The sequence below is a fragment of the Homarus americanus genome, unplaced genomic scaffold (genome assembly GCF_018991925.1).
Source record: "Homarus americanus isolate GMGI-L3 unplaced genomic scaffold, GMGI_Hamer_2.0 scaffold28, whole genome shotgun sequence".
Classification (NCBI taxonomy): domain Eukaryota; kingdom Metazoa; phylum Arthropoda; class Malacostraca; order Decapoda; family Nephropidae; genus Homarus; species Homarus americanus.
In genome coordinates this window covers 2316727-2388815 of record NW_024742238.1, presented here as the reverse complement: position 1 = coordinate 2388815, position 72089 = coordinate 2316727, and the positions used below count along the sequence as shown (strand labels likewise).

The 72089-nt window shown below is 41.2% G+C and overlaps 2 protein-coding genes across 4 annotated transcripts; both read left to right on the top strand.

Annotated features, from left to right (window-relative positions):
- Positions 1-5083: 5083 nt before the first annotated feature.
- LOC121876550 lies at positions 5084-8786 on the top strand. Its single transcript, XM_042381749.1, has 2 exons — positions 5084-5088; positions 8474-8786. Exons 1-2 carry the CDS (start codon positions 5084-5086, stop codon positions 8784-8786), a joined length of 318 nt encoding a protein of 105 aa, XP_042237683.1.
- Positions 8787-28417: 19631 nt separating this feature from the next.
- LOC121876669 (KIF-binding protein-like) lies at positions 28418-61272 on the top strand. 3 transcript variants are annotated; one of them, XM_042382009.1, is made up of 12 exons: positions 28418-28481; positions 37086-37221; positions 39649-40414; positions 42245-42396; positions 47012-47110; positions 47404-47563; positions 49406-49632; positions 49844-49922; positions 50841-51022; positions 52388-52538; positions 53422-53573; positions 59119-61272. In XM_042382009.1, the coding sequence occupies exons 3-11, from the start codon at positions 39686-39688 to the stop codon at positions 53551-53553; spliced, it is 1911 nt and encodes a 636-aa protein (XP_042237943.1). In that variant the 5' UTR covers positions 28418-28481; positions 37086-37221; positions 39649-39685; the 3' UTR covers positions 53554-53573; positions 59119-61272. The 3 variants fall into 3 exon arrangements, with proteins under 3 accessions (XP_042237943.1, XP_042237942.1, XP_042237944.1); XM_042382008.1 differs by lacking the exon at positions 59119-61272 and having other exon boundaries at positions 37086-37175; positions 53422-54161; XM_042382010.1 differs by lacking the exon at positions 59119-61272 and having other exon boundaries at positions 47404-47548; positions 53422-54161.
- The last annotated feature ends 10817 nt before the right edge of the window (positions 61273-72089 follow it).

Here is a 72089-nt window from a genome sequence, read left to right as displayed (position 1 = left end):
TTCCCTCACAGATGGTGTTATATGAGTGAGGTTTGGTCTTAGGCCTTCCTATCGTAGACGGATTAACACATCGCTGGTTGTTGTTGGGTCTCACGGGCCGTTATCACTGGGTACCTGGGACCTCACTGTGTGAAGGTTAACTTGGGTACAACTGTTACTGTTGAGTTGTTCTCACTGACTTACGCACTGTTCACCACTGTTCACCCCTGTTTAACACTGGTTCCGTTCCTTTCCTAAATGAAATTGTAACTTCTGGCGAGAACTTGCTGATATCCGGTGGGGAGGAGGGTTCAGGGGAGGGAGTTGGTATGGGCCAACTTAACAGTTGACCTGGCTGCTCCGGAGAGGAGCGCCAGGTACGTCTTGACCCCCTTTCGGTGGTCATGATGTGTGTGTGTGTGTGTGTGTGTGTGTGTGTGTGTGTGTGTGTGTGTGTGTGTGTGTGCGTGTGTGTGTGTGTGTATACCAACATACTCTTTCACACCTAACCTTCTTTTTCACACAATTTACCTTGCACTTCTCTTCCTGACCATCACCTCCTTCCTCCTCCTCCTCCTCCTTCTTCTTCTCCTCTCTCCTTCAATGCACCCCAGACATGCAGGAGGAGGCGGAGAAGGAAGAAAGGAGAAAAAACAGGACAAAAACATAACCAAAAACTCAAATAAAACACTGAAAGACTTGAGGGAAATATCACTACGCCCACTCGGCAATATGTACCCAGACTGGCACTAAGAACATTAAGACAACTCAAACACCTTTCTACTTAATTAATAGTCAATTTATGAGGTCAATTCGTTAAACCTCTTTAATAAGTCTCTGGAATGGTTGATGGTACTTAAGAGTCTTCAAGAGTAATTAGAAACCAATCATGATAATTAACTCTGTCATTATTTGAATCACCATCAGTACATAGTTCTAAATCACCAACACCTCATTTCACTGAATACACAAACAGTTCCATAACAAGATTAGTGGAAATGGCACATAATGCACCCTGAAAGACCTCTGTGACCTTTGACCCCAGCTCCCGTGACTCTGACCCAGCCCCGTGAACCTCTGACCCCAGCCCCATGACGTCTGACCCCAGCCCCATGACCTCTAACCCAGCCCCTGTGACCTTTGACCTCAGGGAGCTTTAAATCCTTCAGCTTGTGTATATCGTGAGGGCTAACTCGTAAATTCAATTAAGTTCAGGTAGATCGTCACTTATTACGTGAAAACTGAAATGTTGACAGGCAGGCAGCAAAAAGACAGGTAGGCAGACAGACAAGCAGGCAGACAGGTAGACAGGCAAGTAGACAGGGAGATAAGTAGACAGATAGAGACAAGTAGCCAGACAGACACACACACAAGTAGGGAGACAGACAGGTAGGTAGACAGGCAGGTAAGCAGACAGATAGACAGACAGTCAGGCAAACAGACAGATAGGCAGGCAGGTAGACAGACAGATAGACACGCAGCCAGACAGACAGACAATGTGCCGTACCGTCATTATATACTCTGTAAAGTGGATGTATAAAGCCCATACCATGAGATATTGACCTCCAGCTGTTGGGTCTACACAGAGGTAATTAAAGCAACTTAGGTCGAGAATGAGGTACCTCCCTGACCTCTAACTGACCTCATTGTTATCTTGCCTGTCCTCTGTGTTATGTTCCCTGTCCTCTGTGTTATCTAGCTTGACCTCTACGTGACCTCTGACCCCCAAATTATGAATGGAAATTAGCTATCTGACCTAACCTAACCTAACCTGACCTGACCTGACCTGACCTGACCTTACCTAACCTAACCCAAATCTGTACTTATTTCCTCTCGAGTCAAGTTATAGAATCTGTTGTCACGATTTTAGAGAGGTAGAATTCTCTTTTTAAGGAAGGTGGTATGTATGTATGTATGTATGTATGTATGTATGTATGTATGACAAGGTTATGTATATATATATCTCTCTCTCTCTCTCTCTCTCTCTCTCTCTCATCCTATCTAAACAAACTTTAACCTAAACTAACGTAACTTTAACCTAAACTAACGTAACTTAACCTAACCTCAATTAAAACTATCTATCTATCTATCAATCTATCTATCTATCTATCTATCTATCTATCTATCTATCTATCTAAAGAGCTGTTCAAGTTGGTTGACAGTGAGGCTATTTTTCTGCCTCATTAAGCTAATTAGGTTTTGGGGAGTTACCTTGAGGAGCTCTTACGGTCTTACCTGGCTGAGCAGTGACTGAATAGTGTATGAGATGGTGAATAGTGTATGATGGTGAATAGTGTATGATGGTGAATAGTGTATGAGATGGTGAATAGTGTATGATGGTGAATAGTGTATGAGATGGTGAATAGTGTATGAGATGGTGAATAGTGTATGATGGTGAATAGTGTATGATGGTGAATAGTGTATGATGGTGAATAGTGTATGATGGTGAATAGTGTATGATGGTGAATAGTGTATGAGATGGTGAATAGTGTATGATGGTGAATAGTGTATGATGGTGAATAGTGTATGATGGTGAATAGTGTATGATGGTGAATAGTGTATGATGAATAGTGTATGATGCAGAATAGTGCATGATGGTGAATAGTAAAGAGATGGTGAATAGTGTATGATGCTTATGAATAGTGTATGAGGGTGAATAGTGTATGATGGTGAATAGTATGAGATGGTGAATAGTGTATGATGGTGAATAGTGTATGATGGTGAACAGTATGATGGTGAACAGTGTATGATGGTGAATAGTGTATGATGGGTGAATAGTGTATGATGCAGAATAGTGTATGAGAGATGGTGAATAGTGTATGAGAGGTGCAGTGAATAGTGTATGATGGTGAAGAGGTATGATGGTGAATAGTGTATGATGGGTGAATAGTGTATGATGGTGAATAGTGTATGATGGTGAATAGTGTATGATGGTGAATAGTGTATGATGGTGAATAGTGTATGATGGTGAATAGTGTATGAGATGGTGAATAGTGTATGATGGTGAATAGTGTATGATGGTGAATAGTGTATGATGGTGAATAGTGTATGATGGTGAATAGTGTATGATGGTGAATAGTGTATGATGGTGAATAGTGTATGATGGTGAATAGTGTATGATGGTGAATAGTATGATGGTGAATAGTGTGCGATGGTGAATAGTGTATGATGGTGAATAGTGTATGATGGTGAATAGTGTATGATGGTAATAGTGTATGAGATGGTGAATAATAGTGTATGAGAGGGCGGTGAATAGTGTATGATGGTGAATAGTGTATGATGGTGAATAGTGTATGATGGTGAATAGTGTATGATGGTGAATAGTGTATGATGGTGAATAGTGTATGATGGTGAATAGTGTATGAGATGGTGAATAGTGTATGATGGTGAATAGTGTATGATGGTGAATAGTGTATGATGCAGAATAGTGTATGATGCAGAATAGTGTATGATGGTGAATAGTGTATGATGGGTGAATAGTGTATGATGGTGAATAGTGTATGATGGTGAATAGTGTATGAGATGGTGAATAGTGTATGAGAGGTGCAGAATAGTGTATGATGGTGAATAGTGTATGATGGTGAATAGTGTATGATGGTGAATAGTGTATGATGGTGAATAGTGTATGATGGCGAATAGTGTATGATGGTGAATAGTGTATGATGGTGAATAGTGTATGATGGTGAATAGTGTATGATGGTGAATAGTGTATGATGGTGAATAGTGTATGATGGTGAATAGTGTATGATGGTGAATAGTGTGTAATAGTGAATAGTGTATGATGGTGAATAGTGTATGATGGTGAATAGTGTATGATGGTGAATAGTGTATGATGGTGAATAGTGTATGATGGTGAATAGTGTGTAATAGTGAATAGTGTATGATGATGAATAGTGTGTAATAGTGAATAGTGTATGAGAGGCGGTGAATAGTGTATGATGATGAATAGTGCATGAGTGAAACGTTGTATTAGTGTATGACGTGTAGGAGTAACGGGGTGAAGAGAATCCCTCCCTCCCTCCCTCCCTCCCTCCCTCCTCCTCCTCCCTTCCTTCCTCCTCCTCCGTCCTTCCATCCGTCAGGTCAAAGGTCACCGCTGTAGGCCAGAGGGAATATCACATACCCTTTACTGTAATCTTGGTCACACACACACACACATACACACAACAGAATTCATGTTTTATAATTAAAAGTGTATATATGTTACTGTCCAGGTATATGGTACAGGTGTTTAACTGTCACTGTCCAGGTATATATTACAGGTGTTTAACTGTTACTGTCCAGGTATATATTACAGGTGCTTAACTGTCACTGTCCAGGTATATATTACAGGTGTATCCTTAGTGCATGACGGCGTACCATTAATACATGACAGCGTCCCATTAATGCGTGACAGCGTACCATTAATGCGTGACAGCGTCCCATTAGTGCATGACAGCGTACCATTAATGCGTGACAGCGTCCCATTAGTGCATGACAGCGTCCCATTAATGCATGACAGCGTCCCATTAATGCGTGACAGCGTACCATTAATGCATGACAGCGTCCCATTAGTGCATGACAGCGTCCCATTAATGCATGACAGCGTACCATTAATGCATGACAACGTACCATTAATGCATGACAGCGTACCATTAATGCATGACAGCGTCCCATTAATGCATGACAGCGTACCATTAATGCGTGACAGCGTACCATTAATGCATGACGGCGTCCCATTAATGCATGACAGCGTACCATTAATGCATGACGGCGTCCCATTAATGCGTGACAGCGTCCCATTAATGCATGACAGCGTCCCATTAATGCATGACAGCGTACCATTAATGCGTGACAGCGTACCATTAATGCGTGACAGCGTCCCATTAATGCATGACAGCGTCCCATTAATGCATGACAGCGTACCATTAATGCGTGACAGCGTCCCATTAATGCGTGACAGCGTCCCATTAATGCATGACAGCGTCCCATTAATGCATGACAGCGTACCATTAATGCGTGACGGCGTACCATTAGCGCTTGGCGGCGTCAACACGTGTTAATTGAACATTAGCAGTGTGTTAGTGTGAAGGCGAGGTGATTGATGGTGAGTTAGTGTGAGGAGATGAGGTCGGTAGTGGGTTAATGGATGCTGTCAAGACGTTATGGATCACCTGAAGATTAACCACCCTAAAGGTAACCTAACCTAACCATACCTATCTTAACCTAACCTAACCATACCTATCCTAATCTAACCTACCCTAATCTTACCTGGCCTAATCTAACCTAACCTGTACCTAACCTAACATAACCTGAAGATTAACTACCCTAACTACCCTAACCACCCTAACCTAACCTAACCTTACCTAACCCCTCCAGGTAGAGTTAGGGTGTTTAATCATTATGTGAAATAAGCTAGGGAGGAGGGGGGCTAATCTTCAGGTGGTCCTAATGCGTTACTACACTTCATTCAGTAATTAAAAGTGACACATCTTTTTGATATAGAGAAAAAGTGTGTACGTATTTGATTATCTGTGAACGTTTTCTAGACCCTGTGTGTATATCCTAGTTCACATGTACATTTCATAGTTTCCATGTAGTGTACACATCCTTGTTTCACGTGTGCATATCATAGTCTACTGCGTACATCTTAATCCATCTTGTGCACATATTGGTTTCACATCCTAGTCCACATGTGCACATTTTGGTACCTCGTGTGCACATTCTAGACTCCATATATATACCATAGTACTCATGTGCACAATGTAGTCCCCAATGTGCACATCTTGGTTCCTCAAGTGCACTTTCTAGTTCATATATACACATCTCTGCCACATTTCACAGCCTTAAGGTGTGTGAGTCACATTCCTTCAACACCTCTGACTCAGTTAACATAAAATTATCAGAAGATTCCATTACTTTCTCCCAAATAGAATTTCCTTAACTAAATTCCAGCTGTCTGAGCCACACGACCATAAAGTCTCCCCGTTAACACAGCCCCCAGCACCTCCTGTCACCTCCCAGCCAATCACAACCTCTCAAGGAAAAAACCCCAGCTAGATGATTGGTTCCCGTCGCTGCGTATTTATATAAACATAAACAAACGAAACAGCTTCCAGGACCAAAAATTCTCAACGTCTCTCCCTCCCCCAGCACCTCCTGTTACCTCCCAGCCAATTACAACTTCGCAAGGAAAAAAAAAAGCAAAAACTCAGCTAGATGATTGGTTCCCGGCGCTGCGCATTTATGGAAATATAAATAAACGAATTAACTTCCAGGATTGAAATTCTCAAAAGCCGCTTAAGATGGATGCTCTCTCCTCTACGCCTTAACTTAATGGCTAGAAAAAGTCGTAGCTACAATGGCGTCTCAACTGTATTAAGAATCTAATGGTAATCTTATGCGTTTTCCTGTCCCCAGATGTCATGTTCGTCTTCGTCACTTTCCAGGACAACATATTCATTCCTCGATTTTACACGGTGACTGTGAGCTGAGAGTGACTGGGCCAATGTGACTGTAAGCTGAGAGTGACTGGGCCAATGTGACTGTAAGCTGAGAGTGACTGGGCCAATGTGACTGTAAGCTGAGAGTGACTGGGCCAATGTGACTGTAAGCTGAGAGTGACTGGGCCAATGTGACTGTAAGCTGAGAGTGACTGGGCCAATGTGACTCTAAGCTGAGAGTGACTGGGTCAAGGTGACCGAAAGCTGAGAGTGACTGGGCCAAGGCGACTGTAAGCTGAGAGGGACCGTATCAAGGTGACTGTGAGCTTAGTGACCGAACCAAGGTTACTACGAGCTGAGACTGACTTCTTTAATGTTTAAGCTAAATTACAACGCCGAGTTAATGAGCCAAATCTCGTGTGAGCTCAGTAACAAAGGAACACGCTACTGGCTCTGGTGTTTCCTATAATAATCTGAGTTACATAAGGGATTAACACACTCACAAGTTTATAGTCAGGAACAGAAGTTGGGTTAATCTCATCTTACCTGACGCTCAGAGGGGGACTGTCACACCTGGTAATACTGAGGCACTGGTGACAGGTAATAGGCACTTGATCACATAGAACATTAGGCATCATAGTCTGTTTCACCTAGTCATTGGAGACCTTTATGCTAATTTAACTTAACCTGACCAAAAATAACCTAATCTAACATAACCTAACCTAACCTAACATAACCTCACCTAACCTAACTTAACCTGACCAAAAATAACCTAATCTAACATAACCTAACCTAACCTAACATAACCTCACCTAACCTAACTTAACCTGACCAAAAATAACCTAATCTAACATAACCTAACCTAACCTAACATAACCTCACCTAACCTAACTTAACCTGACCAAAAATAACCTAATCTAACATAACCTAACCTAACCTAACATAACCTCACCTAACCTAACTTAACCTGACCAAAAATAACCTAATCTAACATAACCTAACCTAACCTAACATAACCTCACCTAACCTAACTTAACCTGGCCGAAAATAACCTAATCTAACCTAACCCCTCCAGATAGTATTAGGTTGTTTAATCCTCAGGTGAAATGAACTACTGCTGGGGGTGGGGTGTGGGAGCTAATGTTGAGGGTGATCAGAATCTCCACTCTAAACACGGTCGTTGAAGCCAGGTGGTCGTATTAGGGAAGTCTAGTCATATCAAAGAATCATTGCGCCTCGCTTCATTCACTTGTTACCTTAATGAAACTGTTGTGGATGGCGTACGAAGCATTTAGATATTTAATGATCGTTTATTTCACCTTATCCCTGGTAACTGGAGTAATTAAGGGTCAGGGGTCAGTTGTGGAGGTTCCGATGATTCACTTTAGGGACGATGCTTGGAGTGTTAGGAGTGTGTTTGGGTTAAGTGAAGATTAACCACCCTATAGCTTATGCCACGTGCTTGAATACCTCCCACGTAAATGTGAATAACAAAGTGTGAGGCCAGACATACTGCCTCACACGCTTGTTCTCACGCATTTGTGAATAAGTTACCCTTTATGTATAGAACTAAACAAATAATGTAAATGAAATACTGTGTAACTTTCAGTGCCATAATATCCTGACAACGGGGGTTAATTATTATGACCCTTTGTAAACCCTACTCTGTAATCCTTTTGCGCTACCGCTCACAGGATGAGTGTGGGGTGCACAATAAAGTAGCCGCTGCAAGCGGCAAAATCAAAATCAAATCAAATCACCTGATGATTGAACACCCTGCCATTAACCTAACCTAACCTAACCTAACCTAATCTAACTTAACTAGGATAGGTCAGGTTAGGTCAGGTCGTGTTAAATCAGGTCAGGTTAAGACAAGGGGGGAAATAGCCTCGCTTGGTCTTCCTCCTCCTGAAATAAACATCAAGTAAATCCCGCTTTATGAACGACATAAAAAATAGCTTACTGTCACGACCAGGATATAAAAAACCTGCACCATCGACCAACAGCCCATGGTGAAGCCCGACCACAACCAGCCAAGGGTAAATATGTTGTGAGGGAGGCGAATATGACAGCCAGGAGCGTGAATATGGCGGCTGGGAACATGGAGGCGACGAATATGTTGTCTTGGAGTGTGAGGGAGGGGAATATGACAGCCAGGAGCGTGAATATGACAGCCAGGAGCGTGAATATGGCGGCTGGGAACATGGGGGCGACGAATATGTTGTCTTGGAGTGTGAGGGAGGGGAATATGACAGCCAGGAGCGTGAATATGACAGCCAGGAGCGTGAATATGGCGGCTGGGAACATGGAGGCGACGAGTATGGTGTCTTGGAGTGTGAGGGAGGGGAATATGACAGCCAGGAACGTGAGGAAGGGCAAATATGATAGCTAAGAGCGTGAATATGACAGCTAGGAACATGAGGGCGATGAACATACAGCCTGGAGCGTGAGGAAAGCGAATATATGAGTCAGGAACATGAGGGAGGAAGATTATGTTGTCTTGGAGTGTGAGGAGGTGAACATGACAGCTGTGAACATGAGTGAGGATGAATATGTCTCTACCCTCACACCCTCTCACTTTCCCTCACTACTCCTCTCATACTCTTTCACTCACTCTCTCTCTCTGTCTGACTCCACCTCTCAACCCTCCCTCTCACGTCTTTCTCACTTCTCACCCGCCTCTCACACCCTCTCACATGCCTTCATTCCTCCTCTCATGTTCTCTCTCCCTCAACTCTCACTCTTCCTCCTCACCCCTCACCCCCCCCTCACCCCTCACCCCCCCTCACATAACGTGGCCAGCCTTCACGGTCCGGCTCCAAAATCCTTAAAGAATCTCAAGTTAAATATATATGTATATGTATATTTTTTTTTCCTCCTTAACCAATAAGTAAGAGAAGTTGTAATAGTCACGATAGAGTCTTAAGGCAATTTGAACGCCATTTTTCTTTGCCATTTCTATTCTAAAGGTTAAGTGAGCCAGTTAAAGGCATTTTCAGTTCTGGGGTCAAGTTAATGTAGCGAACGAACCTTTCAGACTCGCCCTTCTGGAAATTGACTCGTCTGTATGCGTGTATGACTGCGGTAACCAATCATCTCGCTGGCGTTTAGTATTGCAAGGTTGTGATTGGCTGTAAAGTGGCAAGACCTGTTGGCGGCTTTGTTATAGGGAAGATGTTGTGATCGCCTGGGCAGTGATTTGGCGAGATTAAGTTAATTTGGTGAAAGTGATCGAATCTGTAGGTGTGTGTGTGTGTGTGTGTGAAATAGAGAGAGTTTGCAAGTGTAAGAGTCAGTTTAAGTTTTCAAAATTAACACGACACTGAATTTACGGCCTTTTCTACTCTCTCTCTCACACACACACACACACACCACACACACACACACACCCACACACACTCACACACACACACACACACACACACACACACACACACACACACACACACACACACACACACACACACACACACACACGCACACAACTGTAAAAGAGAGGTCATTATTCGTTTAGCACCGCCTCTCAGGATTTTCAATTTCACGGGCTATTTACATAGTTCATTTCAGAAGAAGCACAAATACTGGGATATTTCTCTAGAGGCTGAACCGGAACAAAGATAGTGAGAGAGAGAGAGAGAGAGAGAGAGAGAGAGAGAGAGAGAGATTCCTCCTCATCTTCTCAACAGCAATGACTTAAGAGATTCTCCAGAGACATCCATCATGGCGTTGATCTTTCACTGAGACTCGAGTTGGGACTTATCTAGAGCTCCAGGGGGGGAGAGACAGACAGATAGACGGACAGACGGACAGAAAGACAGACAGGTATGCAATGGGCTCTGTTGTAATTTCGCTTGGGAGGTGTGGAGAGAACTGGACCCCAACACCACACTGTCCACCACCACACACCTGTCTCCACCACTACACACCTGTCTCCACCACACACACCTGTCTCCACCACTACACACCTGTCTCCACCACTACACACCTGTCTCCACCACACACCTACACACCTGTATCCACCACTACACACCTGTCTCCACCACTACACACCTGTCTCCACCACTACACACCTGTCTCCACCACTACACACCTGTCTCCAACACACACACCTGTCTCCAACACTACACACCTGTCTCCAACACTACTAGGAAGGAGGGAGAGGGAGGGAAGACGAGGAATGTATGAAAATTGAACGAGACAAGAGAGAGGAGAAGGAGGAATAGGAAGAGAGGAGGAGGAGGAGGGGAGAATAGGAGGGAGGAATAGGAGGAGGAGGAGGAGGGGAGGAATAGGAAGGGGAGGAGGAGGGAGGAATAGGAAGAAGGGAGGGAGGAGGAGGAGGGGAGGAATAGGAAGAAGGGAGGAGGAGGAGGAGGGGAGGAATAGGGAAGAAGGGAGGAGAGGAGGGAGGAATAGGAAGGAGGAGGAGGAGGGAGGAATAGGAGGAGGAGGGAGGAGGGAAGAGGAGGAGGAGGAGGAGGAATAGGGAAGAGGAGGGAGGAGGAGGGGAGGAATAGGGAAGAAGGGGAGGAGGAGGAGGAGGGGGAATAGGAGGAGGGGAGGAATAGGGAGGGAGGAATAGGAGGAGGAGGAGGAGGGAGGAGGAAGAAGGGAGGGAGGAGGAGGGGGAATAGGAGAAGAAGGGAGGAGGAGGAGGGGAGGAATAGGAAGGAAGGGAGGAATAGGAAGAAGGAGGAGGAGGGGAGGAATAGGGGAAGAGAGAGGAGGAGGAGGGAGGAATAGGAAGAAGGAGGAGGAGGGGAGGAAGGAAGAAGGGAGGGAGGAATAGGGAAGAAGGGAGGAATAGGGAAGAAGGAGGAGGAGGGGAGGAATAGGAAGAGAGGAGGAGGAGGAGGAGGGGAGGAGGAGGGGAGGAATAGGGAAGAAGGGAGGAGGAGGATGAGGGGAGGAATAGGAAGAAGGGAGGAGAGGAGGAATAGGAAGAAGGGAGGAGGAGGGGAGGAATAGGAAGAAGGGAGGAGGAGGGGAGGAATAGGAAGAAGGGAGGAGGAGGGGAGGAAAGGGAAGAGAGGGAGGAGGAGGGGGGAGGAGGAGGGGGGAGGAATAGGAAGAAGGGAGGGAGGAGGATGAGGGAGAGAGGAAGAAGGAGGAGGGAGGAATAGGAAGAAAGGGAGGAGGAGGGAGGAGGAATAGGAAGAAGGGAGAGGAGGGAGGAATAGGAAGAAGGAGGAGGAGGGAGGAAGGGAAGAGAGGGAGAAAAGAATGGGAAGAGGGTAGGTGGGTGGAGGAATAGGAGGGGAGGGATGGAAAGAGAAGAAGGAGGAAGAGGAGGAAGAATGGAAAGAGGGGAGGAGGAGTGGAAAGAGAGGAGGAGGAGGAAGAGGAAGTAGGAGGAGGAAGAATAGAGGGAAGAGGTGATAGGAAGAAAGGATGAACGACAAAAAGAAAGAGAAGAGGAATCAGATGAAAATCAGGAGAAGAAACACAATGAGAAGATTAAGAGGAAAAGGGGGAAAGGGATTAATAATAAGAGAGGAAGAGGGGAACAGCAGGAAGAGGAGAAGAGGGTAACGTAGAACAGGAAAGGGAATTAGGAAATAGAAGATAAATTACAGGAAGAGATAAGAGGTGAGATACACAAGAATGAGAGGAGAGAAGGTGAGGGAAGGAGATAATGGTGTTATTTGATACTTTGTTGAATATGGTGTGTGTGTGTGTGTGTGTGTGTGTGTGTGTGTGTGTGTGTGTGTGTGTGTGTGTGTGTGTGTGTGTGTGTGTGTGTGTGTGTGTGTGTGTGTGTGTAATAATAATAATAATAATAATTAACGATTTATTGAAAGAGCTTGGCAGCCAGAAGGCTGAAAATATACAGTTACATATTTGGGGAATGGGTTACGAATTACAAATATACAAGTGACATAAGTGACACAAATAAGACATATAGTAACTTAGATGGGGATCAGCTCAAACTACAGTTCATTTCAACATAGTGACAGTGTAGGGAGCAGTGTTTACTGGGAGTGAATACACTGATTTATTACATGTTATTGATAATTTTACAATGGTTGGGACTGGGCTGTTCTTATAGGTCAGTGTGATTGTTGTGTGTTTGTGTGTGTGTTGTAAATAAGACCTTCATAATATTTCTTCGATGTACATAGTCAGGTCTTTCTTACACACACACACACACACACACACACACACACACAGAGGCCCTCCCTCCCCAAAAACCCTTGACATAACCCATTTAGTGACAAACCGATGCAGAATATAATCACAAATAGATATGTTAACGTCTCCTCCATTCCACACCCCCCCCCTCCCACAACCCCCTCCCACATCCCACACCCCCCTCCCCAACCCCTCCACACCCCCTCCCACCCCCTCCCACACCTCCCTCACAACCCCTCACACCCCTCCACAACCCCCTCACATCCCACCCCCTCCACACCCCCCTCCACAACCCCTCCACCCCTCCCACAACCCCCCTCCCACACCCCCCTCCCACACCCCCCTTCCTACCCGTCCCTATTACAGAAAGGTTTTATTGGCTTGTTCCCATTTATATAGATGACACCGGGGGATTTATCTGATGGGGGGAATATGAGGCCCTTCAGGTAGGTTACAGTTGTCTAGGATGGGTGATGGGGTGTGGGGGATGGGGAGGTTTGATGGATGGGTGGGGGTGTTGAGGTGGTGGTGGTGTGAGGTAGTGGGGGTGGTAGTGAGGGTGAGAGAGAGGGGAGTGGGGGAGGGGTTACATGAAGGTCAGGGTCACTTGCTTAAATTAATCCATTAAAAGACAACACAACATTCCCAGGTGGAGCGGTCGTGGTGGTGGTGGTGGCAGTGCAGGTAGTGGTAGTGGTAGTGGTGGTGGTAGTGCAGGTAGTGGTAGTGGTAGGTGGCGGTGCAGGGCAGGTAGTGGTAGTGGTAGTGGTGGTGGTGGTGGCAGTGCAGGTAGTGGTAGTGGTAGTGGTGGTGGCAGGGCAGTAGTGGTGGGGTAGTGGTAGTGGTGGCGGCAGTGCAGGTAGTGGTAGTGGTAGTAGTGGTGGTAGTGCAGGTAGTGGTAGTGGTAGTGGTGGCGGCAGTGCAGGTAGTGGTAGTGGTAGTAGTGGTGGTAGTGCAGGTAGTGGTAGTGGTAGTGGTGGCGGCAGTGCAGGTAGTGGTAGTTGTGGTGATGGTGGTAGTGCAGGTAATGGTGGTGATGGCGTTAGTAGTGGTAGTTGTGGTGGTGGTGGTGATGGCGGTAGTAGTGGTGGTGGTGGTGATGGCGGTAGTGGTGATGGAGGTGGTGGTGGTGGTGTTGACGACGTGACCTGTGGGCTAGCTGGGGTGGTAGTCAGAAATCTAGGAGTGGAGAGTTGAGGGAGTCGAGCGAAATTAAGTTGGACTTCACTAAATTACTCCTCGACGCTGGGCAGCAGAACACAACCCAAACGCTTCTGGGCTGTGGTCGACAAAGTTGCAGGAGGAAGTTGGTGGTGGTGGTGGTAGTGGTGGTAGAATTCACTGCCCGCAAGAGATCTGTACAAAAAACAAACACTTTTATACCTGTTGTTAAAAAATACTGTAATCTTTTTTTCTTTTTTTTTTACTTTTTTGTGGGATACAGAGCGAGACGCAATATATTTGTTTTTATTTGTTTTTAGTTATTCTAATTTTTGAAGCTAAACAGGATTATTTATATGAGGTGTGAAGATAATTGTTGAATTTATTTTGGTCGATCGTGGTAGTAGAAAGTGGTGGTGATACTGGTAGTGGTGGTAGATGGTAGTGATGGTAAGAGGGAGTGCTGCCAGAGGTTGTTAGTGTGGTAAAAGTAGTAGTGATCGTGGTTGGGTGATGGTGGTGGTGGTGGTGGTGGTAGTAATGGTGATAATAGTGATGGTGGTAGTGGTGGTGGTGGTAGTAATGGTGATAATAGTGATGGTGGTAGTGGTGGTGGGTCGCCGTCCAATAACTAGACTTCACAAGGTAAAGTTGATCCTGGGCCCTGTGGGGGAGAGAGAGAGAGAGAGAGAGAATAGACGAGGAAAAATGAGAGAGAATGAACAAGGAAGAATGAGAGAGAACAAAGTGGCTTAACTAATTGAGGGAAGAAAGTAATTGACCGAGGGAAAAAAGTGACTGCTCGAGAAAAGAAAGTAACTATTTGAGGGAAGAAAGTGACTTCAAGGAAAGAAAGTACCTGATCGAAGGAAGAAGTGATTATTCAAGGGAAGAAAGTGACTGACCGAGGAAAGAAAGCGACTGAGCGAAGGGAGAAAGTGACTAAATCTTACCAAACTGAGGGAAAAAAGTAACTGAGCGAGGGGAGAAAGTGACTAAATCTTACTAAACTGAGGGAAGAAAGTAACTGAGCGAGGGGAGAAAGTGACTAATTGAGGGAAGAAAGTGACTAATTGAGGGAAGAAAGTGACTAATCTTACCTAATCGAGGGAGGGAAAGTGACTAATCCTTGTCTCGAGTCTTAACGTTGAATGGAATAATTATGCAAATTAAGCTGCCTGACTCCTACCCGCAAATCGGCTCCGTAAAACACACATCAGGGCTAATACCGGTCACCTCCAATCTTCTAATCATTTCTAATCCCAAATTAATCCCACGCTAATCCCAATCCTGAGGTGGTCTTGAGGTAGTTCCAATCCCAATCTAGGCAACTACAATCACCCTAAACAAAAAATAAAGATTGGAGACTGATTAGGAAGGCTGTAGAGGTAGTGTTGTAGGAGGCAGTAATTGGGGACCTGGATATTAATCGATTTGCGGATCGTCGTATTCCTGGGTAATGGTTAGCCAGTGCAGTTGGCGAGTTGTCCGGTCTTCTTGGATTATTCCTTGACATTGGTTCGTGTAATTCGTTAACTTAGGGTGTTGGAGAGTGTCGCAAGGTGCAGGAAAGTGTCGCAAGGTGCAGGAAAGTGTCGCAAGGTGTAGGAAAGTCTCGTAAGGTGCAGGAAAGTGTCGCAAGGTGCAGGAAAGTGTCGCAATGTGTAGGGGAGTATCGCAAGGTGTAGGAAAGTCTCGTAAGGTGCAGGAAAGTGTCGCAAGGTGCAGGGGAGGTCACAAGGTGCAAGAAAAAAGTTGTAAGGTGGGGAATGTCGCGAGGTGTAGGGAGGTGTAGGGGAATGTCGCGAGGTGTAGGGAGGTGTAGGGGAATGTCGCAAGGTGTAGGGGAATGTCGCGAGGTGTAGGGGAAGGAGAACAAGACAAGAGAGAAGGTGAGACGTGAAGCTTAGTGAGGGAGTGGGTGGAGGAAGAGACATCCAACCTGGATTATGGAAGGGGAGAGTGAGAGGGAAAGTGAGAGGGGCGAGAAGGAAGAATAGAGGGGGGATGAGAGAAGGGAGAGAAACAGAGATAAGGAAGAGAGAGAGGGGTAAGAAAAAATGAGAGCGAGAGACGAGAAAGAGAGATAAATGGGAGTGAGTGAGAGAGAGAAAAAGACAAGGAAGAGAGAGAGAGAGAGAGAGAAAGAGAGAGAGAGAGAGAGAGACAACACCCTCTTAGTAAACAACAACAAAAGATCAACCCACCAATTAGATATTCTCAAAAAAAAAATGACACAAAAACAAACCATCACGTCAGGTCAATGTTTAACCTCTGACGTCACTGTGGCGGGTCATCGTTGCGTCATTAGGGTTGAAAGGGGTCATTTAGATGCGCTCATGCCTCCACTTAAGGGTAAAATTAGCGTATACAGACCTTTGAAGTATGTTATTTCAGTCTTATGTCTTGGCTGAAAGGGACAAATGCCTTACGAATTTCTTACTTATTTTAGGAAGTTTGAGAATACGAATATATGTTTACGAGTGTTTGTGCGTGTTATGGTTATTGAGGTAAATTATCGTACGTGTCTTTGAGAATTATGGTGGAAAGATTAATTTACGATACTCAGGTAAATTATCGTACGTGTCTTTGAGAATTATGGTGGAGAGATTAATTTACGATACTCAGGTAAATTATCGTACGTATCTTTGAGAATTATGGTGGAAAGATTAATTTACGATACTCAGGTAAATTATCGTACGTGTCTTTGAGAATCATGGAGGAAAGATTAATTTACGATACTCTGGGAATCTTATCTTTAAAAAAAAATTATCTTAACGTACGATATATTGGATTATTATCGTAAGACATGACGTAGAAGGTCTCAATCCTTTCCATATCACTGTTAATTACCATCACACCACCTCACCTCCTTCCTCACCTTCCCTCCTCCTCCTCACCTCCACCTTCCTCCTCCCTCCCTCCCTCCCTCCCCCCAACAACACTCACAATCACCCACCCTAAATCTGATCCAATTAGCCCGAACGACGGTGAAAGTTCACTCTTCGTTTCACCAAATTATAAAAGCAATATTGGGATAGATTTTGCCCCGAAACACTGATGGAAGGCGGGGCGGAGTGAAGTGGAGTGGGGCTAGGGTGGGACGGTACAGGATGGAGTGGAGTGGGGCGGAGTGGAGTGGGGCGGGGCATCACTAGCTATCCCGCCCAATTTGTGAGCAGATGATTGGGAAGCAATTTTTAGCGTTATCAAAGTAGTAAGAGGGATTTTTATTTATTTATTTTCCTTTCCTTCCCTCCTTCGTGTGTGTGTGTGTCCGGCCGTCAGTCCGAAACAGTCTTCTTCAAGGGCCCTCTACAGTTTTAAGTCATTCTCAACCCTCGAGATACTAGACAAAAGAGCCAATTTCCCAGTACAAACACATCACGGATCTAAGAACTGTGCATAGCTGATTTTTGAGGTCTTGTTTTGCTTGGAGGAAAGATTGTGTTGATGGTGCTGGGCGCTGGATGGTGGTAGGGGTGGTGGATGGTGGTTGGGGTGGTGGTTGGTAGTGGTGGTGGTAGGGGTGGTGTGTGGTTGGTAGGGGTGGATGGTGGTTGGTAGGGGTGGTGGGTGGTTGGTAGGGGTGGTGGATGGTGGTTGGTAGGGGAGGTGGTGGGTGGTAGTAGTAGTGATGGATAGTAGGGGTAACAGTAGTGGTGGTTAGTAGGGAGTAGTAATATTGGTAATAGTAGTAATAGTAGTAGTAGTGATAGCTAATAGAGATAATAACAATAGTAGTAATAATGGTGGTGGTAGTGACTGGTAGGGATGATATAATAATAGTGGTAGTGGTGGTTGGTAGGAGGAACCCCCCCCACCCCTCCCCCCTCACTCTGGTCGATAAGAACCAATACGCCTGCAGCCCCCACAGCCCCGTCACCCACTCCCTCGCCCGGGTCGCCAATATTGCCACATTTCTATTCCTGGACCGTCCACCTCTGGTGGTAAGATGCGAGGCCCCCGCTATTAGCACGGTCAGCAGGCCAAAACAATAGCGCCCTAGTGGGCATATTAGTGTTGCTCGTATATTTGTGTTAGTGATGGGGGTTATGTTGGTGTTGGAGGGGCCATAGTAGTGTTGGTGATGGGGGCCATAGTAGTGTTGGTGATGGGGGCTATATTGGTGTTGGCGATGGGAGCCATATTAGTGTAGTTAACGGGGCCATATGTCTGCTAGTAGGGGCCATATGAATGCTAGTAGGGACCATAATAATAAAAAGTAGTGGCGGCCATATTAATTATAGACATTGGGGGAATTTATATCAATAATTTTACGGGCCATCATAGTGTATACATAGTCACACACACACACACACACACACACACACACACACACACACACACACACACACACACACACACACACACACACTGCAGAAGATAATCCTATTTTTGTGTATTTTGCAGACAAGTTCTTAAACGGCATAATTAAACTCCGCCTTAAAAGTTAATCCGGGAGACTTTAAGACGTAAAACGGACATCTTGGCTTCTTGAGAAAATACCTTCCCATCATTAAGTCCAAATAAGAGGCTAGGAGAGGGAGGTGGGTGTAGTTATAGTCTCTCTCTCTCTCTCTCTCTCTCTGATGCGGTTACCCAGATGCAATTCAGGTATGGAGATTAATTAGGGAAGATATACCTGCCTTGCCCTCACCTGGTGTGTGTGTGTGTGTGTGTGTGTGGTCAGGCTAGTGTGGGTCGACCCCTTCAATGTTCTAAGTGGCCCTGTAAGCTATACCTCACGGGGGTAGTAGGAAGAGAGAGAGAGGGAGGGGGAGAGGAGAGATTGGGGAGAAGGGAGGTGGGGGGTGGAGGTAATGGGAAGGTCGCTTGATGATGGGAAATGTTTTAAGTTTACTGTGGCGTGGAAAGAGAGATAATGAATGAAAGAAGAGAGAGAGAGAGAGAGAGAGAGTATCCACGCTTCTCTGAGGAAATATAGATGGTGGAGGGAGGTGTAGCTCTGAGTACCCTCCAGTGGGTTGTCGTCCCGTTGCCAAGATATTTGTAACAGCAGAGGAAGTGGTGAACTATTGGTAGGCTGTATGTATCTCTGTGTGTGTGTCTCTCTGTGTATGTGTGTGTGTCTATGTGTGTGTATTTGTGTGTGTATGTATGTAATTAAAAAAACAACAACACATCATAGTCACTCTCCCTGTACCCAGATTCTCACCTGTTCGTCACTCAAGATGTAAACATTACCTCTTAAACCACCTAACTTTTAACCCTTCCAGTATACGATAAAAAAAATGGCTCCAGAACTTAACTAAGACTGTAGACGAGGAGATATTTTCCCTCTTCTCATTTAGTGGTGAAGGAAGGAAGAAAAAATGAACGTGACAATCTCAGTGAATCGACGGAGAACGAGAGATCTGATGGACTGTTAGTATAGGTAGGGTAGAGTGGGAGTTGACTAGCTATCACTTCCTCTTTCCGTTGCGCCAACCACCCCCACCAGCACTCCACTTAACAAACTCTCGCACCGTGTAAAATATGACTCCCAAACTTCAGTAAAATTCTCATATTTCCTGGAAAATAGAGGATGAAAAATTGTTCACCGCCTCAGTTTCTCAGGCGAGTTTTTGAAGTGTGTGACGGGGACGTGGTGCTTGAGTCTCGCGGTGGGGGAGGAGAGGGGTAGACTGTCGCTGTAGTTCATGTCGTGATGGAAGGACAATCACTGTGGTGTGAGGGAGGAGAGGGGTGAGGGTCCTGAGGAAAGGTAATGGAGGTGTAGGAGAGATACGGGAGGGAGGGAGGGAGGGAGGTAGGGAGGTAATAAGCTGACGAAGACACGCCAGGCGAACCTATTTTGTCGATCGCTATCCCGGCGAATGATTTCCACTTTAGTATGGATGTTGTGGACCAATGCCGTATCTGCCACCCACTGACCGCTCCCACTCATCATCTCGCCACCAACCACCCACTGACTGCTACCACCCATCACCTCGCCACCCACAGACTGCTACCACCCATCGCCTTGCCGCCACACACATACTCCCCGTCACTCACCACTACCACTCGTCACTCCACCACCACCACCACCCGTCACCACCATCATTCCCACTACTACTCCGTCACTCCACCACCACCTGTCACCTACCACCACCACTGCACCTTCCACCACCACCCGAACCTTCCACCACCAGCCACCATCACCACCAATCGCCACCCACCACCGCCATACCGTCATCCATCCTCCACCCACCCACCACTACTAACACCTCCACCCACTAACCACCATTACCCATCACTACCACCACCACCCACCATCCAACCACCATTACCACCACCACCTACAACCCCTACCACCACCTCTCGTGTTGCCAGGATAGATTGCCGGTGTCGTACTGGTGAACTTGTTTCTGTGTGTGTGTGTGTGTGTGTGTGTGTGTGTGTGTGTGTGGAAAGGAAAGAGAGAAAGGTTTGGTAGTAAAGGTTGAGGTGTGGAGAGAGTTAGTGAGAGTGACAAAGTGAGAAAGTGTGGGTGAGGAAGGGAAATGCGAAATTGGAGAGAGAGAAAGAAAATAGAGAGAGACAAAGAGAAAAGACGGGAGAAATTGACAGGAGAGAGAGAGAGAGAGAGAGAGAGAGAGAGAGAGAGAGAGGAATAGGTAGTTTAAAAGAAAATGGAATAGGGAATATATTGAAATAATGATAAGAAGATAGAGAAAATTATGCAATAGGAAATAGAATAAAGTAAAAAGTGTTGATAAAAGATTGTGAAGTGAGGTTTGTCATAATGAAGAAGGAAAGGTGGGGAAACTTTAGTCCTTAGGTGGTGGGGAGGTAGGGGAGGGAGGGAGAGGTGGTGGGAGGGAGGAGGTGGTGGGAGGGGAGTGAGGGGTGGGGAGGGAGGAGAGGTGGTGGGAGGGAGGAGGGGTGGTGGGAGGGAGGAGGTGGTGGGAGGGAGGAGAGGTGGTGGGAAGGGAGGAGGGGTGGTGGGAGGGAGGAGAGGTGGGGAGGGAGTGAGGGGTGGTGGGAGGGAGGAGAGGTGGGGAGGGAGGGAGGAGGGGTGGTGGGGAGGGAGGGGAGGGGTGGGGAGGGAGGAGAGGTGGGGAGGAGGAGGGGTGGGGGAGGGAGGAGAGGTGGTGGGGAGGGAGGGGAGAGGGTGGGGAAGGAGGAGGGGTGGGGTGGGAGGGAGGAGGGGTGGTGGGGAGGGAGGAGGGGTGGTGGGGAAGGAGTGAAGGGTGGTGGGAGGGGAGGGGAGGGGTGGGGAGGGAGGGAGGGGGTAGGGAGGGAGTGAGGGGTGGGGAGGGAGGAGGGGTGGGTGGGAGGGAGGAGGGGAAGGAGGGAGGGGTGGTGGGGAGGGAGGAGGGGAAGGAGTAAGGGTGGTGGGAGGGAGGGGAGGGGTGGGGGGGGAGGAGGGGTGGGGAGGGAGGGGGTGGGGAGGGGAGGGGAGAGGTGGGGAGGGGAGGGAGGGGTGGGGGAGGGAGGGATAGGTGGTGGGAGGGAGAGGGGGAGGGAGTGAGGGGTGGGTGGGAGGAGGAGAGGTGGGGAAGGGAGGGAGGGGTGGGGAGGGAGGGAGGGTGGGGAGGGAGGAGAGGTGGTGGGAGGGAGGGGTAGGGAGGGGAGGAGGGGAAGGGAGTGGAGGGGGTGGGGAGGGAGGAGGGGGGTGGAGGAGGAGGGGTGGTGGAGGGAGGAGGGGGGTGGTGGAGGGAGGGAGGTGGTGGAGGAGGAGGGGTGGTGGGGAGGGAGGGAGGGGGGTGGTGGGGAGGGGAGGAGGGGAAGGAGTGAGGGGGGTGGGGAGGGAGGAGGGGTGGTGGGAGGGAGTGGGAGGGGTGGGGAGGGAGTGAGGTGGGTGGGTGGAGGGAGAGGTGGGTGGGGTGGGAGGAGGGGTGGTGGGGAGGGAGGGATAGGTGGGGAGGGAGTGGGGAGGGGTGGTGGGAGGGAGTGAGGGGTAGGGAGGGAGTGAGAGGTGGTGGGAAGGAGGTGAGGGGTGGGGAGTGGAGGGGAGAGGGGTGGGAGGGAGTGAGGGGTGGGAGGGAGTGAGGGGTGGGGGAGGGGAGGAGAGGTGGGTGAAGGAGGGAGGGGTGGGTGGGGAGGGAGTGAGGTGGGGAAGGAGGAGGGGTGGTGGGAGGGAGGGGTGGGAAGGGAGGAGGGGGTGGTGGAGGGAGGAGGGGTGGGTGGGAGGGAGGAGGGGTGGTGGGAGGGAGGAGGGGTGGTGGAGGGAGGAGAGGTGGAGGAACACTATACAATCTCCTTACCATTCTGCCTCTTTCCATAATTCTTCCTTCCTCCTCTCTCTCCCTCCTACCCTGCCTACTCTCCTCTCCCACCTACCTGTTTCTCCTCATACCCGGCTTGATAAACTCTCAATGCCCCATCAATATTATCAATTATTCCTACCACCATCTCTCTCTCTCTTTAGTTAGTCTTATCTTCCTCCCACACTCCTGCCCCCCGCCTCACCCTGGTATCCTTACCCTGTATATACCTCCATGGGCTATGTACATTATTATTTTTATTATTGTCATCATCATCATTATCATCAGTAGTCGTAGTAGTAGTAGTTGTAGTAGTCGTAGTAGTAATAGCAGTAGTACAGTATTATCATGTTCTAGAAACTCTCCCCAGATCTCATGAGACAACAGACATTATGGGGGTAATGGTAAGTGATGGTGCGGGCCAGAATATTTGTGGAGTAGGATGGAGGGAAACCAAGATTAATGGCGCCTTAAGAGGGGTGTGGTAGTTATGGTTCAAGTACACTGGGAGTTGAGGCTGTTTTATTGGCGTAAATCCAGTGGTGTATTCTAAAGGGGTCGTAATTCACCTGTAGACGTGGGTTACAGGTACTTGCTAATTAAGGGGTTACAGGTACTCGCTATTTAATGGGTTACAGGTACTCGCTAATTAATGGGTTCCAGGTGCTCACTAATTAATTGTGTTACAGGTACTCGCTAATTAATAGGTTACAGGTACTCGCTAATTAATGGGTTCCAGGTGCTCACTAATTAATTGTGTTACAGGTACTCGCTAATTGGTGGTTTAAGGGAAAGATCCAATTAAAGAAGAAACCCAATTAAATATGTGTTTCCAGGAGAGTTGAAATAGTCGGTGCAGTGTGTGTGTGTGTGTGTGTGTGTGTATTGGAAGACACATACAATGCCAACACAGCCGAATCTTTGGACGTGTTTAAGTTAGCTTTACACTGGTTGGCTAAGACACTTTCTCCTTTACACACACACACACGCACACGCACACACACACACACACACACGCGACTCATTCCGCCGGAGAGTTGCGTCAACAATACGATTCTTAGGGGAAATGGTTAAGATACCCTTAAAATGGACCAATAAGAGATTCATACGTCAAGTGAAGCACCAATGGGAGATGATGTGATACACCAATAGGAGACGAGGAATTCAGTGACACACCAATGGGAGATGAGATATCAAGTAACGCACCAATGAGGGCCGAGGATACCAGTGGCGGCATCAAGCTAAATAAGAATAATTTCAAATTTTTAGAAACCTCGACGCCATGATGGAAAACAAAATATTTAAAACCTAAAAATAATGAAAATCTTAACATAGACTTGTCATCGTAAACAAAAGAGGTAACTAATGGCTGGTAGACGATGGTTCAGTCATAATAACTTGAGGATACATGGTCTGAGGGACGCTGGGAACTAATGAACACCAAGAGAGTAAAATATAAAACCTTTGTCTATTTTTTTTGGGGGGGGGGATATGAATTCTTACTGGCGCGTGGGGGGAGGCGAGGCAGGACGGAGGAAGGCTCAATTACCTCTCCCACTGAACTCTGGAGACTCGTTTTCCCTTCCATTGTTGTCAACATTGTTTCTTTATGCCGGAGAAACTGGATTACATTGCTAGCCGCGGAGCCTCTAGTCCAATATCCAGTCACAGTATTTCACGCTCAAACAATTACGTCTACAACAGTATTCAGAACATTTTAGAAAGAAGCTTGTTAATGTTATCCCCAGATGATAAAGAGATGATTATGTTTGTATAGAAGAACACGAGTAAATGGTAGAGTTTTCACCTGAGAGGAAGAAAATGGGTTTTTAGAGGAGATTTGGTGAACCAACAGGAACCGCTTGGTTGGGTTCGCTTCATTCTCGCTAAATGGAATCCGGGTGTAGGAATTTGTCAATAGAGCGAGATAAATGGGATTCGAAGGCAGCACAATCGGATTTCTTATATAAAATTATTGGTGCTAAAGGCGTGAAGTTGTTTCCTCCCTCAAGTAATGGATGTACTGTGCCACAAGAGGGTGTATTGCGCCAATGAAGTGTGTGTACTGCGCCATCATTATTTAAGGTCCACTCGTTTGTTTCTCCGTAATCATAAGGTTAACATTGGTTAACATTGTGGCCTTAATCGTTGTGTCGTAGCTTAATTGCGTTAGTCAGTTAGATACGCTCTCACCTCACCAGTTTAAAGGGTCAATTTACCGTTACGTGCCAGTCTGTGAAAAATTGTACGAAGACTGATATGTCGATCAGAAATTAAGGCGTGTGGGCGTGTGTGGGTGGGTTGGAGGGTGGGAGGCTATGGGGTGTTGGAGTGTGGGTGTATGGGGGTGTTGGAGGGTGTAAGTACAAGTGCTAGAGAGTGCTGGAGGGTAATGGTAAGTATGACCTGTCAGATCAGGTCACACTCTAAGATCCACGAATTAGGATAAGTTATACCATGTGATTTGCTTTTCTGAAAATACATACATACATACATACATACATACATACATACATACATACATACATACATACATACATACATACCACTGGGAGATAAATATCGGGCCATTGAGTTACTAAAGCCTTAAACATCTTCCGATAGTTGACTTAGTTCTCTCGTACCGTCGTGAGTGTGTGTGTGTGGGTTTTAAATTGTGTGCGTGTTTAGTGTGGAGTCGTGTGTGTGCATACAAAGACGTGCGTGGTATTTTAGGGTACACAGGCGGCACACACACACACACACACACACACACACACACACACACACACACACACACACAGTCCTCTCGTATAGCCATTATTTACAGAACATATATTGACATTGTTTATGGAGGTGGCTAAGATAGTCTTAGCATACACACACACACACACACACACACACACACACACACACACACACACACACACACACACACACACATACATACACACACGACCTCTTAAGTTGTGGTAACATGTCCTTTACGTGTAGATATCTTGTTTACAGGGTATATATTATGGTAAGGCAAGGGAGAGCGAGCGGTGCCGTCCCAGATGCTATTATTGTGTGGGGTTAGGTTAGGTTATAATCTGAGTGACGGTACTACTATAGTGTGCGGTCTACAAGGATACCTAACCTAGCCTAACCTAACCTAACCTAACCAGTGCCGGATTTAGGGGTGCTCAGCGTGGACGAACAGGGCCCTTATATTTTCGGGTCAAATACAGAAAAGTAAAATATAAAAAAAACTAGCAACTTTAGGTTTATTTTTATTACGTCACTGGCTAGATAGTGTTGTATGTAGCTAGGAAACGCCATTGGTTACTCAGATGTTGAAGGTACATAAAATATCCTATATAGGCCTGTAGAGTAATTTATGTTTTGTTTTTTAGGCTGTTTTTACTTCTGGCTGAATAGGACCCCAAGTCAAAATCCGGTGCTAATCCTATCCAATCCTACCCCCCAGTAATCGTGTTAGTGTAAATTAGTGTTGGTTTAACTCTTCTTTGTCGAATCGCCAATCTGTTTATTATTGTTTGTGTATACCTGCATTGTCTTGTGTACCTGTGAGGTCTGTGTACACTGATATATACCTGCGTTGCCTGTATACATGTTTAACTGAACCAATCACCAGCTTGTATGGCGATTTCTCTTAACATCCATATAACTGTCTCTCAAGTTTGCGTCTCTCTTGGTCATGACGCAAAACACACGGAGCGTCAGGAAGTGAGGGTGACACAAACTGCGTACCTAAGCTAGAGGAACTGGTCCCTGGGCACAGCGGTCGCGGGGCTAAAGGCATTAAGGTGTAATGAGAAGTGATGGTCGAGTCCAGAAATATTTGTTCAAAGAGAGGGGGGGCAAACCAGGATTAATAGAGTCTTAAATAGGTATAGTTTATCTGTTTTAGTTACAAAGTGTAGGAGGTGTAGTGAGGCAGTTAGAGTAATATACACCTCCATTAATAACAAAGTTTGGGTCAGTTAACACATTACCACGACTGTCACCTCCGTCAGTGGTGTTGGAGCAAGGTCTTGGTGGGGTTAGTGTGAGAGTCGCTACCACCACCAGTGCTCTACAGTTCATCATGATTTTTATGAGTATTTTGTCGAGTTTGTGTCTTGATGTATGTTAACAGTAGGAGGTGGAAGCAACATGACCAAGAAGGGAGTATGAAACAAATTTTAATATATCTTAGTACTAATTAATCGTTTCGTATATGTCTCAGATGTTTTTTATTTTAATGTGTTTTGTTTTTTTGGTTAAAGTCGATGTTTGGAGCCATTCATAATCAATAGTTGATATTCGAGGGGTAGGTGTGCTGCAAGTAAAGTAGGTATTGTATTTAATGATGAAAAAATCGAAACAAAACTGCGAGAGAGAGATAGAGGGTGAGGGGGGGGTGAGTAGGGTAGTATATAAGTGGTGGTTGAGCATCAGTGCCGGATTTAGACCTGTGGAGGAATATGGGGACTGGGCAGCCTCTTTGTGGAGGCCCCCCTCATTATAACTACCTAAGAGGGTGGGGTGGCGAGTGAAGCGAGCCTAAACATCTGGGAGTTCTGGGGGGCGCTGTAAGCCTCCCGGGAAATTTTGAAATTTGAACACTTCTTTGGAGAATTTTGAAGCCATATGCAGTTATATTGAGGAAATTAGAACATTGAGAAATTTTTAATTAACTATATATTTATTGATAGTGTACAAATTCCCAACGCACACACACACACACACAAAAGTGAGACATGACTGGAGTCATTCATGTGGTTTTGTGGGGTACAGGATGTTTGTGTTCACACTCAGGATGGGATGGAGAAAGGAAACTCACAATGTGCTCTCTGTGCTACATGTTGTATTGATGTATAATGCAGCTTGGTGCTGGGAAGGCATACAAGGGCGTGATGTAGAGAGAGCTGGCTGGTGAGGGTGCTTAGAGGAGGACCAGCTAGGGGTCGCTGCGCCGCCGGCGGAGCGAGGACGCCAGGCAGGCGGAGGAGGAGGTGTTGGCTGGTGTAAGGTAGAAAGAGAGAGATCACCACAAGGTCAGGTCTTAAATAGCGGGGGTTGGCGTGGCTTAGTAGTTGACCCCCGCTCCGTGGGCGGCGCTGGTTGACCTAGACCACGAGGCATACACTGGGGAATTCGTGGGGTCGGCTACGCAGCGACAAACAGCGTTTGTAGGGGAGAGAATCCACTACAGTTTCAAGTCGACCAGCCCTGATATAGCTACTACCGCACATGTGGAGGGAGGCCCCCAGATTGTGGAGGCCTCTGGGCACTGGGCAGCTGCCCACTTTGCCCACTCCTGAATCCGGCCCTGTTGAGCATGGTCCTGTGTGACTTTAACTGTCCTTAAAATGACTCCTTATTTGAAGTTAGGGAGCCATTTAAGGTAATACAAAATTCAGAGTAACACTCTCAGGTTACTGTGATATAGACATTCAAAACTTCCGTATGATGTGACTTAAGGGTAAAAAATTATTTTATTCCTTTACTGTATGTCAATTGTTTTATGACGTCACCAACATATGATCTCCTGATTGGCTGTTGATGTGCCGTCGAGACTGCTTCCTGCCACGAGTGAGTGATCGACCTGTTTAACAACAGAATTGTGATTTTCGCGTGGATTTTACTCGGCTAAAGGCCGTTCTACTGTTCAAGAGGCCATTTTGAATTCTTAATAGTTAACCAATGAATTCTATAGTAGGTTTTTGAATGCTTGTCAAATAATTACTTTTGGTAATTTAAATGAGTTTATTCCGAGTGAACACCAAGAGATTCGGATTTGTATTTGGGTGAAAGATGTGACAAATTTAGAGAAAGCTGCAACTCTACCTGAGAATTGTTCTTTGGTCCACATTCTTTCAAAGAGAAGTCAATAATGGACCGGTTCAACCCAGTCAGTGTCTCATTGTGGAGGAGAAAATGAAGGAAAGAGAGAGAGAGTAATGTACAAGTCGATGGTTAAGGGAAGGGGGTAGTTATCGGCAGAGAAGAGGTGATCTGGCTTTTGATAAATTTAGTGAAAAGTTGGGTAGGAGAACCATTATTTGTTTATATTGCGAGAAACCTGGATATGTTTTGGCCTATTTCAAACAACTGAAGAAAATCCGAACTTTTCCAGGTTCAGTGGAGTCTCAGGCTCTGGGGTGAACCAGCCCAGGGATTATTAAATTACTGTAATACCTACTGTACAGTGATATTTCAGACTGTTGGCTCATAAACTTTGCTGACTTGCTCGCTAAACAGAGTAAAAGCTGATAAGTGGTGAAAATGATAAAAACCCGACTTACGCATCGATTTGTCACCTTTTATACTTAAGAATGAGTATATTGACGTTTCCTGTGTAACGTATAAAAGATACCGAATCGAAAGTGATCTACTACTATGATTGAGAATGAAAGTAATATTTAAAAATATAATGATAAATTATGTGTTATTTTGATGTAGTAAGTTAAGTTTATTATAAAATTAAATTATAGATGTAAATTATATGTTAAAGTTTTCTCGGCAAATAAGTTACAGTCCCACCCGACCCGCCATCTGTCGGTGGTCATAGGAAATTCAACGTAAACAAACTGGCTTGTGGGAGAGGGTAAGACTAACTACTCCTTCCTATTATTGTAATTAATTTAAGAATAGAATATAATATCTTAATAAAATTCAAATATATATATGTACCGTGGATGGTTCTTGGGTTATTATTTAGTTTTTTAAAGGTTCATAGTTAAATGGCGACCGTAAACTTTTGTGGGGATACTGTAGGTAAATGTTGGATTAAATGATAGAAGACAAAAATGTTACCCTTAGTCTTCATGATATTGTTTGGGCCAGTGCTTGTGTGTGAACTGCTGGTTAGTGTACAGGCCAATTTTTGGTAAATTTTGCTTATGCACCGGTCTTTGTTTGATATTAAAACATGGGTTAATATATAGACGGGGCTGCATAGTGCCGGTGTGGCCTATCACTCCGTCAGAAATGCCTCAAATTTTACCATATCAGAGTAAGTTGTTTTGCATAATATACTAAGTTAGGTAAGTTAGGTTTAGTTAGGTTAGGTCAGGTCTGGTCTGTTATTCATACCACAAATGTTATAGGTTTATTTTAAAATAATTAACATTTCCACAAACTACAACAGCGTCCACTATAATATAACAAAGAAATTCCGGCGTTTTTATAATTGGTTTCAATCTATTTCGCTCGCAGGTTAGTCTTATATAATTACCAAAATATGTTTTTCCGATGATATTTGATGAGTTTCAAACGAATTTGGGTAAATTTTTACTTTAGGACATGAGTCCCTAGGGGTTGACCAGTATGTCTTTCCAGTCTCGTGACAATTGTTAGGTAGGGTTTCCATGGTTCTTTTGCTTACTTTCATTGGTTTAAATATTTTTTACACGCTATTAGCATAATATTAACACAAATGAACACAATAATGCATAGAACCTGACCTAATAGGTTGGGTTTGTTAGGTCAGGTTCTACTAGGTTTTATGCATTGTCGTTTCCATTTCTGTGTTTAACATCATGCTAATAGTGTATAGAAAAAAATTTAAACTCAATTCACACATTTCTTTCTGGTGGTAGCGCTTTCATAAACCTTTACCGTCCCCCCCTCCCCTTCCTCCCATCCCTTCTAACAATCTTGGGGGATCCGTGGGAAATCGGCATTTTTGGGTTGGGGAGAGCAAAAACGGAAGCTAATAGGCAGTTAACCCAACCCAACATAACTCACATATCATAATACAGTATAAGATGGTGAATTTGCTGTTTCAGCCTCAATTAATTGTTTGACATTAAATTTTTGTTTTTCCCAAATTCATATGTATTTTACCTTCATTTCCATCGCAAATGAGTGGTTACGGAGTTATCCCCCCCCCACAAAATTGCTCTAACCGAGTTAGGGCTGAAACTGTAATAATACCCAATTTTTGTCCTCCGGGTGAGTCCAGCTCTGTTAAATCAAAACAAATAATCAGTTACCTTTCTGATTTTTGTAAATAGTTTTGAAGGTTATTATGATAATTGTGTGGAAATACTTTAGATGATAGACTGATGGGAATGAGCCACTTTAAGGAAAATGGTAAAGGTGGAGGAGACGGTTATCACCAGTAGGAACTTGTGGAATTTTACCGTCCGACCCGGTTCAATAGTCACTACGGTTCATCTGGTTGACACACACATGTAGGTGAGTGTCAATCTTTTACCTGTCTTTGAGGCATGTCGGGTCACTTCCTGGTCTAACCTGACTTAAGGTTAGGCTAGATGTATCTGATAAAAATAATCAACCTTGCTGGATATAACTGTAGGCAATTTTACCAGGTGACCTGACTCAATAGCCTCTTCCAAAATATAAGATCTCTGTGAATGAACATTTATTAAACAAATACCCAATAAGAAATGGTTATATAGTGGAGCAGATGTATAACACCAAAAGGAATTGTTTGATTTTGTTCATTTTTCCCACAGATGTTCTTTGTATGATAGCAAGTAATAAAAATGATACGATAGGTTTTTCTTTTTATTATAAGTATTTTTTTCTATCTATGATCATAAATTATCTGTAGTGGACAAGGTATGGAGGAAGAGGGAAATTTCGGGGTAAAATACAGTTAAAAAAAATGATGCTCTGACACTAAAATGGTGTCTCTTTTGTGCTTTGTACGCGAAGAAATAATTAATTATCTGCCGTAAATATTCCAAATCTGATGTTGTCAGCGCTTCTTGTTGTTTGTTCTTTGTTTATGCTCAGTCTAAGCATACTCTCATGTCCACAAAATACCCCATAAAATTACACCGTGCTGCTTCAAGAAAGTTACGTTCATTGATACTGTACAAAATATCAGAGCAAGTACTTTCTATTTAATATGGCAGGAGGTCCAGGAGACAGAGTCCCTCAACTAGGAAGTTAGATAAAGTTGGGTAGGTTTCTTTGGTTGGTTAGGTCTGGTTTTATTTGGTTCAGTGCATTGTCGTATTGTTTTTTTATGGTATTATTTTGCTCCGGACAACACGGGAATCTTAGGAATTTTATCTTTGCAATTAATATACTATGCCATTATAGTACAGTACAGTACTCTGATTTCAGCAGGTAAAAACCAAGACCAAGCCACCATGAAAGCAAAGGGTAACACTTTAGGTCTTACATGAGATTAGGCTAAGAACCTGAAAATTGTTTGCAGTTTATAATGGAGGTGATTTGATGTACAGTTCATGTCTTACTAAATATTGAATGAAAATTATCATTAAAGGGAATTATTTAAATCCAAGTTCCAGACAATTTATATCAAGAAACATAAGAACCTAAGTACAGTAAATTGTACTGAAAACGGTAAAACTTGATTGACAGTTCAAGTAAAAAAAACAGTAATCTGTATTTAACTTATGGCATGGACAACAGTAATGCCTCAAAAATTAATCTCAAGTTGCAAGACTTGTGTTTAATCCTCATGGGATCAGATGCTTTATTGGCAACAGTGAGGTAAGTTTACCATTCAGACAGCTAATGACGTGAAACAAATAGGATTAATCCTAACCTGGGTTTTAAGATGTAGTTTGGGTTTTCTGTTAGTTTGAAGGTTGGATAGTTTATGTTAGAATAATAAAAGTTTATCTTGTAACCAGAAATGAATACTGTACAGTATGTTGTTTAACATAAAATACTGGTTGATTATAAATTTAAACTACATTACAGTACATAATAATGTGTGAAGATATCGTGTAACTTTATTGTTTTGTGTTCTGTGTCCTTTACATCATATTCCCTATTTTTACATTTAATTTTCATTGCTTAAAATTTATCTTATTTGTTGCCTTACAGTTGTCAGTGCCATATGCTTTTCAAATAATTGTCATCCTCTTGACACGTAATGTTAGTAGAATATAATGTGGTTTGACCTTCACCAGATTATAACATTGCCTCTGTGACACGTTTATCTGAAGGACACTCATACCTTCCTGTTGCAATTTTTTGAACACTAGAACATACAGTCCTCTCAGATACACTTTCTCTGTCTTCATTTACTGTGAGGAACTACTGTACTGGATTTTTGTTTATTTTAACGGCTGAATGTAGGTCATATTGGTCCCAGCCTTGATGGTACCCAACCTAGGGTTTTTGCTCAGTCCCAATGGGGTTTGAGCCCTAATGAGGCATAGTCCTATTAGACTCCAGTAATAATGGTTAGGTTCAGATGTGGCCTGTTAGGTCATGGGCCATTTGACTAAACATCTAGTCCATTTTACCTCTGGTTGTTTTTTGTTTGTCATAACATTATACTGAATTTATTTTAATTAATTGGATGATGAATTGATTTTATTTAATATTCTTTGCTTCAGGATTTTGAGTAAAGTTTATAATATTTTTTTGCCTCATTTCTTATCAAAAGATTGAACTCCACAGATTGGTTGCTATGGAGATGTCATCACAAGTAATATTGATATGTGGAATTATTAATTAATCTTGTTTAGTGGTTAATTTTAACTTTAACCAGTTTAAGTGAGGCAATGGAATGTTGAATTTACCTACCGGTAACTTAATTATAAGTACTGTACGAGGGTAGAGGAGAAAAATTGCCAACACACATAAAGAAGATTGTCTCTTTCATAATTGATACATTGTTATATCACCTGAATAAATAAGAAAAAGAGCTGTTTATGGTAAAGGTTTGCAAAATAGCCAGTGATGGACTAGTATCATATACAGAGCTGAGAAACCATTAATTTTCTCTTGTAAAGCAAATCACATAAACCTGATCTTAACCCTTACACCCCGGGTGACGTATTAAGTCGCCCGACTAGCTCGCCCCGGGTGACGTACCAAAATGCGGGCCTTTTTCCACCACTGTTTTAAAGCCCAGCGTGAGTTATCAGGTTCCAGTGTGACTATTTGCCTGTCACGCCACACACGCTCGGCCACAGGGAAGCTTCCTGAACGTAATTACTTACTTTTGTTTGTTTCATATTCATTGTTTGTCCATTTTATCATGTTGTATCAAAGGAATATTGCTAAAAGTAGTGTAGTTGTATTGTAGTGTAGTATTACTGGAAAGTAATGCTATGATTATGTTATAAATGTATTTATTTGTGTAATTATTATTATTTTATTCATTACTTGCTCTGCCAAACACAAAGAGAGCCTGGCAACTGACTGAGTGTGTGTTGCCAAGCACTTTTTATGAAAAATAATGCAAATTAATACTCTAAATGAATTATTTTTAGCAAATACGTATTATGATCAGTAAATATATGCATTACTGGCCATCTCGGACACAAAGGCAAGCTAAAAATAGCTGGTAAGTGCATAGGTGACCATGAGCTTAGCTGTCAAAAGAACACTGTCCCCTTATATCCCTCCCTCAGCACTGCCAGGGAAGTATTTAGAGGGTCAATATATAATTTTTATTACTTATTTTATATTGTTTTATCATTTAAAAAGGTTAAAAATTATTTTTGAAAAGGTTTTGATTTTTCTTGATTTACCCCGCGTGGGGGGGGGGGGGTACTGCCAGCGACACCCTACGGGGCTTAGGGTTAATGATGATTTTAAGGTACTGTACTTTTGGTTAGGTTAGTTGAGGTTGATAAGTTCATAGTGTCTGAAAGAACGGTGTAACAGTTCTTTCTGTAATATTTTCTTAGAATTGAAGAGTTTGCAGAACGTTACATCCCCAAAATGGTTTCTGTTGCAAGGGCTGACTTGGACAAATTGAAGAGAGAGAAAAAAAAGAGTATTTATTTATTTTTTATGTACAGTATATACTGAATAATCCTGTTTGTTATATCATATGAAAAATGGGGTGATATTAATTGTTAAATCTGAGATGGCTGACTTTACCAGTTATAGGCCTTTCAAATGGTTGTGCTGTGACCAAGAATATAATGTTTTTGTAACATTTATTTTTTTGTTGCAAGTGGTGTCGATAATATATATGTTGGTGAGAAGAACCTTTATTTGTGCGTTAACATTGTCTGGTAGTGTTTTGTGCCTGAGCATAAGTGGACAGAACTTTAAGGGCAAGAAAAAATTTAGTGTTAAACAGTGTCAGACTCAGGTTAGGATCAAGATTCACTCTTAATTTTGAACCCAGGTAACAGAACTCATCAATACAGTCCAATGACATATCTCTAATGTCGAGTTTCTCCAGCCTTGGTGCGGGCACTTGGTTATGTCCACATACAGAAAATTCTAGTTGGCAGCATCCTGCAGTCAGCCATTTACTGGACTCTTGATAAATTCTGTTAACCATTTTGCCATGGGAGGTCACCCTAAGCCGAATAAAATTGTCTGGCGGTAGCCAAAATGAAATGGCAAGTGCGTGAAACGCAGCGAAAGGGTTAATCGAGATAGGTTTTAACCCTTTTGCTGCGGGAGGTCACCCTAAGCTGATAAAAGTGTCTGTTTGTAGCCAGAATGAAATGGCAAGTGCGTGAAACGTGGCAAAAGGGTTAAGGTGGGAGTTCTGAAGCCTGCCTGGTTGTGAAAGTCAGAAGTGACTGGAGGAAGTTGCTGCCTTTATAGTGTAGAAGGTAAGGAGAGGACCTTTCCTCCGAGTGAAAGGAAGAAAGTATGCAGCTGGCGTAGAAGTGTGATATTGTATGGCAGTGAAACATAGGCAGATAGAAAGGATGACATGAGTAGACTAAGACTTTGATTTTTGTTTGGGTCCTTGTCAAGGGTTTGGTGATAACCACAGTGTATCAGCAAGATGTGGTGAGTTTTGATGGAGGAGAGATACAACTCACACTGTTTTCCATATATTAACCCTTAAATGGCTGCCATCATCCATCGTCAATGGGGGTTTTATGTTTCTTGTATTCCATTTTTGTACATATGGGGACAAAGTAGGAAATCCCAAGGAGCCGGTTAACGGTTAAAAGCAGCAAAACCTTACTGGTCGCTATACTGAGTAGGGTTTTGGCAAGAAATAGGTTGGACGGACAGATGCTTAATCTGCTGTACATAGTACTATTGGATAGCTATTAATTTTTCACTTAGTAACAGTCGTGAAATAGTTAATACTTTTTATAATTATTTGTTGTTGGTGTGTGGAAGTTTAGTTCATACCTTATGTTGGATATTCACTATTACTGTCTCCAGATGGGTTGGTAAATGATCATATTGTTTACTGCTGTGTATCAACTGCAATTATGGTTTTGTGATCTCTTAAAATTAAAGTATAAATAGATCCCTAAAATATGGTTTCTATAGATTCTTAAATTATTGGATGTGAAAGACTGATATTGTAGGGTCGAGGGCTTTATGTAGGTCATACTGTAAAGTAAACCCTTGTTATTCGTGGGGGTTAGGCTCCAAGGAATGGCACGAGTAGGCAAAACCATGAATAGCAACTTATACTACCTTAGTGCACTACTGTATACCTATACTGTGTATGAAAAACTTAAGTCACCAATACTACTTACCAACCAGCCATGGCAGCACACATCCCCTCCTTTAACTTAATAATTCAACCTTCTTTGTCAGGGTCATCACTGACTTCTGCCTTTTACATTTCACTCCACTAGCATCACTAGCACTGACACTAGGCAGTCTTTTGGGGCCATTTCACACAGAATCACTAAACTTTTGAGTACAACACGAGGTGCTGTGTTGCAGGCAGTGGTTGAGTGCAAACAAGGGAGAGGAGATGCTGCTGGCGTATGGGGGTGACTTGTTGCGCTGCGGGAGAGGCTTGTAAGCTAGACACCATCTGCTTACTGCGAGTAGTCGAAACCACGAATAACAAGGGTTTACTGTATACATATAGTACAATACAGTGGTAGGCACTGACCAGAGACCCTGAGCAGGGTGAAACTGTGGGCAAGTTTCTTTACATCATTTGTCTCTCTACCCAGCAGTAATTGGGAACCTGGATGTTAATCGATTTGTGGATCATGTTCTGGGGTAATGGTTAGCCAGTGCAGTTGGAAAGTTGTCCAGTCATGCAACTCATTGACTTGGGATGTCGTTGTTGTGTTGGCAACAGCCTCTACACCTTGAACAAATTCACGCCAAGGTGGCCCTTGGGCCGGCCATCCTCGAACATGAGGAGCGACCATTATTTATTATTATATAGGTACAGTACAGTACTTAACTCAAGCTTAGTGTTATTCCAGGAATCTTTATATACCATACTATGCTTACTTTAACGATACACTGAGGTTTGTATCTGTATACTGTATGCTCCAGCTGTATACCATACTCGGTGATCTGTCTGTATTGTATATCCTCAATTCCTCATACAGTGTACTATTTGATCTGTCTGTATGTACCCCTGCAGTGTACACAGTAATATATCTACATACTCCAGTAATATCCTCAGCAGAATATGTGTTCATGCTCCAATTAGTGTTTAATAATGTGTGTATGCAACTAACATCCCATATTGAAGATTGAACCCAATACTGCAATATGCCAATCTCAAGCAATATCCACTCAGCCACTCAGTAAATGTAACCTCTAACTTAATGACGCTTCCTCTTACAAGATGTGACTGTTACCAGTTATTAGGTGTGTGGGTATCACCTGGAACTTGCATTTTGACCCACCAGAGGATGTTGGTTGCATTGATGTGTGTGAAAAATGTATACTGTATCTGTTTACATGTCTGTGTGTCCTTTAGTGTAAAAGGTCAATTATTGTATGTGTTAGTGTGTGTGTGTCAGTGATGTGCTTGTGTATGTGTTCTGACTCAAGTGATTGAAATATTGTGTGCAGTACACTACAAATGATGACTGGTGGTTAAAGGAAATAAATCACATACACCGTACAGTATATGTATAAACTTGTGTTAGTAATGCTTCTGAGGGACTACATCATACAAATTCTCCAGTTGTGTGAATAAGTAAATAACTTGTTCTACAGTTTAAATATAACAGATGTAATGGGATAAATTATTCCCTCATTGCAAAGACAAAAGTTTGTAGTGTTGTCATTTTATATTTATATCATTAGGTTTACCATATACAATATTTAATCACCTCATGAAACAACAAAATAAGTATGGTTTTATCTTAATGTCCTTAGAGGCTTTAGAGTTACTATTATCCATCACAGCCACTGTGGATCAAGTTGTTACAACTGGAATGCTTCGGAGCACAAAGCTGGTGGGACATTACACTCATGTGCCGTAAACAGAACTCAAAAGTACTTCAGAGAATAGTTGTCATAAAATTTATATTCATGTGATATTTTCAAGTTTCAGTGAGACAGTCCCCTGCATGTCAGCAAAGCAGTAACTGACCTCTAACACCGGCAAAGGAATAAGTGCAGAGCTGATATATTCGAGGTACCTCGGCTTTTCTGGGCACAACAAATCACAGCTTGTCTCATAGGTACAAGGTTGTAGCTTACTGCACCAAGAGTTGGGCATTTGCCATCATGTGGCTTGGGTGTGTCAGTGTATTATCAGTGTGCTAAGGGATACTGAGAATGACCAAAAGAACAGTGAGTGTGTCTTGGAGAAATACGCTGTCTATTGAATGATGACGCAATCCATAACTTGGTACTTTCAATCCATTGTGGGTTGCTGAACCTTTCGTAACTCACCTCTTACACGTTCAAATTATTCTTTACTTTAAAATATTGTTGCCAGAACATTTAGGCAATAATCCAATTACAATACAGTATTATGGTGAGCCTGACCTGCAAGGATTTGGAATCATCAGAGAATTGCTCAATTGCATCTGGGGTCAAAAATTTGATATACTGCACAGTACAGTATATCTTCTCATCACCAATTTGGCCTTCCAGAACCAATGCTTGATACTGCAATGAATTGAAGCAAAACAAAACTCTTCTCCTCTCCTTATATATCCTTTTAAGTTCCCATCATCCCTCTTGAAGTTTCTCTCTGCCTATTCTATTCATATACTGTGTACTATCTGTTTTCTTACGTATTTAATTCCCACATACAGTAGTTCTTATTTATGTATTTTATTTTTGTCATGAGTGTTCTTTTCTACATGATGCCTTATGTAGCTTCCCTTCTACAAGTTCACTCACCAGATTTTATATATACAGTAAATTCCTTTCCCATGTACAGTATAGACTAACTTTTTCTTATATGCTTTCTCTTTATATTCACATTCATGTTGGTTGTTTCTCTTTATGGACTGTAATTTTACCTGTTTGTTTTCTTGTTGGCAACAGTTCTGTCTGTAAACGAAGCCAATTATCTGCCCCAAAACCAAGTTTTGACTAGTTGTCTCATAGGATCTGTATATAAATGAGTGGGTCATAGAAATGTGCATTTGCCCTTCATCAAAACGGTATCACCATTATCAATCTTTCCACCAGCCCAGATGCTTGAGTCTGTCTGTGGCATCATTATCATGGCAGATGTTACCTTATGATTTTGCTGTCATTGGAAATCAGTCACATCTAGATTCATTCTTAGAGAGGAAATCCAATTTAAGGTTCGAGTGACTCTTGCCTCAATTTATATACAGCTTTAATTGTGATGAGTTTAACTTGCAGCCCATAGTTGTTGTTTCCTCTTGTACCTAGTGTCTCATAGGATGTGCACCAAAGAAATTTTTTCTTTTTGAGGTAAGAGGATTGTAATTGGCAACACTTACATGCCTGAGAGTTATCGATTGAATTCTTTTATAACTGATGGGTATGTTGTCGCATCTAGCTTTCCATACATGAATATTAAACCGACTGTCTCCTCTACTGTTAATTTTCTCTGCCATCTTTGTTGATTCATTATGATGCCCTCACCTGACAAAAAGAAGACATTACTATTTCTATGGTGTGCGATCTGTGAGACACACTGTGCTGTACTTCCTTGAGAATGAAGTTCTTGGTTGAGATGAGGTAATAATGCAATGGTAACCTACAAATTATACAACAATACAGGAAGTTAAAGCACTCAGTAAGGTTTTGAGAATGTAGAAAAGTATACTTGAGCATCATTAATTAATGCAGGTATATAAAAAAAATTGTAGTATAGTATTGAATGTAGAAGTAAACAGCCAACAATATAGAGTACATTCTCAGTAAGTTTTATGTTAGTGGTTTATTAATGGTCATACAAATGTAGGTACAATTCCCATTTTCCTTTATTACCTTAACCATCTTTTTTTTCCCCCTATTTTCATTGATAATAACTCCAAACTTGGTCTTGGGTCGGGCAGATGGTATCAATCACAGTCAAAACCGGTTATGCTTTAGAGAAAGTTTCACGTACTTCAAGATCTGCTTCTCTCATTTTTGTGTTATTCACATGTGATTCCTCTCCTTATGTGTGGGTGATGTGTAGTGAGTGTTGGTCATGGCACTGTGTTTTTATGCTTGGTTTATGAATTTTTAGCAACTCCTTATTATCAAGGCAAAATTTTAATGCAAAAACTTCCTGTGAACAAAGCATTACAGGTCATGTGTATCACAGAAGGTGTGTCAGTTTTATGTAGAAGATAATAGTGTTGTGCTTTATATATTATGGAGCATGAGTTTTTCACTTCACTATATGTCCCAACTTGATGTTATACACTGCTGTAATACTTCTTAATATTTCTGCCCTGTTTACTCTTTGTACAGTTTAATAATACAGTATCAGTAAAAAACAAAACAAAATCCAGAATTTAGAAAATTATCCTCACATTATTTAAACTTATGTGGTTGTTTGCTGTAATGATTCTCCATTTCTTTTTACATTATTTATCATACTAATTATTTCTCTTTCTATTGCATTGCTTATGAAACAAATTTTTACACATCATTTGATTATCAGAAAAGTACCTGGGCTCTTTTTTCAGATTGCCGCTGTGTGAAGCGTGTTTCGTATTCCGCCAGATGGCATCTCTGGAGGACCAGTACCAAAAAGCCTGGCAACTGTTCCAGGAGGAAAGTCACCATGACCCTGATAGTGAACCTTATAAATCTAAGTACGCTGCAAGAGAAATATTTGAGGAACTAAAATCACGGCTCAGTAAACAATTAGATGAAGATGATGTGGATGATGGAGAGGGTGCGTTTAGTGAGGAAGGCGTGGATGGTGTGGGTTTAACTAGAGCCCGAATGGCTGCTGTAGTATATCACTTAGGAGTCATTGCAGTTGAGACGGAGGAATTTTCCACCGGTGAAGAGCATCTGAACAAAGCATTAATCATTATTGGTGACGAAGGAGGTATTTCATCCGGTGTTTCCTCTCTTACCGTTGGAGAAGCCGAGGTGGCCGCAGCCGCTCTCCGTGGTGTCGAGGAGAACCTTCTGCCGGACACCAGTGAGACAGCTCCCATCAGCCTCACTGCCATAGCCCCTGCTACCGTTGGCCTCGCCATAAGTTGTCACAACCAGCTTGGCATCCTGTGGTCAAACCGTGCTCTCTATACCACCGCCAAGCGTCATCTTGATCGAGCCAATATGCTCTATGAAGAGTACCAAAAGCAGAGTACTACACCTCCACGAACTATCTATAGTTTATTTTCTACTAATAGTGAAAAAGACAGTAGCTGCGATGACACTAGTGGTATTGATGCACTGGAGAAATTACACACACTTACTTTCTACTACCTTGCTCAGGTCAGTAACAAGGGTTGTTCCTCTAGATTTTGTAAGTAAAGTATAGTTTAGTATTTATCTGTGAATGCTTCTAATTTTGTATGGTTTTACTAACCAACCTAACTTGTGATTATGGAACACTTTTTGTTCATCAAGATGGCTTTCTGTTATAAGATGGGTTATACTGTATTAACAAGTGGACCTGAATGTGATAGAATGGTCTGCTTTTAACACTCTTGAGGTTTTCGTATGCAAATTTGCGTTCTGTATTATCTAAATTATCGCTTTAGGGTTTTCATATGCAAATTTGCATATGAGTTAAAAAAAATTATAATAAAATAATTTTTTTTGCTTATGAATGCTAGATACGCAAGATGCACATTTGGCAACGTCGGTGTGATCTGGCACCTACTGTATGTAGACTGCCTCTCAGGTTACACGAGTGACCACACCAGTCACCCTTTGTGGTTCAGCAGCACAGGGCATAACTTTGACCCACATTTTTGGATAAGTATTACTGTATTATAGTTTTGAACTATGCCTCATGTTGCTGGTGAAGGTGGAGGGGTGGGGAAAAGGTAAAATGTACAGGGAGATTGTACCACATGGTGATAGTGTGGTGCCTCTTGAGGCCTCTCCCAGTGTCCCTGGCCCTCAAAAAATCAGTCCTAGTGCAAAAGGAACTGCCCAGCTTGTTGTTGTGGCTGGAAGGAAAAATAAAAAAAAGGTGTTGCACATGTGGCATCTCAGCCATCACAGCATGGCTTACCTCGTGACCGCTCATCTCCCTCACAAGTATACGCTACTCGTACGCCCACTAAAACTAGACTCAGTCACCTTGTTCAGGCTAAGTACAGCACTGTGGGGCATAGAGGAGGAGGGGAAAGGGCTGGAGGGGGGAAGAACATCACTAAGTGATTATTATTTTATGTGAATTTAGAAAATAAGAAGAATTTATAAGCACATTACTGTATGTTTAATTTATGTAAATGCAATTTAGAAACTTTTGAGTGAGGAATATTCGCTTTTGGGAGCTTGAGTGGCAGCCATGCGCTACAATTCGTGTTATACTCTCACTTATGTGTAGATTTAATCATTTTATTGTGATTACCTATGCTGTATAAAACTATTTGTAGATAATGTACAGTGTACAGTATTTACAATGCTAATGCGACAAATATATAATCTGTACTTGAGCTGGGCGTGCTCATGAGAACGCACAATTACACCATTATTGCCTCGCAAAATAATAATTTTTTCACAACTTTTCTCCATTAATGATTTTTTGCTAATTACAGTATGTACACTTTACAATGGACTAAAGTTCATATTGCAATCACCTTAAATAACGAAGGTAAAAAGTGATGTATAAAGTTTTCATTAAGCTTAAACTTATAAACATGTAAAACTGTTCGTAGATAATTTATGTACAATGATAATGCAACAAACACCACCTTTTTATCTCAAATAGCCAGCTTGCTGTGACTCTTATGTATATTTATCTCTCGTGTGGTGAGGTTAGTGATCGGCCAGACCACGAGCGTCTTTCTGTAGAACAATTAAACCCAAGAGTGTTAATAAGCCAACTATGAGGCCACTACTGCTAACTGTTTCCTTTACTAGAATTTTTTTAATGTAAACTTTGTATAATATCTGAAGCTTATATAAGATGCTTACTTTACTTTGTTTAGACTGAATTTTAGTTTAGTTTAGTAAGTATTTACTTGTTAACAAATACGTAGTGGTATTCTCTTTTACAAAATGTAGTTTGGGCTTTAAATATAAAACAATAGATTTAAGATGCAGTTAACAGTAAAAGTAGGATTCTAGTATTTAGGGCATCATCTTCAGGTGTACGGTCATCTTGGTGCTCCTGACAAGTCTGCCTGGTACTGTCACTCGACCCTTCAGCGTCAACTGGCCAGTAAAGACTATGACCCAATAGACTGGTCCATCAATGCTGCCACTCTCTCACAGTTCTATCAGGGAAAAGAGAAGTTTAGGTAAGAAGAACAGTAATTGTGGAGAGAAAAAAAATTTAAATTACCCTTATACCCGGTACAGTGGCTGGCATGTTTTAGGAACGTCGTAATTATGTCCAGACTAAGGATGTTAGAACAGAATTCCACAGAGTTGTCACATTTAAAAAAATGTGCCAACCACTGTGCTGTATTAGGTATAAGTGCAGGCAACTATACTTCTGAATTTGGATTTGTGGAACAGACTTGAGAGTTAAAGTAGATGTTTAATCACTTAGACTTGTATCTCCAACTTGACCTTCATATAGAATCAAGGCTTCATCATCTTTTCCTCGAAGGAAATTAGAAATTTTAGGTACAGTCAGAAGCAGTAATGGACGAGTTGACGGTCGGAATTTTTTCACAAGAGCATAAGAAAATAAGGAGTCTGCAATAGGCCGGTTGGCCTGTGCATGGCAGCTCCTGTCGAGAGTTACTACCACTCTCTATCATCCATGAATCTATCTAGCTTCCTTTTAAAACTTTCCAACATCCCAGCACTTACTACAATCTTGCTAAGCTTGTTCCACTAATCTACCACCCTATTTGTGAACCAGTTCCTTCCTATCTCCCTCCTAATCCTAAACTTATCCAACTTAAATCCGTTGCTCCGTGTCCTATCCTGCTCGGATATTATAAGAACTTTAGCTATATCCCCTTTATTGATTCCTTTCACCCACTTGAATACTTCTATCACATCTCCCCGCACTCTTCGTCTTTCTTTTGAATGCAAGTTTAGTTTCTTTAATCTATCTTGATATGGAAGGTTTCTAAGTCCCGGAATAATTTTCGTCATTCTTCGCTGCACCGACTCCAGTGATCTGATTTCCATTCTATAATAAGGGCACTGGAGAACTGAACAGCATAATCGAGGTGTGGGCGGACTAGCGCAAAACGTAATTGCAATATAACCTCCGCACTCATATGACTTACACTTCGAGATATAAACCCTAATACTCTGTGCCTTATTTTGAACATTAACGCACTGTTTTCTAGGCCGAAGGTCCGGGTTTACGAGTACCCCCAAAGTCTCTTTCACAAGTTGACTTCTCTAGTTTGATGTTGTTCAGGCTGTATACATTGACAGTATTTGTTCGTCCAATATTAAGTACGCTGCACTTGCTGGTGTTGAATTTCATTTGCCGTTTTTCTGGCAGGTCAATAGGTAAAGAAAATTATTAAATTCACCATGGTAATGATATTTTTAAATAAATTAGGTCAAAAAGTGTAAACAAATAAGGGTTAAAGTTGTTAAAAAGTCACGTGACTACGAAAAGCTCTGTCATTGGTTGTGACGTCACTGACCAGTGCGAGCAGCAGAGCGGGAGCCTCGAGGCAGCCATCTATGGTGTATGTGTTACCAGCAAATACAGGACTTGTGGCCATACGCAATGTTCAATGAAAGGACGAAGAGTCGTTGGTGCTTCGTGCCAATGTGCAAGAGTACCGACAAATCCTCACCAGGCAAAATATTCATTACAGTACCGAAAGATAAGAAGATAGGAAAGAGATGGTGGCTTGCTGCTCGACGGCACTTCCCTACATCTACTGTTGTGAAGATCATTTTGATGTGAGTATTAAGTTGATATAAACAGGCTGTGGTGAAAGAAGACTAGAGTTGACCTTTTTCTAGGCTTTATTGTTCATATAACTGACCAAGGGTAGTATGTCACCTGGAAGAGAACAAAAGAATATTCTAGTAAGTGAAGGGAACAATGAAAATTACTAATATAATATAACCCCAAACAAAACAAAACCCAATGATAAGAAACATATGTACAGTATATACACGCATAACAAGATAGAAGACGGGTTCAAGTGTACAAGTGTAGCATAACTTTATTACACAGGCATACCTTATTTTTAGGTTAAAGTAAGTTACTCAAGTATCATCGTGTGTATTTACTTGCTAGGTGCAAAAATTATGCAAAAGATCAATAATTCCAACATGGAAGTTTTCGTCACAGTTCTCTTTCATGTCTGGAAAATGTAAGTTTTCGTCACAGATGTCTATATTTTATGTTGTGGAAGGACTAGGAACGACCATGGCCAGGAAATGGACTTGAGATGATCAGATGACAGATGTAATATAACATGCTTCAAAGCTGGATGGCGGAGTTCTTGATAATACTCTACAATCATAAAGACATCTACTTTTGGTAAATTTCTTTCGTCTGCCTTGATGAACCCTGGAAGTAGTTGTCCAACCTTCTCGACTGATCGGCTCTGTAAATAAATATTATTAGATAATTAACTGTGCTTTACTGGGCAACACAGTATTGCTATATTTAATATATAAGTATTACTAATCACATTAACTAATTCAATGGATATTAGCTGCCCCTACTACAAATTTCATAGTGTAAGCATTCCAAACAATATTGGTATTATTTTGGTTTTGGTCATCTGGGGAACCTTAAGATTCTAACTATGGGATTAAATACTTTACACAATAAGACATTATCTCTACGGGATTTCTGTCGCAAACCATTTTTCGACTGCATAAGAAAATACAGGTCATATGTTAGGTTAGGGTATGATGAGTTATAAGGTTAGCTTAACATATACAGTATCGGTGAGGGCGGGGGGGTGTAACTCAAAACTTGTGATTTGCGATAGAATTGAAAGTCTAAATCGTTCGTAACACATTGCAAACCATTAGAAAAAAAATAGTCTGCATGTCTAAGTACAGGGATGACCAAAACTTAAAATTTACCCAATACAGTATAGCTTATGTCGAATCTAAGCATCCAAATACTTATGGTAGTTAAAATAAAATTTTGCCCATTAATTGATGTAAATGATTATACAGTGGTCCCTCGGTTAACAAATTAGCTCCCATAAGGATTCTCAGTTCAATTAACGAAAAAACTTTGATTAACGAAATCTTTACGACAAACACGTTTTGTTGTGTGCATCAGGTGATCGGCTAGTCCGCCATTACAGTGCAGGGGGTAATCGGTTCTATGTTTACATTCATTTCCAGTGGAGTAAATATCAAGAAAGTTGTGCTCTTTAATATTTTTGCAATTTTTATATTAAAACTATTAGTCATTTTAAAATTTAGTTAACATATTGATAATATATGCAGTACAGGGAACTAGTGTTTTGTGCGCCCATCAGCCACTTGACTTACCCGCCAAAGCGTCTCTATTTAACTTTGTTTACAGTGGAGGAAACACCGTGTTTGTTGGTCTCTTGAACACAGAGTATTTTTACGTTTTTACACTCAAATTATTGGTTATTCTGAAATTTAGTTAACATATTGATAATTTATAGCGCAGTGCCGTGTTGATTTGAATATAATCTTTAATTACAGCTAGTGAACTTAAAATTTTATTGGTGAAATTACTGCATCAAGCATGGGTGAGAAAGACGATTCCCCTCAGTGCTGCTCTCCAAAAAGGAGAGTGGATTTTCATGTTAGAGAATCTGTCAGTCCAGAGGTTCCTGACGTTATTATGGAAGGTGACTCGCCTTCCAAGAACCATTAAAATGCTTCTCTTCTCCCTTCTCCTCCACCCCCACTTCCCTCTCTTCTCCCTTCTCCTCCACCCCCACTTCTAATTCTCATCATCATCATCAACCAACAACATTCTACATACCTACACACCTCAAAGTAAGTATACTGTAGTGTATTTTGTTTATACTTCGTATGTACTTTTCTGTGAGTTGGAACAAATTACCCAATATCCCATTGAAATAATAGATTCCGTTAACGAACGACTCTGTGGAACGAATTGTGTTCATTAACCGAGGGACCACTGTATATCCCTGTGGTTCATTAGTGAATCATCAAAACAATAACAGCACTATGTTGTCCTGTTTATCTAGCATTGGGCATTCTCACAACAAAGTCCAGACAATGTCTTTAGTACTCCTCAATTTACTCGTATCTCCATCCGTGCTTCGTCTGCACGGTAGGTGGTGACGTCATTGCAAATGGCGGCCCTTTTTCTAGAGAAATAAACTTATCTCGATTATTATAGCAGGTCTTTAACTTTTATTACAAATTATATATACCGTATGACTACGAACGTGGCAGAATATATTTCTTGTGTTTACCCAGAACTGTCAACTCGTCCATTGTTACACCCCAGAGCCACATCAAATGAAGGCCTGGTGATAGAACAAACCCTTCTCCCTCCCCCTTTCCCTTGTCAAAACGTTGCTAGATAGTTTTGGAACTATGGTAACTGGCACTGCTTCATTGTGTCACTATCAGCTTTCACTGGCTGTAGCTCCAGCTATTCGGGGGGGGGGGGGCAATTACTGTTTCTGACTACATCACAGTATTTGATTTAGATACTTGATATCTGCATCACTTAATCAGCCTTGGTATATGGCATTACACCTAAAAATTTGAAGCATACATATTGTGATATAGTTCTGTGCACCTATCAACCTACCTGTCTACTTAACTGTTAAAATTTTCATATACTGTATAACTTCACTTTCCTGTGTTGTTTTTTCCTGATTCTGTGAGCATAAAACTTAGTACTGCTTATACATAGTTCAAGATCCATAATAATGGTGGGCTAATGAAATCTTTCTTCTGCCTTCTCATTATTTGTTTGCATGTGCTGTATACAACGTGCAGAGTAGCGAGACATCTGCTAGCGTCAGCATCCAAGGTGTTGTCGGGACACGAGGCTGAGGTAGATACTTTACAAGAGGAAACACATGAAGTTGCTCACAAGTAATTATGATTTACAGTTTTGTATGTCAAGTTGAATAATGTACAGAGGAATTCAATAATGTTATTGTTGTTCATTTAGCTTCTTGAATAGTAGTTTTTAATTTCTCACTACCATTTACATATACTGTACAGTACTGTGTGTATGATAATTTTACGTACGGTATACAGTATGCATACAGTATACTGTACTGTGAAGAATTCCAGTTTATGTTGTGAGTTATTGTGTAAAGTGAGTGCTTTTTTATTTATCCAATATTATCATTACATAGCTAATGTATTGTATTTCATCCCAGACAAGAAAAATACAGGCAATGTAAAGCAGACGTAGGCCGCTGCTGGGGTCGATATTGCCTGGTGCTGCTGCAAGCGTCTTGTGATAGGGCCATCCCTGATGAACCCGGACAAGAGTCACAGGAGGAGCACCAACCTGAAGAGGAGGTATTAGATAAACAGGTACAGTTATGGTAATGTAGTTTCTTAAGGCATCCACACACTCTCAAATATGTTTGTCAAACATGGTCTTTGATCATACAATTTGAGAGTGTGTGAATAAGTTTGAAGGTATGACCAACATGTTTGAAGAAGATTAAACAAGTTTGATATTTTCTCGTCCAACATGACGTATGTTAAACATATTGGATAGTATATGGCAATGTATGATCAAACATGCTCAGTCGAGTAGCAGTATCCATGGCGAGTGCATGGGACTCCCATGAGTTTTGGAGAGAGTTTATTGAACATTATAAGCAGTTTCCATTATTGTGGCAAATAAAAAGTGAAGATTACAAGAATAGATCTCTTAAACAAGAATGTTATAATGTAACCATGACTCTGAGCAGAAATGGGAATTGTAAACTTTAAGTCCTTAAAAGACTGGCCCATTGCTAGGAACCACAGTGTACTAGTGAGTCTTTGACTTGCTGGTATGGCATCTCTCAAGATAGTGTCCACTTTTTTTTATGTATGGCGTCGCTTTCCAACAGTTCAACGAAAGTTTCATTATCCATTCTCAAAAAGTTTTTATAATCTTGAGGAGATGATACCACTAGTTCCTTTAATGGGGCGGTGTGAGAGAACTTGGGTCTATTTCTGTGCCATTCCTTCATCTATAATTTTCTTTTTTGTTTTTTCTTTGAAGTCTCTCTTTCAAGGCACGTACCAAACCCCAACTGAAGTTTGATCATTCTAGTTGTTAAGTGTGTGGTTATGTATGATGCTTGATCAAACATCATGTTTGACAAACATATTTGATAGTGTGTGGGCACCATTATATAAGTATTCAATATTTCTTTTCTTTTTGGAAGGTCAATGAATATTTTTTAATGTAAATTTTGTTGTCTGTATCTTTGACACTGAGGTTGGCTTCAAGAGAAGAGCCTGTTGAATGCCCTATCCTGACATCCCTGTTTAATCAGACCCATTTCGCTTATGTCCTCTGAAGATCTTTTCGTTATATAGTACAGTAAAGCCTTGAATGTCTGGACCCCGTAAGTCCAGAGTTTGGATAAACCGGATACTTTCCAGGCAAGAAACATTTGTCTGAACCCTTAAATATTTGTCATTTGAAATTCCACCAGTAGGCAATCCCTTGGCCTCTTTCCTCCTCTCAGATCCTTAAGTGGGCAGTTTATTCCCCTACTCATAGAATGAACTTAACCATAATGCTTCACTGTGATTGGTTAGCTTTAAGTTCAACACATTCAGCCACAGAAAAATGGTTAGATTTTAGGTAAAATAATTCAAACAATGGTGATGGTAATCTTCCCAGTAAGATATTAGAAGACTAGCACGTATTGCATCATCCATATGTCACATGCATACACACAGACCTGCCCAACTCCATCTCAGTTTCCATTATTTTGAAGTCAAATAAGCCTGGCACTTATACTCTTGCAGTATAATGTTAGGTGCTGCTGGTTAGTGTGATGTGACAGGGATAAACTAGATGAATATTTGGAGCTTTGGTGTGGAAGGGGAGTACAGTACAGTACCTTAGAACACATATATTATACTAGTAAGAATTATTGAATGAAGGGCAGATGTGTGAACTTGATCTTGATTCCAGCCACACTCCCTGAAGCATCACTTGAAGATTAATAACCCAACTTATTCCCCCTTAAGATTAAACAACTTAATGCTAACCTAACATAACCTAACCCACCTCCCCCACCCCAGGTATCATTTTAAGTGGTAGGTGAAATAAGCTGGGGGCTAATCTTCAGGTGATACAAGAAGAGAAATACGTATTCAAATTATATCTAATACCAATAAAGCATACTTTTATCTTTCAAACAGCTTCAATTTGTGCAACTAGAGGTCAGTGATTTGGAATCTGAAGTTGCAGCCTCACCTGGAGAAAATTTTGATGAAGTTAGGCCGATCTTCTTGGCTGGATTGCGATGGCTAACCACAGCTCGCCAGTACTACACCCTGGAGGATCACGCCAGCGACCACGTCAGCATCTCACAGGAGATGAGCCATTTATATAAGGCCCTAGCATTCTTTGAACCATCTGAAGAAAGGTATAGTACAGTATATATTCTGTAAATGTTATACTATAATGATAAAACATTTTTGCATTAAATCCTAGTACAATACCTTGCTGAAGTTGCTCTATAAATGACTTGCTTTTATTTGTGATTAAGATCGTACTGGACATATGAGTGAAAACTATAAAGTAATCCAATTTAATTCAGATATCCTTGTTCACATTTTCTTTAAATATTCGCACAGACGGTGTAAAATGCACAAGCGAAGAGTTGACTTACTGACGACTCTTGTTGAGGAACTTAATCCACAGTATTATATTCATGTGAGTATTGAGAGTTCAGTAGGTAGAGTTTGAAGACTTATAAATATATAGATGAGAGGTAGTGTAATAAGTTGTGAGTTGATTGACACATCCTGAGTGTTTATTAGTGTAAAACTACAGTACAGTATGTAGATTATCTGCTCTTTATGTATATTAAATCCTCTTTGGTTTGTATGAGTGTCGACCTCTTCTGTACTGCTAACCAAAAGTGTAGTGTTGATCCATGATTGAGTTAGGTTAGGTGTGGTATACATGTATGGTGGTTCTACCGTGTAGTAAAGAACTGCTTAAGTATGTTTCAGTGTGATAATTTTGGTGTTTATCACATTTATTCTTGAATGCAGTTCAACAAATTTTATTTTAAATTCATCCACTGCACATCTTGTAAACATTTTACTTCGACTTTTATTTATGTACAATAGCAGTAAGAGTAAATATTAAGAGCTGGAATGTTATATACAAAATCACAGTCTGCCATTTATATTCTAACAGCCAAAAGTACAGTGATATTTCCAATTTGGAATAATGATTGTGTTTTATTTTTATGCATGCATAGTTCAACACTTGAACAATTGTGGTGTTTGCATACACACAAACACATGAGCAAGTACCTGTATATGGATGATGGCTCATCTGAGTAAGAATTCAAGTCACCTTATTAGTTATGAAGGCAACCTGAGAAAAACAAATGGGGAACACCTTGAGATTAACCTCTAGGTTATTTCAATTGAAGATTAACCACTCTAATGCTACCTGGTGGCTTTGTTCAGGTTAGGTTAGGTTATCTTGAGGTGAAATAAACCGGACGGGAGTGAATCCTCGGGTGATCAAAATACGGAAACCTTATTATCCTGTACAAACATACCGCATATCTTAACATTTTTATGATGGTACTATACATTTGTGTTCATTTTTCAGGTATGTCGTCAAATTAACTATGAACTGGCTGAGACTTACTCGGCCATGATGGACAATAAGCTGGCGCTGGTGGAGAGTGGAGGTAGTGAACCAACGCCGCCACAGGCCAAGAAGATCAATGTCCTGGCAACATCCAGCATACAGTATTTCCTTCACTACCTCGACTCTCTCAAAGATAGAGCGTGAGCATAGAGCGTTTATCTTGGAGGCCTCTGTGTGCGTGTGTGTAATAATAATAATAAAAATTCACGGTTTATTAAGATTACATGGCAGCCCGAAGGCTGAAAATATACAATAAACAGAGGTGATAAGTTACATATGGTGAAATCGGGGAGTTGGTCTCTTGATTGACAAAAGCTTTCAATACAAAAAATATAAGAAACATAGAGTCAACATTTAGATTAACTATAGATCTGGTACTGTGGGAGCTGGTCTTGTAGATAATCTTGTGACCTGATGTTGATGCCCACTGTCTGGATGGCTGTCGTACTTGGTTGCTAATCCGTTACCTCACTACAGCTGCAGATGTTTAGGATAGCCACCACGTGGTCCGGGTAGGTCCTTCAGCTCACACAGGGTATTATAGATGGTACTTGTTCCTCGTGTGATGTAGTTAGGAATTCATAGTTCCTCACCTGGGTGGAGTAGGCTTCTTGTCCCATGTTGATGGTGGTCAACATTGACTGCTAAGCACGATTGTCTATAACAGTTGCTTCTTTGTTTCGAGTTGAAATTGCCACTTTTGTATATCAGTTGTGGGTTGATTGTCAATCTTTGCACTGTACTGTTGGTGGGAGGATGTTGATAAATCCAGATGGGGAAGGAGAGGGGCCCGACAAACCGGGCTGGCAGCCGTCTCCATGGTCAAGAGACCACGGCCGCGTGAGCAGGCAGCGCCGATGTCCTCACCCTATGAAGGCTGAAGACTGTGTTTGTGTGCGTGCGGTCTTAATTATAGTAGGGGAATTAAAAGTAACACAGCCATACACTTGTCACTTGACTGCATAAATTTTTACAGCTTTGTTTTTTCACTAACTTCTCAACCACAAAAATTTCTTGGAATAGAATGAATGAATTGTTTCTATAGTTTACCGTTAACATTGCAAGGGTATTATACGCTGCTAAAATTTATAATGGTCCTCTCCTTAGTTTCTGGAAGCATAGGTTCACAAGGTATTTGAAAAGAATATTTTGTCATGTTTGGTAAAATGCTGTTTCAGATTTTTATCTTTTCCTTTTGCTTTATGTTGTCAAGTTTGTGGATGTAAGTTTCATATTTAGGTCACATAAATATTAGGCATGCCAGCTTATTTCATCATATGATTAAATTAAAGCACCCAAATTCTACCTGGGGGAATAAGTTTAGATTAGATTACGGTATGTTAAATTTGGTTAGGTTGGATTAATTTAGTTTGTGTAAGATTAGATTACATTATGCTTGGTTAGATTAGCTTAGCTTTGGTTAGATTAGATTACATTATATTTGGGTAGACTAGCTTAGCTTTGGTTAGGTTAGGTTTTCTTTTGAATCTAAGGTTTGTTTTCAGAACTGGAGAACAACCCACAGTATACCCCGAAGATGCTTTACGTCCAGCTTTAGTTGCTTGGTTCCACCTTGGACGCCTTTGGTCAAAACTCGTTGCCACCAGTCCACAAACCAAACTACAAAATTTATCGCAGTCTCTTCAGAATTATAAGGTACAGTAAATTTGTTGGCACTTTCCTATTGCTTTTATCATTCTCCTTTTATAGCCTAACTCAATCAAGCCTGGCAAATGGCCCCAGTCAGTTAAAAGGCTTTGTACTTAGATTAGCCATAGCGAAGTTAGAAATGAGAAACTCGTTATTATTAGTAGAATACTGTACTGTATGTCTTACTAATTAATCTGTGCTGAAAATTTTTGTGAGCCTTATAGACAATAGTGATCTTTTGAGAGCTGGGAAGAAACTAGACATGGGTCAATTAGATGGTTACTGTAATTGATTGTGATTACATGCCACATTTTTATTACAAAAAAAGTGTAATGTACATACTAGATTACAATCATGATTACATGACATGAAGTAACTGAGGTAGATTATCTGCACCTGCCTGACAGGTCACTAATCCTGGTAATGTATATAGGTGACAAATGGCTCTTCTAGGTATTTTACCTGGAACCAAGAGTGTGTAACACTGTCATATTAATTATAATAGGAATAAACAAACGTAATCACAAAAGCAGTCTTTATTACGAATATTTTAAATGTAATTGACTAATTTCCCCATGTCTGGAAGAAACATTGTGCACATACTGCTCACAGAAGGGCCTCTTGGGTAATCTTTACAGTCCTGATAAATTTTAAGCACAGTATGTGAGTTTAACATCACCTAGGTTGAAGATGGTTTGACGTTTGTGATTTGCTGTTTATAGGGATCTGAGTTTTTGAAGCATCAAGTTCAATATTGCAAAAAGTACTTCAGATCTTCATACATATAGACAGCCACCCTCCCAACTATAACAGGTTTTATAATCATTATTTAATACAGTATATACAATAACTTGGGTTTATTCTGCAAATATTTCTCTTTTTATTACAGAGACTGGTTGAATACTGTGATAAGAATCCACACTGTCAGTCAATCATGGCTCAAGAACTGGCTGTGTGTCGAGAGATGGTGCAGCTCTTGCCACTCAAGATGGAACAGTTTCGGGCATTAACTAGGTTGTAACGTGAACAAGTCAGCATCAGGTGATGAGAACCAAAAACTTAATTGATCTTATGGGAAACTGATGATCACTAATAGAGAAACATGAATGAATGATGAGAAGTCTATACTGTATTGAGTGTTTGTTATTTGTACGTACCACGTCCAGTTAATCACAAGAATGATGACGGATACAGGAATGGGGAAAAGTAATCATGAACTAATCCTATTTTATTACCTATAGGCTAAGGAATTTGCAGAATACATTAATATCTCCCTTAGCCGGAATCTTTCAAACCCGGAACACTCCTATAGCCGGAATTGAAATTTTCTCACAATATTTTTCTCAAAGCCGTAATTTTCCGGAGAAATCCGGCTTTGTGAAAGATTTTCCGGAGAATTCCGTGGAAATTTTTCCGATACCCAGAAAATTTCGGGGATGGGGGAGTTTTTTCCGGGTTTGAGAGATAAAAATCGGGTGTATTTTCTGGAAATGCCGAGACAAATTTTCCGTTACCCGGAAAATTCCGGGGATGAGGGATATTTTGCCAGGTTAAAGAGATGATGTAATGGGCAATTTCTGGAACTTCGAGAACATTTTTCCGTTACCTGAAAATTTCCGGGATGAGGGATTTTTTCCTGCTTTGAAAGAGCCGTCTCATTACCCAGAAATCTCTCATTCCCAGAAGTGCTCTGCACCATTGTTCTGGCCAACGGGGATATCACTGTACATGGAAATAAGTACAGCATGCCCTTCAAATTTGCGGATTTTTAATTCATGGGCCTCGATTATTATCGGATGACACCCTGGATGTATCCAAGAATGTCTAAGGGTAGTTTTAAAGTTGCTGGCATTTTTGCAGCTGGGACAGGGAGCCATTCGTTCTAGAGACAGTAATTTCCTTTACCTGTATTGTATATATGTGCGTGTGTGTGTGTGTAGACACACACACACAAAACATATAAAAAGTTAATGATGGGAAAATCCTCTTACAAATATCAGAAACAAATGTATTAAGAACGTTGAGTCTACCCTCAAGTCCACTCTGTGCTTTATTAATAACAAAGCACGGAGTGGACTTGAGGGTAGACTTAACATTTTTAATACATTTGTTTCTGATTGTATATATGTATTGTATTGTATATACTGTATATGTGCATGTATGTAGACACATACATATATACAATACAGGTAAAAGAAATAATTGTTCTAAGGGCAAACACATAAAGGGAATATACATTACCTTGTACACAAGTAACCCCCCCCCCCCTCCAGGGTCAGCACATGATATTCACGGATTTGGCAATTCGCAGAAATATTGAAAACCTAACCCCTGCAAATTTGAAGAGCATGCTGTACAGTACATGTCTAACTATATGGATGTGAGTCTGCTCATTGAAAAGAACATTATTGCATAAAGGAATGAAAAGAAGGGCAGCTAAAAGATGGTGGTGGGGGAAATGTTGTCACCAGGTCTTGAAGAGAACTAGAAACTGTTTTGGAGACTATTGAATAGGATTAGAAATGCCAAGAAACAAGTCAGAGTGTTAGTTGAGAATAAAAGGGGGAGTACAGTATGCTGATGTCAATTTAACAGATGAGAAAAAGGTTTAGCTATGTTGTTTATATTTAGATGAATGAAAAGCTGTAAAGTGAAAGAAAAAAAATTATATTGAGGGAGGTTGGGTGGTGTGTGAATAAGTGTGTGGATTTACCATGAAAATGTTAAAGGTAGGAAGAGGAAAAGTGGTTAAGTAGATGATAAAAGCATATATGTTGCGAATGATAAAAAGTAGAGTACCAGTTTAATGACAGATTATGTACAGTTCTCCTGTGTGTGTAAAAAAAAAGAGGTGAAGGCAAGAATACTGAGTGGGAAGCAGGTCTGGTCAAAGGAAATATAAACTGCAAATGGGGAGGCAAATGAGCTGTTGTTTGCAAATGATGCAGTTCTACCCTAGTTGGCGGCTCACAAGAAAAGTTACAGGTTTTAGGCAATGTTGTAAGAGTTTGTACTAAGAAAAAATAATAATAAATATAAAATAATAAAGTGATTGGAATAAGTAGAGAAGAAAGATGAGAGTAAATGAATATCAGTTTGAATGGAGATAAAATAGAGAATGTGAGAGATTCGGATACAAAGGAGTGCGTGTGTCAGCAAATGGAATAGTGAGCAACTGAAATAAAGTAATAGGAGTATCAGAAAACGTATGGAAAGAAAGAATTGTGTTAAAGGAAGCAAATATGGGATGTATAAAGGAATTGTTGGGATGACATTATGTTAGGGAATGTAAGAGGAAGAAGCACATTAGAAGTGACAGACTTGATGTACCCGAGAGCAATGTTTGAGGTGAATATATTGCAGAGAATAAGAAACACTGAAATTTAACTGATATGTGGAAATATATGAAATGTTGGATGAGGCTTGGCTGAATTGGTACCGATATATTGAGAGAATAGGAAGTGAAAGATTGGGGAAAAGGAGTGGATGATAAAAGGAAAGATGGAGATGAGAAGATGGGATGAAGGCAGCCAAGTGTGAATTTTAGGAGATCTTGGCACCGAGGGATTGTGGGATGAAGGTTAGTTAGTGAAAGGTGACTTTTTGCCTTAATTTTGGTTACCCTCCAGAATAGCAAGGGGACTCAGGCCAGCTGTCAGACAACACACATGTCATCTGAACCCCAACACATTAATTCGCCTAGTAAACATAACTATTATAACATAATGGGCTCATACCTAAGACTTCTCCCACTTATAGCCTTTACATAATCACTCAATGAACTAACATTGGCTTATGACATCATGCTAAGGAACACACCCATTGGGGAATCCTCAAAATAGATGTAGCTACACACTCTGAAAGTGGGTGTAAATATTCCCATGACAGTGATAAACATAGTGACAGTTAGTGTTTTAATTGGGTGAGGTGCCTTGGAACTTGAGTCTGACTTGTTTATTGCCTTAGGTACTGGGAGACAATGTCACTTCTTACATATGGTAAACAAACATTAATCACACCAAACCTCTCTAGGTGTCCAGATCTAGTTGACTGACCATGGTCAAGGTGTACAGGTTGGGATGCCATGGTACACTACAACATTTAGTGAGTAATAATTGTGGATTATGTGTGGAGATGTACCTTGTGTGTTGTGTCAAATAGTAAAACCTGAGATTTTTTTAAAGTATGAGGTATTATATCAGAATGCCCTGTTTGTATTCCTTTTATATGGATTACTGGCAAGAGAGTAAGTAAGGTTTAATATGCTGTTTTAAAGTGAAGGTACTTGTGTAGGAGTTGTGTAAAGTGTTATTTCTATATGATGTATTTTGTAAAGAAAGAAAGGTGTTAAGGTAATGGTCTATCCACAAGTTTAGGGAAATTCTCACATCACTGAGATGTGTACAGTATTTGGTTAAAGGAAATTTGGCATATTAAAAATGATGTCTGACTTTTTTCTTTTTTTTTTAAGGTTTTAGTATGACTTATATTCTCATATTTTAGCAGCTAAGATTTGGTGACAGTTGATATCTCAAAATTAGAAAATTGAAGGTGATCTTCACTGTGGTCCACTGCCCTGAGTGTGTCTTCTTCTCAGTCCTAATCTACTTTGTTAGTTTTGTTGACTTATTTAGTCAAGTTGTTCTTCACTTACAATTATTTTGTCAAATTAAAGCAACCAGGTAATTTAATATTTTGCAGTATTATTTGATTATTCAACATTCATAACAAGAAGACTCTTGCAAGATGAAAGAATCAACTTTTGATGAAGCAGGTATTTAAATACCTGGGTGTGTTGCAACAAACATGGCATTTGTGAGGGGAAGGGCAACTAGGCCTGGAGGGATATATGTTATTGTTGGTGGTGATATTGAGGGTTCAAAACACACTATTGTGAAGCTTTAGAAAATAGTTACAATATTACCTGAATACAGACACAGTGTAAGTGGAAACAGAATTTTTTGAAAGAGGTCCTAGTATACAGTACAGGGGGTCCCTGGGTTACAAACAGGTTTTGTTCCCGAGGACGTTCGTGAGTCGGAACACATGCTATATGCATACTGTATTTACAAAACAATGTTTAAACCCACTATATCACAGCCTAAGTCCTTATATACATCTAAAATCACTTAAATAAGTCATGAGGTAAATAAAATACTGTAAAATTCAAGTTTAACCCCGTTCGCATTGGCGGGCAATTGTAAGTTGGACATCGCAAGTCGGGGACCTCCTGTAGTACAATACTGTATCACAATATTGATTGTCATGTGCTGTGTGTGTTTTTAAGGGAAATTTTCTCAGTTTTATGTTCCTAAGTTAAATTAATACAGTAGCGTATTCAGAAAACAATGTGTTAAAGGAATGGATGATAAATTTTACAATTTTAATTATTATATACAGTATAGTAGACTCGCAACTTACTTGGGGGTTACGTTCCTGGGACCCTGCGTAAAGCCAAAAAACTCGTTAAGTCAGAAACACTCCTAAAATTCCCCTGAATTGCCCTTAAATCACTAAACAGTAATCCCGTGTTTTTCGTGGGAATTACGTTCCTGAAACCCCCGCGAAAAGCCAAAACTGCGAATACTCTTTTAGAAATCACTGTACCTGTGGCCACCAAACAGCTCAGGTAGGTCATGCACTTAACCACGCCATGCTCTCCACTCACGGCCCAGTGGTTACACCGATCGCTGATGCACTGCACCGGCATTTACTAACATCATTATTTGAAACTAATCATGTTGTAGTATAATAATGGAAAAACGTAAACACAGTTTATACAAAATTGCCAGCCTCTCCCTGCTGTCCCGGCGTCTGCCCGCCCTCACGCAGTCACGCCAGCCAGCCAGTTCTCTTCCACCCACATTCCTCCACTTGAAGACTTGTATTCTGACAAAAGACACAAATGAATTGTCAGTCTTCACCATATCTTGAGCCATATCTCATTCCACTTCTGGGCTTGTCCAATGAAACTGTTTTTTTCCGTTAAGGTCATCACTATTCTTGATCTCTTGGTCATTTTAGAGTCTTTGCTAGTAATATTTGCCTTTGATGAGGCTGGCTTATGTCCCGGAGCCATGTGAGGACAAACAGAAGATGTAATCACAGTAGCGTTCACAGTATGGTAGGCACGTGTGAACTGAGGCTTCTCGGAGCAACGGCCGTCTGAGGCGGAAAAGGGTGGCGTCTGTTTGCCGCACCACACGGGAATATCGAAAATGGGGCGAGATTTAAATTTTTTTTTAAAGGATATTTTATATATACATTATATACTTTTTGAGTAAAAAAAACCGCAAATGGTCAAAAACGCGATAAAAAACCCGCAAAAAACACAGGATTACTGTATTATACGTACATAAACACTAGAACTCATAAATCACTCCTGTAATGTAATAATAACGATGCAGGGGAGGATGTGGGCAGCTCAAGGTCACTGCGAGGCACTTGTAGACACTGTTTCAAGAATTTCCCTCTCCCGAATCTTGATGGATCTCACGCTTGATACGTTCCGCCTGTACCTCCTTGCCACAGCAGCGATCGACATGCTGCCTTTTATTGAGTTATAACACGACCTTTTTTTTTCCAGGACCATCACAGAGAGTTTTTTCTTTGCTGGAGGACCAGAAGCAGAGGTTGGCTTGTGTTTGGGCATCATGAACGCGTATGAGATAGATTTAAGCGCACTAAATTGACACGCACGAGAGGCAGCTGTTACTCTGATGATACACACGCAGCAGCTGAGACAGACAGAGGTGGCGGGGTGGTGCGTTTGGCTGGCTTGCGACCCATTTTAAAGGTTTTGAGCTTGAAATTTGAAATTGTAACCTAACCCCTGGGGTAATGCTCGTATAGTTGAAACCTCGTAAGAAAAATCCGTGTAAGTTGCGAGTCCACTGTAGTTGCATACAATAATTCAAATGGTGTATTTATTGGAAGTCTTTGGCTCATCCAAACTGACTATGTACCTATGAAAGGTATTAAGATTCATAATAGGTTTTGATATATTGAATGGTATACATTTACTGTATCTATTAAGTAAAAAAAAAACTATTTATTAAATTTCTCTTATTCATCTAGTGAAGATTTATAGACTTCCAGTAATTATACTGTACAATATATATCAGCAGTTGATTTATAGTAGATTTATGATATATATTGAAATTACTGGTAAAATATCTATGATTTCTATGACTTCGAATACAAATGGTAGCCGTTTAAGATAAAAAAAATAAGCTGGTATCTTTCACAGTGTGGACAATCTTAGACGGCTCTTGTAGGGTTTAACTCTTGTTGAAGGGACACTTACCACACAAGGTTAGTGTCAGAGTGTGTGGGAGGACACATGCCCTGGTTCTTCCTCATTTCTCACAACAACTGTATATTATTTGGGGCTTCATTATGACAAATTATATATTGTATAGGGCATTAATGTGATTGAATGCCTAGTTGTGCACACCCACCCACCACAACAATTAATTCTTAGTCCTGCCTGGTCGTAGTAGATGGTGAAATACTCTTAAGATGTTTGGCATGTTGGAGAAAATTAAGGAAAATTGAGTAGCTTGGAAAGTGTATAAGAGGTAAGATGAGAGGAAAGACTTGGATGTGGAGAAGAGAATGAGGATGTGTACTGGTCAGGAGTGTGTAGGACTTGGAGAAACATTTGTGTGGAGGAATTGTATGATAGGGAGAATCTGCTTTGGTTATTATAATTCATAGTAGGAAATGCCTTATTGAGTGAAACAATGTAAATGAAAAATATGGTTTTTAGAAGTACAATATATATGTACTCCATTACAGTATATGAATCTTTTTGTTTGACATTGTCATAGGTTTTAAGTTTTATAGATAAGGTAAATAGATATTTGATTTATAAATTTATTTTTTATCTTTATATCTAAACTGAAAGGGAGCTTATGATACCTACACATTCCTTTAATTACTGTACTGTACAGTATTATAGTTTCATATTTTAGTAGTAGAATATGTTGATAGTATTTTCTTATAAGACACTAAGGTCAGTAGAGGCAGAAGAAACACAAATTTTTCCCCTAGTAATATATTACAGTATAAATACTTTCATAAAATTTTGTACCAGTACTTATATTCACCCAAGACTGAATAGAACAGTGATGTGACATTGGATATAAACAACCGGGAACCCATATGTTTGTGTAGAGGTGAGCCCATAACAGTAAGGAGATATTTTACCCACCTACAGAGACTTTTGTTTAGTCATGTTATTTGAATTATACTAATGAAGGAAAATGCTGATAAAGATGTTTGAGACACTGACCTTACATATTTTAACATGTGTGTATTTTGGAAAACAGTGTAGGGGCCTGAGTGTCCAGACCTTCACCTGTTTGTAGGATACTCTTGCTAGCCCTCTGGTGATATTTTTGTCATGTTGGTGATTCTCAGACCATATTGGTACCTTCAAACAAACATATTTTATTACCTAACATCTTTATTTTTTCTTATAAAGCTGACTTAAGCTTTTTTACCCCATTCCAGATGCCACATGTCCTAACTGTTGGTTGCAGTCATGTAGGTCATTTCATGGGGATGGTGTCAAATATGATAGATGCAATATGTGTAGAACTAAATTTTGTTATTTCCACTTAAAGTTCTTAAACGTATACAGAAATGCATTGGCATTTTGAGTAAATATGGCTTCTGTTTTTGTGCAAATTGAAAATGTTTGTAAATTCTTTTCTAATACAGTACTTTAAAAGTATTTCAGTAGTCCTTAAGTTCATTGTTTTTAGATTTCCTGAAATGGGAAAGATGTCACACACAGTCAACAGTGGATCAGTTGTGTACCGTTTGAATATGTCTTAATATTGCACACACATACGAGTAGACAGTAACAGCACTTGATTTTAAGTGAAATATTCCTTCATACCACTGCTTGTCAGGTACTGTATAGTTAGTCTCTACATAGACTGTAATTGGCTTAGTACGTTGAAAAACATCATTCTCATGTGAAAATCATGAAATTGCTTTAGTATTTGTGCTAGACCATTGGTAATACAGTACTGTACATGGGAGGGATCAGGCATCTGCTGACCATTGGAGGTTAGTATGATGCCCTGTTTTGACTGCAAGCAAAATTTGCATTTGTGCAAGTGATTTATATGCACTAGAGAGAAATATTACTCAACGTTTTAACCTGATGGTGAAAGATTTTGCTGCACAAACAATGTTGCATTATGTGCTCTGAATGTGTTAAGTTGTGCACAAATTAACAGGTGTGACTTCACTGCCTATATTAGCCTTTGCTCTAGATTTTCATATTTAGGTAAACATACTTTCCAGTTTTCTATCACTTTTACATGAACATTAGCTTTGTAGTTAATGTATATGTCTTAAAGAAAATGTCTGATCAATATGAAATATGGTAACTAGATACCTCTGTACTCACCTTTTGGGGTATTAGGAAAATTTCTTTCAAATCAAACCATGATCAGTTTGAAACAAATAAGATGATACAATATCTTCATCAGGTGGTTAGTTTGTGATCTTGGAAGAACTTTCATGAACTTTATAGAGTTACAGTGTAGGTCATATAGAAAATGTGTATAGGGTACATAGAAAACTTACTGTGATCACAAGTTATATATACTGTATGTCTATCACGATGCTCACCATTTTTACTATAAATGTGATTATTTTATGATAAAATTATTCTAAATATGTGGAGTCCAGGTAACAAGTTTATTACATGGATGGTTTATGACCAAATTGTTCAAGGGAGAACTTTGAAAATGGCTAGACTCATGTATATGCCTGCACCAGGTTTCCTGTATACAGTACTGTACCAGGAAGCAACTGTAAAAGAGTTACCTAGTAACAAAAAAATGCACGAGTTTTGTTGGATAAAGATACTGTAATAACACCACAAACATGCCTCAAGTTGACTTTTTCAAATGGAGGCTATTTATAATAACATTCTGAAAGAGGATCCCCACTGCTTTATGTGTTTATATTTGTCTGTTTTTTTGCCAAGTTGTTTATTAAGATCAATTCTCCCTTGAAGTGTTTGTGGTACGTGATGTACAGCACAATTATCCCATGTAATTTTAATTTTTCTGCATATACAATACAGGAGAAAAAAGTACAGTACAGTATTACTAGAATACAGTATTTGTAATTTGAAATATATAACCTTCCTTGTTACATTCCATTGATTAAGTGGTGAAGAAAATTGTGGGATTTGGATTAAATTGTAATAATAATTCCAAGACTTAGATTAATAGATCTTTTACCATACACAATACAGTAGCTGGTTTAATAAGAGGAAGGTGTTTAAACACTCCGGGTCTGATAAATGGTTAACAAAATTTAGTGTAACTTTTGGAGAATAAAAGTTGTTATTGCTGTGAGACCTAAGTAACTGCTCTTTATGGAGAGAATTACAGTACTACTGTACACTGATTGGCAGAAATTCATAGATTGATATTGTACATTACAGTAGTATTTGAGAAATATATAAACAGTATTGAGAGAAAAAGAAGTGTGACCATGGAGGATATTTGAAATGTGAGAAGATAAATTATATTTGAATGGATGCAGATAAATATGTTAATAAGTGATCAGGTGAAAAGAAAATGTGAGGATAGTGGAGTACATAAAGCACACACTATACATTGTGTGATGGGACTTACGTTCTTACCTTCACTCTGCTACACGTACAACAAAAAAACTTCATGAAACTTTTAAAACGAATTTTCTCTCATTCAACAACATTCATTAATACATGTACTGTGTAAATCAGAAGAAAAAAAATAGATAAGACCCTTGAGTACTGTAGAGGAAACCATTTTGTTCAGTATTTAGAGATTGAAAGTGGGTGTGAGTGTAGGAAAGGTTCTTGCTACCATCATGATATCAGAAGGATGTTTGTGTTCCATAATTTCACTTCTTCTCTGGGATGCAGTACAGCGCTGTAGTTGACTGTTGACTCCATGGTTGTATTCATTAGCCTATGGAATCAAAATTGTTAGAAGCTTAGACACAGTAAACCCTTGATATAACTCGGAATGGCAGTAAAATATTCAACTGTAAATTTTTTACAATTAATTTTTACATAACTCGCAATATTCAGAGATATGATGACACACTCTTGGAATGGTGTAACACGTGTGAACCTTGCGGGATGCATGGGAGGCTCTACCCTGTCAGCTGCTCAGTTACGCATCGGTAGGCCTAGTGAGAGGGTACCCACGGTCAGTCATTCCACTTATTTTCACATATTTTGTGCAAAGTGCTATTCCACCCACAGTGATATGGCTTCTGCACCATCACCAAAGCCTAGTAGGGGGGGGGGGGGAATTATCCTCATCCTTCACCTACTGTACAGTGCGAGTAAGTGTTAATTCTTATGCAATTTTTCTGGTTATGGTAGGTTAATTTGGCCAAAAAGTTGGATGTTGGGGTGGGATGAAAGACCAGGAGGAAAGGGCCTTGTTAACTCAGAATGGTTAGTGCCCCGCATATTCTGAGTTATCAAGGGTTTACTGCAGTTGGCATTTCTTTGTGTGTATGTGATGGGACCAGAGGTACTGTTATTGTTTGAAGAACTGAAAGTCAGGATTAGTTTAGCTTGATACATTTTTCACTGATGGAATATTCCTTTACTTCTGCTAAAATATTGATAACTTGAATTTTTTCATCTTTACTCTGCATATTAGGTATCTCCCATGAGCTGTTACAATGTTTATATGTCACTTTATGAATTGTTTTATATTTAGTCATACAGTATTATTTATACAGGGAAATTCAGCAAAAAGTACATTAAATAGGAGGATGAAGTCCTTGGATAATTCTAAACCACAATGTCTCTATGGTAAAATGTCAGATTCTGCATAGTTTCCATGTTACAATACATTTAAGATGTTGTATTAATGAGAGTGAATTTGAAGTGAAACCCCCTTAGGTTTTTGTAATCATTTATTCACAGATCTCTACAGTGTGACCCCTCTGTTACAACCTAAAGGAAATGTTCAAAGTTGCCCCCTTCTGCCTCAATGCAGGCCTGTACACGTCATACCATTGATTATCTGACGCATTCCAGAATGCCTGGACTACAGGGTATGTTTAATTTGCTCGTACCTGTCACGAACACGTGGGCATATGCAGAATCTAACATTTTATCAAAGACATTGTGGTTTAGAATTATCCAGGGATTTCATCCTCCAATTTAATGTACTCTTTGCTCAATCACCCTGTGTGTGTATATATATATACTGTACTTACTGTATATATGTATATATATATATATATATATATATATATATATATATATATATATATATATATATATATATATATATATATATATATATATATATATATATATATATATATATATATATATATATATATTGTTGATAATGATACCTTGTTTGTTACCTCCAATGTGTCTGAGTCCATTTGTAATACAGTAATAACATTGTGTGTACTGCACGGTACCACTTTTAGTTCACACACTTTTATTAGTAAACTTCTTGGAAAGGTAAAGAGATTAAATCAAGTGATGGGAGTTACTGATGTTAGATTGCAGGCTTATATGTCTGGATGGTAAATTGGTTGTTATGACGTACAGTGTATAAATTGTGTAAAAATGTATATTAACACAAAAACATTTTGCATTATTGGTCAGCAGTCATCCATGTTCCTCAGATTAGTTGACATTTCAATAATCTTTCATAATACCAGATAACATATGAAGTCATTCCTCTTCCCCTCATCAGCAAATGACTTACAGTATTTGTAATTCATTCTCACTTCTCAATGAGAGTCATCTCAAATGCTTGTTCATGTAGCAAATAAATTACAGTATCAGTAAATGAATGTTTATTTACTTGCATTACACGTACTGTAGTCATATCAGTATATTTTGTGTTATATACATTATAGAAATTTATGGTTCATTAGCCATCTATGCACTGTGTTAGATATTGTTCTCAAGTACAGTACCGGTCTTTAAATTTTTTTATTTCTTACAAGATCTCGTGAGCATATAGATTTTCTCTATCCAGTGAGGGCTGGTAAAGAAATAAGGTAATGGAAGTGAGTATTGTACTGTAGCTACACTGTATCGGCATACAGTATCACCGACAAGTATGGAATAATTCTATGTACTGTTTCAGTATGTCAAATCCTTGAGCATGGTCATTTAATGTGTTAAAGAGACTAATGTAATAATAGATTCCCCCAAAAGAATCAGTTTTAATTAGCTGTATTCTCTGTCTTGAGTTAGGAGAGTGTTACCAGTGTCTGCTTTGTTAAGGTTTAAGTGAATTATTTCAAGGTTAAGGTATCATTGAGTTGAGTCCTATTACCTAGATCTAGTCATGATGTGACCCCTGAATGTCTTGTAACCAAAGATTAATATAATGTGCATAATTAGTAAGATTTTTATGCATCCTTTCAGTTAAAATTATTTATGAAGACTGCTGAAAATTTCTTAACTCAATTTTTCCAAAAGAAAGTTATAGCAACAATCCAACAGATCATTTTCAAACATAATCTTTATATAACATGTTCCTTTCTTCTTCAAAGATCCAGGCAAAGATTCTGAAAGATTTATACTTTAAATTTAGTTCCTCTAACTAGGGCTAAGGAATTTTTATCCCATTTAGGCTACCAGTTTTTTGCATTACAGCCTCTAGAAATTGGTTAGATGTGCTTACATATTCCTGTTTAATCCCCCCCCCCCCTCACACACACCACGGTACAGTAGTCATATGCACTCCCACATGGTTATGTTTAGGAAATTTTAAAAGACAAAACAAAAACAATTATAATCTTACAAACTGGTCATGCATGATATAAGCAATAAAGAAATACATGTACTTACCACTGGTTGACACCATGGAGGCTAGGAAAATGGTTGTTACGGACTCGAGAAGGCACACGAAGTGTGTGGCATGTGTGTGAGGCAGTGGGGCTTTAGACCATCATGTGGCACCACTTACATGATCTTTGCTGTCTGCCAGATATAGGAAAAGTGCTGAAAACAGCGTCGTGACCTGTACATGGCCTTCATCGACCTAACCAAGGTCTTCGACTCGGTCAACAGGGAAGCCGTCTGGCGGACCCTCAACCGTTTTGGCTGCCCACCAAAATTCATCGCCATTATGAGGCAACTCCACTATGGTTTGAACGACAGTCTCCTGCACAGTGGCACCCAGTTTGAGTTCTTCTCCATCTAAACGGGGGTAAAACAAGGATGTGTACTGGCACCAACTCTCTTTTCCATTTTCTTGGTTGGCTTCCTTACTCGTGCCAGTGCCAATTTAGCCTACGGGGTGGACATCGAGTACTGGATGAAGGGTCTTTTCAACATAAGACGACACCAGGCAGGAACTAAGGTGTCGACAACTTCCATTACTGAACTTCAGTATGCAGACGACCTCACCCTTGTTGCTCACACTGAATGGGACCCACAGGAGATCCTGAACACCTACGCAGATGCGTATGCATACTTCGGCCTTGAGATGAATTTACGTAAGACTCGGATTCTCTTTCAGCCTGCCCCTGGTTCAGCCACACCTCCACCATCCATCCAGCTTAACGGTACTACCCTTTCTAATGTTATCCACTTTCGGTATCTCGGCTCCCACCTGTCCACCACTGCAGACATCGTTGAAGAGATTCAACATCAGATCAGATGTGCATCTTAATCCTTTGCCAGACTCCGTTCCTGTGTCTTCAGTTGTAGGGAGCTGAAATTATCTACAAAGTTGTACGTATATCGAGCAGTGGTCCTCCCCATCCTGCTATGTGACAGCAAGACATAGGTCACATACAGGAGGCACCTTAAGGCACTTGAAAACTTTCACCAACGTAGTCTGCGTTCCATCCTCCGAGTTCGCTGGGAAGACAAGAGAACAAATGCCAGTATTCTTGCTGACACCAACTGTAAGAGCATCGAGGCTATCATTATCCATGAACAGCTACGTTGGACTGGCCATGCTACCTGCTGGAAAGACTCTGCTGCCTCCCCTCCCACACTCGATGTAGTCCTCAACATGTGCAACATCTGTGAACGGCATTGCTGGTTACATATCAGCCTCTTTAGTTCCTTCAGAACTCCTCAACGTAGGTGACATCCTTAATAATTCGTATCATTGTATCATAGCTGGATGATCGTCATACTTGATTCCAAGTGACGGCAAAGTAGTAGTATTAGTAGGGTGAGGTTGGCATTATGAGATACACAACACAAGTTTGTAGGCAGTATGATCACAAAAGCTGAGACACGACCGAGAATGGAGGTTGGGAGGCTCGCATGTATGAGAGTGTGAAAGATAAATGCTTACTTGACAACATAATATACTCAGGCCCACAACAAAATTCAAACATTTGCAAAATAATATCTGTCATGAAGAGAACCAAATCCCCATAAGCATCTGTCATGTGATGGGAATTGAGGCCTGGAGATTAAGGGAGTACAGTACTTGTATGATGGACCATTGAGACCCTGAGAGCTGGTCATCCTTTCATTTTACTTTTGCACACAAAACTCTCAATTACCTGCTCATTACCTTTTTACCTCAACACCTGTCCCCCTCTCCTCCTCCTCCTTCACTATTGTTTCACAGATAAAAGCTCAAGGACATTTCTCTAACAAACCTGCTACATATAAAGAGCCATTCTTCAATCACTCAGATACTATGTTCAGTTTTTAACATTATCTTTACTAACCTTTTTCAAGTTTTCTGTTTGTCAAATTTCTATCATATTCATCCCCAAAACATGAATATCGATGTTCTGAAATATAAAAAAACTATTTTAATGAGGGTGAGACTACCCGGCTGAAGTGGAGGCCGAGGTGAATTTGGGTCAAGCGAAGTTCTAATGACATGAGAATAATGGGAAGGAAGATTGAGTTCAATTTGCATGTTGACTATCTCATGACTTTGTTTTGAAACAATTCTCGCTTCAGGGATAAATACTTTGTACTGACAGCATTGTTGGTGAGCCACATTAGAGGGGTTTAGATGCTGTTGCAGTGAATCTAGGTCCTGGAAGATGGAATAGACATGTTGTCGTGCAGGTCTACCCAGGTAGATGCACTGTGTACATGGAAGGATAACACTATCTTCCACAATGAATTCTGGGAGTGTCCCCGGGTTGCGAGGAGAGAAGATCCTACTCTTGTCTGGGGAAAGGATGAGACCACAAGCAGAAGACGACACTGAGGACGAGCTGAGGAGACGTTGAAGATCTTCCCGTGACTCAGAGTGAATGCAGATATCATCTGCATAACGGGTAACTGATACCGGGAATGTCAGCGAGAAGAGATAGTAGGTAATGGATAAGGTCATTTGGCATGGTTTCATTTCTCCAGTCAATGTTGCCATAGTTAAAGTCCCCCATGACAAGGAGGTGGCTAGGGTTGAGTGCCATTGTGTTATCAATTAAGGCTTTTAAATTACTTTGGTTTAATAAGCTACAGTGAATAAGTCTCTCTCCCCATTTAGTTTAATATTACACCACTTTGATTCTTCATAAACATCCACCTCTTGCATCCTCACCTGGCTGGCTCTTAAGATCTTGCCTAGCATAGATAACCGCACTGCTCTTGTGCAACAGTTCTAAAACACCTACTATATCAGGTGGTTGTACGTTGAATACGGTTTCAAACTCTGCTCTCTCTATCAAGGAACGTGTCAGTACTGTATAAGTATACATGACTTTCAAGCCAGAATTTGTTTTCGGTAATGTCTCTGATCTTGATAGTGACTTCGGCCTCCTTCCATTCTCAGCAGCTGCCTCGTTGACTAAATTCGTTGCTGCATCCGTGATTGTTAAAGTTGATGGTACTGAAGATCCTAATTTCATCCGTTTATTGAGGTACAAATTTTTTTTTCAGGTTTTTTCAGTCATTTTGATTTGAGTTTAACCCTTTACCATAAATTACCTCCAGTGCCATATGACCTTGGTTTTAAGATATATTTTCACTATACAATTTTTTTTTCAGTTATCTTATTGTAGGAAGATTTTATAATAGCAGTTTTCTCTTTAATCTTTATATTTCAGGTCTTGGGGTTGTAGTGTCTTGGGTGGAACTCTGTAGCAGACTTGGGCCAACAGAAATTTTATACTGCACACTTTGAGGAGTAACAAATGTGTAGGTGAGACGTGAACTTATGGTAAAGTGTTATGTGTTAGAGATGTGTGGAGTGTTAGAGGGGCGTATGGAATGTTAGAGGGTGTGTGGAGTGTTAGAGGGGAGTATGGAATGTTAGAGGGTGGGTGGAGTGTTAGAGGGGTGTGTGGAGTGTTAGGGGGATGTGTGGAGTGTTAGAGGGGCGTATGGAATGTTAGAGGGTGTGTGGAGTGTTAGAGGGGTGTGTGGAGTGTTGGGGATGTGTGGGTGGGCCCAGAGGGGCATGTGGAATGTTGGGGTGTGTGGAGTGTTAGAGGGGTGTGTGGAGTGTTGGGGATGTGCAGTGTTAGAGGTATGGAATGTCAGAGGGTGTGTGAGTGTTGGGGGTGTGTGGAGTGTTAGGGGGATGTGTGGGTGTTGGGGGATGCGTGCAGTGTAGAGGGTGTATGGAATGTTAGAGGGGTGTGTGGGTGTTGGGATGTGTGCAGTGTTAGGGCGTATGGAATGTTGGGGGGTGTGGAGTGTTAGAGGGGGTGTGTGGGTGTAAGAGGGGTTGTGTTGAGTTAGAGGGATGTGTGGGTGTTGGGGTTGTATGGAATGTTGGGGTGTGTGGTGTTAGGGATGCGTGTTGGGGGGTTATATGGAATGTTGGGGTGTGTGGAGTGTTAGGGGGATGCGTGCAGTGTTAGAGGGTTGTATGGAATGTTAGAGGGGTGTGTGGAGTGTTAGGGGGATGCGTGCAGTGTTAGAGGGGTGTATGGAATGTTAGAGGGGTGTGTGGAGTGTTAGAGGGGTGTGTTGAGTTAGACAGGTTAGTCACCCATTCAACACTGTACACAACCGTCCATCATTCCACACATCTGTCTAACAATCCTCACACCCGTCTAACACCCTACACACTCCTCTAACACTCCACACACTCCTCTAACACTCCACACACTCCTCTAACACTCTACACACTTCTCTAACACTCCACACACTCCTCTAACACTCTACACACTCCTCTAACACTCTACACACTCCTCTAACACTCTACACACTCCTCTAACACACTACACACTCCTCTAACACTCCACACACCCCTCTAATACTCCACACAGCCCTCTAACACTGCACACAGCCCTCTAACACTGCACACAGCCCTCTAACACTCTACACACTCCTCTAACACTCTACACACTCCTCTAACACTCTACACACCCCTCTAATACTCCACACAGCCCTCTAATACTCCACACAGCCCTCTAACACTGCACACACTCCTCTAACACTCTACACACTCCTCTAACACTCCACACACTCCTCTAACACTCTACACACTCCCTCTAACACTCCAAAGTCACACCTCTAACACCCACACACCCTCAACACCCACACACCTCTAACACCCACACACTCTCAACACTCCACACACCCCCCTCTCAACACTCTACACACCAACACTCCCACACCCTTTCAACACCTACACACTCCTCTAACACTCACACACCTCTAACACTCCACACTCCTCTAACACTCACACACTCCTCAACACTCACACCTCTAACACTCCTCTAACACCCACACACTCTCTAACACCCACACACCCCAACACTCTACACACTCCCAACACCTACACACCACTTTCTAACACTCCAACACCTACACACTCTCACACACCCTAACACTCCAACACTCTCACACTGCACACAGCCCCTAACACTAACACACTACACACCTCTAACACCTACACACACTCTAACACTCTACACACCTCTAACACTCTACACTCTAACACCCTACACACACCCCACTGCACACACTCTACACACTCTACACACACTCTAACACACACACCTCCCAACACTCTACACACTCTAACACTCTACACACTCCTCTAACACTCCACACACCCTCTACACACACACTCAACACTCTACACACACAACACCTACACACACTCTCTAACACTCTACACACTCTCTAACACTCCACACACCACACACACTCTAACACTCTACACACCCTCTAACACTCCACACACCTCTCACACACAACACTCCACACACCTCTAACACTCACACCTCTAACACTCCACACACTCTAACCTCAACACTCACACTCACACACCCCTCTAACAACACTCACACACACACCTCTAACACACACACTAACACTCTACACACCTCCAACACTCCACACACCTCTAACACTCTACACACCCCCAAATACCCACACAGCCCCTAACACTCCACACACCCTAACACTCCACACACACTCCTAACAGCACACCCCAACACTCCACACATCACCCACACACCCCTCTAACACTGCACGCATCTAACACTCCACACACCCCTCACCCATACAACCCCACACCAGACATCCCCTAACACTCCACCTAACACTCCAACACTCCACCCTAACACCACACCTCTTAACACTCCACACAC

What these genes read in the sequence shown, in the direction of transcription:
- LOC121876669 (XM_042382009.1), top strand. Translation starts at nt 39,686, where the DNA reads ATGGCATCTCTGGAGGACCAGTACCAAAAAGCCTGGCAACTGTTCCAG. An exon ending in TTTGAACCATCTGAAGAAAG is followed by an intron (nt 49,633 to 49,843) that starts GTATAGTACAGT and finishes ATATTCGCACAG; the next exon opens with ACGGTGTAAAATGCACAAGC. An exon ending in AGTCTCTTCAGAATTATAAG is followed by an intron (nt 52,539 to 53,421) that starts GTACAGTAAATT and finishes TTTTTATTACAG; the next exon opens with AGACTGGTTGAATACTGTGA.